At 46.2% G+C, this 60,948-nt stretch overlaps 3 protein-coding genes across 5 annotated transcripts; 2 read left to right on the top strand and 1 right to left on the bottom strand.

Annotated features, from left to right (window-relative positions):
* Nucleotides 1-4,930: 4,930 nt before the first annotated feature.
* Nucleotides 4,931-19,567, bottom strand: ccdc157 (coiled-coil domain containing 157). 2 transcript variants are annotated; one of them, XM_072708005.1, is made up of 10 exons: nucleotides 19,090-19,567; nucleotides 18,799-18,964; nucleotides 14,844-15,483; nucleotides 14,430-14,516; nucleotides 12,835-12,995; nucleotides 11,838-12,014; nucleotides 11,190-11,337; nucleotides 10,727-10,872; nucleotides 10,514-10,608; nucleotides 4,931-7,856 (listed from the first exon to the last, which is right to left on the bottom strand). In XM_072708005.1, exons 1-10 carry the CDS (start codon nucleotides 19,335-19,337, stop codon nucleotides 7,655-7,657), a joined length of 2,070 nt encoding a protein of 689 aa, XP_072564106.1. In that variant the 5' UTR covers nucleotides 19,338-19,567; the 3' UTR covers nucleotides 4,931-7,654. The 2 variants fall into 2 exon arrangements, with proteins under 2 accessions (XP_072564106.1, XP_072564107.1); XM_072708006.1 differs by lacking the exons at nucleotides 4,931-7,856; nucleotides 10,514-10,608; nucleotides 10,727-10,872; nucleotides 11,190-11,337 and having other exon boundaries at nucleotides 11,879-12,014; nucleotides 12,764-12,995.
* sf3a1 (splicing factor 3a, subunit 1) lies at nucleotides 19,548-28,323 on the top strand. Of its 2 annotated transcripts, XM_072708004.1 has the most exons (16): nucleotides 19,548-19,634; nucleotides 19,764-19,842; nucleotides 20,273-20,385; nucleotides 22,222-22,435; nucleotides 22,620-22,877; nucleotides 23,001-23,075; nucleotides 23,154-23,304; nucleotides 24,571-24,767; nucleotides 24,971-25,088; nucleotides 25,271-25,578; nucleotides 25,678-25,932; nucleotides 26,383-26,590; nucleotides 26,677-26,837; nucleotides 26,924-27,025; nucleotides 27,117-27,188; nucleotides 27,494-28,323. In XM_072708004.1, exons 2-16 carry the CDS (start codon nucleotides 19,795-19,797, stop codon nucleotides 27,593-27,595), a joined length of 2,382 nt encoding a protein of 793 aa, XP_072564105.1. In that variant the 5' UTR covers nucleotides 19,548-19,634; nucleotides 19,764-19,794; the 3' UTR covers nucleotides 27,596-28,323. The 2 variants fall into 2 exon arrangements, with proteins under 2 accessions (XP_072564105.1, XP_072564104.1); XM_072708003.1 differs by having other exon boundaries at nucleotides 19,574-19,842.
* Nucleotides 28,324-28,617: 294 nt separating this feature from the next.
* LOC111839183 (TBC1 domain family member 10A-like) lies at nucleotides 28,618-53,712 on the top strand. The gene is made up of 9 exons (XM_023802852.2): nucleotides 28,618-29,598; nucleotides 41,797-41,896; nucleotides 46,917-47,024; nucleotides 47,317-47,423; nucleotides 47,497-47,611; nucleotides 48,077-48,142; nucleotides 48,976-49,165; nucleotides 49,856-50,010; nucleotides 51,339-53,712. The coding sequence occupies exons 1-9, from the start codon at nucleotides 29,420-29,422 to the stop codon at nucleotides 51,714-51,716; spliced, it is 1,398 nt and encodes a 465-aa protein (XP_023658620.1). The 5' UTR covers nucleotides 28,618-29,419; the 3' UTR covers nucleotides 51,717-53,712.
* The last annotated feature ends 7,236 nt before the right edge of the window (nucleotides 53,713-60,948 follow it).

Raw genomic sequence — 60,948 nt, 5'->3', positions numbered from 1 at the left:
TAACCGGTTTACTGAAAAGAGCTGGTTCAAAAGAAGAACTTGTTCATGAATCGGGCATCACTACTAAGTAGTCTGGCAATTGGCAAGTTAGTAAGTTCCACACATTCGCTTCAAGTGGTTACGCGGCAAGTCTCATGAGACTCATAACACCTAAAATTCACTGGGTGACTGATTCTAATTGTGCCAAATCTCCACTCAAGTTAAGAGCTGAAAGAACTAGTTAGCAATGTGCCAATCCCAGGAGGCCTAGCGAACCGTGTTTGCTGAGGATTTAGACAGACCCAATATAAACTAAAGGTCTTGTATTCTGCATGTTAATAAATGAAAGATACAATATTTGGTTGCAGCTTTGGTATTGTTTTACCCCTTATTTATAGCATTTTATAGTATGTTTGCAGCTTTCTTAGGGTACAGTGGGAGCCAGTATCCATGGTTTCAGTTATACATGGTTTATCATGTCCAAAACATGGGAAATTCCAGGAAAATAAACAGTTCATAAATTTCAAACCGTTTGCCAAGCGAGTACAGGCTGTAATATGGTGTAAAACGCCAGTTCAGTCACACTCAGTACAGCCACTGAGTACCCAGAATAGACCAAGATATTGTGGCATCCTACAGAACCAGACATACTGAAAGGAAAAAGACTAGACAGTTTTACTGCAAGACAATGCTCTTTTATTCTCAGTGCTTAAAAGGACACAACACAACCAATGAGAAAGAAGAATTTTGCTGCTACTACTACAGACAGGGGCGGATTAATCACCAGGCTTGCCTAGGTTGCAGCCTATGAGCTCACAGTAATAGGGGACTCATGGACGTCATTAGGTGCGATCACTCGGGCTATAGCCCCAAGTATTTTAGCCCTGGCGCCAATCTTCCTTCAAAAACATAAAAAAACATAAAAGATCAAGCCCTGGGTAAACTTCACTTAGACCCTGATTTTTTTTTGAATCGCTAGAAATGCCCCTGGGCTATCTCTCTTTTTTCTTTCTTTTTTTTAATTAATATATTTTTAGAAATTATTCTTTATTGGTCATTTATTTGTTTTGGAGTTGGTGATTGGTTAAAACTGAACGGTGAAACCAATTCTAAATGTATCTCTCTTTTTATACCATTGTGTATTTTTTAGTATATGTATGTGTACCCTGTTTCTGTTAGAGTCAGTATTTATCAAAAATGTCTGACAAATAATGTGTTAGTGGGGAACAAAAATGAAAAGCTCAGATATTGAAAGAGCAAACCAGTTAGATTGGCTCCAGAACATCACAAATCTGTTTATTTTAAGTTTGCTGAATTATCATCCAGTCATCCAGAGACCAAACCCTGAGCTAATTGCTAAAGGAGCTACAAATGCTATGTCTGAGAGAACCAAACACGCCAACACCGATCAGTCAGCAGCACTGACAACCGAAACACCAACCAACCCATCACACCCTGTTCCAGTCGCAGCAGTAATTGTTTGCACCTGATGAAGGAAAGCTAAGAGTGGAAGCAACAGGATCATATTCCTCCAGCTGGGACCCAGCATGCTGGGGTAAAGCCTGTGAGCAGGTGCAGGCATACTGGAATAAAATGGGCCCAGTATTGAATCAAAACAAAAACACATGGATTTTGCAGCATTTAAAGACTACATATAGAACAGGAACTTCTCTAAATCAGAGTGTAATGTTTTAAGGTTTCTATCCTTTTGAGGTCTCTATCGTATGTGCAGTCTGTTTCTGTTACACAGAGTCAGTATTTATCAGTGAGGTCTCTATCGTATGTGCAGTCTGTTTCTGTTACACAGAGTCAGTATTTATCAGTGAGGTCTCTATCGTATGTGCATTCTGTTTCTGTTAAGCAGAGTCAGTATTTATCAGTGCGGTCTCTATTGTATGGGCAGTCTGTTTTTGTTACACAGAGTCAGTATTTATCAGTGAGGTCTCTATCATATGTGCAGTCTGTTTCTGTTACACAGAGTCAGTATTTATCAGTGAGGTCTCTATCATATGTGCAGTCTGTTTCTGTTACACAGAGTCAGTATTTATCAGTGAGGTCTCTATCATATGTGCAGTCTGTTTCTGTTACACAGAGTCAGTTTTTATCAGTGTGGTCTCTACTGAGCTCGTTCTGCCTGTATATGACTGATGTAAGAATGTGAACTTGCTGGTTTGTTGTTCTGATGTGATTTCTCTCATTTCATACAGCTTCACATTTTCTTTGACTTTGTAGAAAATATTTTATACTTACTAATATTTAATAGTTTCATAGTTCTTTTTTGTATCACTTTGGGGAGCAGGGGCAGTATAGGGCCCCTACACTCACTAATCTGCCACTAGGCACACAGACGCAGGTGAAATGGTGAGGATGTCTCACACTAAACGGTGAGTTGCACACATGGTGGGTAATTACAGGAAAGACGGTGACATGCGAGGAGCAGGTAAGGTTTATGTACATACACAGGTAAGTCGAGGGACATTTCAGGAACACATCACAGCTATTTACAATAACACTTAGACGACAGTTATTTACAGTTATAGTGGAGCATGCTGGGATATATAAATGCGCTCAGCACATGGAAGTCAAGTCACCGACACACAAAACCGTCCAGGCAACCACATAAACAGTTTGAAATGAAGTCCTGGAGGTAAAACAGTAGCAGCTGCTGGTGCGTCCTCACTGGTTGCTGCGAAGATGGGCTGCTTGTGGACACTGGGCGACCTGGGCTGCTGGCAGGTGCTGGAGACAGTGTGGTATGGGGCCAGTCTATGGCAATGTACTAACAAGGACTGACTCCTGGGGCCTGTACTACGAAGTGGGGTTACTGGCTTATCGGGGTAACTTGTTGGATTTAAGGTAGTCTGGGCAAAATGTAAGTGAACGATTATGAAGTCCATTTAAACTGAGGTACCTTAAATCCGACAAGTTACCTCGATAAGCCAGTAACCCCGCTTCGTAGTACAGGCCACTGGGCTGGTCTGGACATAGTACATCACTTCTGACAGTCTCACAAACACTACACAGGGTCCCTGCCAACAGCCTGACAGCTTAAGCAACAATCCCTTGCACCGGCAATGGTTGTACAACCAGACAGACGATACAGACCTTCGATGCCTACCGACCAAGAGGCGCCACTCATTTTTGCAGTTCAAATCCTTTCACTATGTGTGCAAAATCTTGTTAATATCGATGAAAACAGGCAATCTCTGCAGGAACAAGATATTGGTTTAGTATTTGAGTTGATAACCCTTGCTTCACGTTCAAGTAGCTGTCACTTGCTTACACTCACTGGGGGTGAATGAACAATGCAATTATTAATAAAGATGGATAGGAATATATAACCTGAACATTAAGTGGTGTGCATTGTCCCCCACAGTCCATTGCTTAAACCACACTTTTACTGGACATGTCTGTCTCATTTAGTTTCATTGTTACTAGTCCATTTATTTGAATGGAGTAATTATAAACGAACATGGATGTTGCTCTCCTAAAATGTATGAAGACCTTTGTCATCTTCCCAGCCACATAACTCCACTGTGTGTATCTGTTTCTGTGATGAATAAAGGAATATTTAGTGGGAGTGCATGTTAATCTTGCTTTATAGTACATCAGCAAAAATAGGATGCACCAGGACTCTAAAGACTTAGACTTTCATCCTCTTACACAGATATTGGGAGCACGACACACTCCTTTCCAGTCACCTCATGACCCCACCCTTTTTCTCCCAGTCTATCTACTGACTTTATAGGATGAGTCACCAGAGACATAAACGTTGCTGCCAAATTAAGCAAACCTCTCGACACGGTCAAAATTCTCTCTGCAGACAGACACACTGCTGATGAAGAACTCATTAAAGGCCAGGATCTTGGTTTTTACCCAGGACACTCGCAAACCCAGGCATGACCAATGCAGTCACTGGAGGATCAGTTTTACATGGCTGCTCAAAGTAGCCAACCCAGCAGGTCACAACTGCAGTGTCATCTGTAAGGATCATCACCTGCCCTGATTGCAACTCTTTGAGGAATGGTTTTGGATGTGTGGTAATTCTTCGATTTCTCTGTAAGCAGGACATAGGTTGCTAGCTCATAGATAGTGTGTCAGTTGCTCACAGATTCGTCTAACAAACGCCTCCTTATCTGCCCTCAGGGCCCTTGCAACCATCCTTCTCAGTTTCCTGTGCAGACCGGAGTGGCCATCAAGCCATGCACTGTGACTCAATAATATCCAGGGTGCCCAGTGAGATGAAACACCTCCTTCTGGGAGCACTGGCAGCACCAAAACTACCCTCAGCAACCTTCAGGGTCTTGTCGCAGAAATTCTCCCACATCATATTACAATTGGCAGTCACACCCAAGTTTGCAAGTTCCTCGCGCAGACTGCATGCAAGCTCATTAGAAACAGCCTGATTTTGGAATCTGACCAGGTCCAGCCTCATTCTCCTAGTAGCTGAATCTTCAGAGTAGCAACGGTCTGTGATCAGAATTCACAAACAGGACAATTTTTGTAGACCCTGCAGTTCTGTTGGAGCCTCTAGCATCTGCCCATGAGGATGTGATCAATCTCCTTTGCAGCACCACCAGCAATAGAGAACCAAGTCCAATGTTGCGGCTCAGGGTGTTGGAATTAGGATCCAGCAATTCACAGCCCCTCACTCTTTGCAAAGTCAAGGAACATGGAGCCACTTTCACTATGGTTGCCAGACCCATGGGGATGACACAATGTTGGAAGCCAGCTACGTCAGGACCAGTGATCTCAATGAAGTCACCTATGACCAGAGGAGTGTCTTCTCGTGGGCACCCATCAACCCCCAAGCGAGGTCGGGAATAAAATGTCTCCCTCAATAAGATATCACTCACCATGTTCGGACCATGCACTATGACAACAGACAAGACACCCAGAGTGTACCTCGACGACGCTGAAACAATTCAATGTCTTTTTTATTAACGTGTAAACAGAGGAATAGCACAGTCATGACTACATGCATTTGATTCAAAGTTTAAAAAAGGAACTGGGATACAGGAGAACATTAGGCGTCAAACAGAAAACACAAGCATAAAACGGTCATCTTAGACTCTCATAATATTTTAAAAACAATATTTTTGTCATTTGCCTTTCTAATTCAATTTCTCTATCTCTTCGGTGCACGTCAATTACGCCATTTCTTTACCCTAAAACGGGAGGTTTACTCACAAGTGAGGTCGGCCAGACACTTTTGATTAATTTAAACCGAGTTCGATAAAATCGGTTCTGTAAATTGAACTGAACTTCCATCACTAGTCTACGTTTTTTTGTTTTGTTTTTTTAAAAAAACAACCCTGTTGTGAACGCAGATCATGCGGGAAGTAATGTGATCGCCCCTCGGTCTCTGGATTCTTCATATCAAGAAAGGCATGAAAATGCAAACAGGCTGAAATTTGCCTTTCTATGACTGGGGACCATCGTCTGGTTTACAACATCAACCACTGAGGCAGAGGATATGAAACAAAAATGAACAATTCTAGTAATAGCACTGAAATATATTACGATAGTTCTTTGCGACCGCTTTAAAAATCTGCTGCCCCGAGCGTTATGTCTAAGAAATTACAGTGGTGCCGTATATTTCCGCTCTACCATGCAGAGGTTAGCTTAGTCATAGTGTTAGGGATGTCACCCGTGTCTTATAATACGGGATCGTCCCGCATTGGAAAATAAACTGTTTCGTCCCACATTAAGAAGGACGGGTGGCAACCGTAGTCCTCATATATGTATGATTTAATTTTTAATGTTATTGCAGCTGCTTTGTACGACTGTGAATGCCAATATGCAAAGTATATGTATACGATCTTTATCTCGTTTTTTCTTCAATTCTGTAAACTTGTTTGGTCAATATTTACCAAAGTAACAGGTGTTAACTGACACTAGGACTTTCGGGAAGCGCCTTTGTTCTTAAAATCGCGCGTGCACAGTGCGCGATCCCTCGGCGTTTCCAAGGTTACCGGTAACCTTCGCAGCTGCCAGGTACGACAGTGCTTGCGGTCTTGGCACTGCGCCGTGCCGCTATTGTTCTCGGCTGGCCGAGGATGGCTGGGGGCCAGTGCGACGTCCAGAGCTGCGGGCTGCCGATCACTCGCCCGCTACGCGTCTGTCGTGGCTTATCTCTCTTGGCATTGCTGTGTACACGATTTATTCCTACTACAACATTATTATTGGTACGACCGGTCACAGTAAGCCAGCTTCCCTAGTTTACTGAACAAAATGCCTCCGTGTACATAAAGTACCCGGTGCACCTTGAACATTTTCTTATTTAATTCAGGCCAAGCGAGAAAGAACGGTTCTGGTTTTGTTTACATATTAATATATAGTATGTACAAATTTATCTTTCGGCATGATGGGATTTAGTAAAATCATTAAACTTAGGAGTCATTTTTAGTTTCCCAATTTTAAGGTTCACATTTGACTAATTTCGCAAAAATATATTATTTAAATATAGGATACACTCATCTATTTTCTGTACCCGCTGATCCTATTAAGAGTCATGAGTCCCACACATACCGGTACATTATCCCTTTTAAGGTAGCCGTAAATACTCCTTTTGTCGGCCTGTGTTACCTTAAGCCCTATTTAATGTACTAATGAAGTATTGGCGACCCCTTGTGACCATTTCGGAGAACTGCACAATTGTATCAGGTAGACTTGGGTTTTGAACGGAATCTGATGCAAATAAAAGCATAAAAGAGTTATTATAAATATCTCTACACTAGTGGCAGCTGCAGACCAAAATTCTAGACTGACCTGATCATATATTAGTTATTACTATAAATATTATAGTAAATATTAAAACATTCATTACACTGTAATCCATTTTCCATTGGCTGCTCATGACATGTAGCCCTATTCAGCCTGTATCGTGAGCCTTCATTTGTGTAACTATTAACCTGGAGAGCTGATGCTCATAAAGTGATGCTGACAAAAATGATGTTTTTAACAGCTTACAACAGGTGCGTCCTTTTCAGAAATACAAGTGAAATTACGGCAGTGGCTTGATTAAAATATGCGTAGGCTATACAGCTTTACAGAACTGTTTTACATGACATGTGTAACACAAACACTCCAACAAAAGCCAGAACAAGAGCAGGAAAGTTTTCACTCTCATCGTGTCCTGAATGGCAGCTCCTGCCAACCCGAAAACTGAATGGCATCGATCAGCCTTTTTCTTCACTGTGTCGTCGTGTTCAGCTAATTGGAGACACGCGCCATCGTAGTCCTCACTAGAGTTGTCACTTTCTATCTAAAGAATTTCTGTGTATAATGTTTATACATAAAACAATTCTTAAATATACATGAGCTGATAATGGATGTACCAACATTTAATTGTTAGCAAAAGTGCAAGAAGTACATTTTGATTACTGTGATGATTCAGATAGGATGTTGTTAATTAAAAAGGTTAGGTCTGTGTTACTTTATTCAGCTTTTATATCCTCTTACATGCCATTGAAACTCTTCATTTGAGCTTATTGGGGCATCATCCATTGGTGTGTGTTTGTACTGCCATTGACTGATAACTGTATTTTGATTAGCTGGGGACTGTAATGCTATCAGTGAAATATTGCCATACTGCACTGAGGTAGACAGCTACGCATCTGTGTTGTTCTTGTCCCTGCTTTGTTCCTGCACAGTCCCCTTCAGCTGGGTAACATCAGTTCTGTTTGCGGCGTGTGGTGCAGTGGGTCTGAGCGGCGGGGCGGACCCTGCAGCAGCTCTCAGCGGCTTGTTCCTCTGCTGGCAGAAGCAGCTCCACAGCCTGACAGTGCAGCATAGTCAACATGGGGCCTCTCTCAAGGGCCTGAATGCCATCTCTCAGTCCTGCTCCTTGCTGACTCACGCCCCCCTGTGGATGGCTGGATGGTACAAAGAGCATAAGCTACGCACTGAAGGACAATTTCCAGAGCGTTTGAGTATGGGCACTTTTACTTTTTTACTGAGTATAGCTATATACTCAGTGTAACATACACATAGTCAGGTTTAAGCCCATGTATCTGTGCTGTTATATCACTACATTAGTACTGTCCGCTGTAATGATGGCTACATCGCTACATTAGTACTGTCCGCTGTAATGATGGCTACATCGCTACATTAGTACTGTCCGCTGTAATGATGGCTATATTACTACATTAGTACTGTCCGCTGTAATGATGGCTATATCGCTACATTCGTACTGTCCGCTGTAATGATGGCTATATTACTACATTAGTACTGTCCGCTGTAATGATGGCTACATCACTACATTAGTACTGTCCGCTGTAATGATGGCTATATCGCTACATTAGTACTGTACGCTGTAATGATGGCTATATTGCTACATTAGTACTGTCCGCTGTAATGATGGCTATATTACTACATTAGTACTGTTCGCTGTAATGATGGCTACATCACTACATTAGTACTGTCCGCTGTAATGATGGCTATATTACTACATTAGTACTGTTCACTGTAATGATGGCTACATCACTACATTAGTACTGTCCGCTGTAATGATGGCTATATTACTACATTAGTACTGTTCACTGTAATGATGGCTACATCACTACATTAGTACTGTCCGCTGTAATGATGGCTATATTACTACATTAGTACTGTTCACTGTAATGATGGCTATATTACTACATTAGTACTGTTCACTGTAATGATGGCTACATCACTACATTAGTACTGTTCGCTGTAATGATGGCTATATTACTACATTAGTACTGTTCACTGTAATGATGGCTACATCACTACATTAGTACTGTCCGCTGTAATGATGGCTATATTACTACATTAGTACTGTTCACTGTAATGATGGCTATATTACTACATTAGTACTGTTCACTGTAATGATGGCTATATTACTACATTAGTACTGTTCACTGTAATGATGGCTACATCACTACATTAGTACTGTTCGCTGTAATGATGGCTATATTACTACATTAGTACTGTCCGCTGTAATGATGGCTACATCGCTACATTAGTACTGTCCGCTGTAATGATGGCTATATTACTACATTAGTACTGTCCGCTGTAATGATGGCTATATTACTACATTAGTACTGTCCGCTGTAATGATGGCTATATTACTACATTAGTTCTGTCCGCTGTAATGATGGCTATATCGCTACATTAGTACTGTCCGCTGTAATGATGGCTATATTACTACATTAGTACTGTTCGCTGTAATGATGGCTATATTACTACATTAGTACTGTTTGCTGTAATGATGGCTATATTACTACATTAGTACTGTCCGCTGTAATGATGGCTATATTACTACATTAGTACTGTTTGCTGTAATGATGGCTATATTACTACATTAGTTCTGTCCGCTGTAATGATGGCTATATCGCTACATTAGTACTGTCCGCTGTAATGATGGCTATATTACTACATTAGTACTGTTCGCTGTAATGATGGCTATATCGCTACATTAGTACTGTCCGCTGTAATGATGGCTATATTACTACATTAGTACTGTTCGCTGTAATGATGGCTACATCGCTACATTAGTACTGTCCGCTGTAATGATGGCTATATTACTACATTAGTATACTGTTCGCTGTAATGATGGCTATATCGCTACATTAGTACTGTCCGCTGTAATGATGGCTATATTACTACATTAGTACTGTCCGCTGTAATGATGGCTATATTACTACATTAGTACTGTTCGCTGTAATGATGGCTACATCGCTACATTAGTACTGTCCGCTGTAATGATGGCTATATTACTACATTAGTACTGTTTGCTGTAATGATGGCTATATTACTACATTAGTACTGTCCGCTGTAATGATGGCTATATCGCTACATTAGTACTGTCCGCTGTAATGATGGCTATATTACTACATTAGTACTGTTCGCTGTAATGATGGCTATATTACTACATTAGTACTGTTCGCTGTAATGATGGCTATATCGCTACATTAGTACTGTCCGCTGTAATGATGGCTATATTACTACATTAGTACTGTTCGCTGTAATGATGGCTACATCGCTACATTAGTACTGTCCGCTGTAATGATGGCTATATTACTACATTAGTACTGTTTGCTGTAATGATGGCTATATTACTACATTAGTACTGTCCGCTGTAATGATGGCTATATCGCTACATTAGTACTGTCCGCTGTAATGATGGCTATATTACTACATTAGTACTGTTCGCTGTAATGATGGCTATATTACTACATTAGTACTGTTCGCTGTAATGATGGCTACATCGCTACATTAGTACTGTCCGCTGTAATGATGGCTATATTACTACATTAGTACTGTCCGCTGTAATGATGGCTATATTACTACATTAGTACTGTTTGCTGTAATGATGGCTACATCACTACATTCGTACTGTCCGCTGTAATGATGGCTACATCACTACATTAGTACTGTTTGCTGTAATGATGGCTACATCACTACATTAGGACCAGACTGCTTACAATGACAGCCATTTTATTGGTTTATTATTGGACAGGCAGTTACTGTAACAGTCATGTTTGTAATGGCTTCTAACAGAGCTTACAAAGAGAGGCCCTCTGGACTGGGGTGCCAGCTCCCCTGGCTGTCCTCTGGGGTCTTAGCTGGGCAGTGGGACCGTAGCTGGTATGGTGAGCCCACCTGCAGGGGAACCACAGAGGAACCTTCCTGTAGCGCTTCATTTTTGTGCACAGTTCTGCCCAAAGCAGTGCTTCCTGATATATAACGGTGAATGTAAAGAACAAAGGTGAAGGCTTACTGCGACTTTGTAGTCCCCAAGCTGTCCTTTCTCCCTCAGCTTTGCCAAGCTGGCACTCAGGGTGGCATTCTCCTGTTCCAGGACACCAATCCGCAGCATGTTGGCACACAGCTGCTGCTCCATGTCCCCTATTACATCACCTGTGCCTGGGAGGTCAGGAGGCAGAGCGCAAGGGTGCAATGCTTCGCTGCTGTTCACAGAGGGCGCCAGAGTCACACAGCATGGATCATCCCTACTACCATCATCATCAGATTTATATAGGAATAACAAACACAATATGACAGTGTTCGGCTGGTTTTCTCAGGTTATACCTACAAAGCATTTTGAATGGAAATTTAACATTCAATCAGCAGGATAATAAACACTGCTGTCGTGGGCCTTGAACCAGTACACCACTGGTGCCTTTATTCAGAAACCATGCTGCCTGAGACACACAGTGGGTGGCAGAATAAGGCAGCCATACTCTGTGGGGACCCCTGGGCGGGGGGGCACAGCTCAGGGTAGGCCACCAGCAGTCTTTCCCGCTGCCTCTGCTCCTCCAGCTCCCCCTGGAGCCGCCCCACACACACCCTCAGAGCCTGAGTTTCCCCCTGTAGCTGCACACCGAGGACCTAAGGGGACGCACAGGAAGACAGCGGCAGGTCGTGTTCATCTCAGTGTCTGCATCCAATCAGAAAGGAGGTTTACGCAGCACACGGAAACATAACTTACCATCCATTTACACCACCCATTTGCCCATTGATTCCATCCCCTTTTACACCATCCATTTGCCCATTGACATCACCCATTTACACCACGCATTTGCCCACTGATACCACCCATTTACACCATCCTTTTGTCCATGAACACCACCCATCTACAACATTGGGTGGCTTTGCAATGGGGGGGTAGCTCTGGCCTATCTGCTGTCAAGTGGCTTTGGCGTGGGGGGTTGCTTAGGCCTATCTGCTGTCGGGTGTCTTTGGCGTGGGGGTAGCTCTGGTCTATCTGCTGTTGGGTGGCTTTGGAGCGGGGGGGTAGCTCTGGTCTATCTGATGTCGGGTATCTTTGGCGTGGGGGTAGCTCTGGCCTATCTGATGTCGGGTGACTTTGGAGTCAGGGCAGGGGCTACCTGCTGTTGGCTAAGCTGAGCCTGAAGCAGCTCCTTCTCCTCTACAGTCAGCCTTAGCTTCTCCTGCAGCTCCGCCCGGCTCTCCTCCACCTGACCCAGCCTTCCCTGCAGGTCCACACATTCCCTGTCCAGGGCATCGACACGCTCCAGGAGGGCCCTTTGCTTGGCCTGTGTTGCCTGAATGTGCACAGTAGAGGGAACAGTGGGTGATGGATATGGAGTGGAAGATGGGGCCAAACACAAAGATATGCAGGAAGTGAGAGTTGACTGGCAACACAGTCATCTGGCCATTAGTCTTCATCTATCCATCCATTCCTTTTTATCCTTCATATACAGTACTGTGCAAAAGTCTTAGGCAGGCAAAGAAAATGATGTTTAGATTATCCTCGTGTTGGTGTAAAACTATGGTATTATGCCTGTCAAAGTGTGTCAGCTTAGCCATTTCAGAACTTCTGCTAAAATCATCCCAGTATTTGCAGCGACCGTCCAGTGCAGCCATGTATGTTTTGACTTGGCCACTAGCACACCTCATACAGCTAGTCAATCTGTCACTTACTTTTTAAACCAGTTTATTTAATTATTTAATTGAGCTGTTGGTGAAATTTAACAAGATCATGGAACGGCTGAGGTGCCCCTGAGGAGAGGTTTGGGAACTGAAGCAGTGTTCATCTAGCCGTCCAACTAGGTAACAGTAACTTTTTAGAAAACAGAAGAAATTACTACTAGTTTTTATTGTGTTACTCTTAATTTGCACATGTTCTAATGTTAAATTGTGTTTTTTGTTCTAAGCCAAAGTACACTTGCTACCCAGATAAACAGCTTTAAACATTTCTTTGGATTGCCTAAGACTTTTGTACAGTGCTGTATTTCCAAAGTAGTGACATTTTGATCATTGATTATTCAGCATGTTGAAGAGGTTCACCTACTTTCAGTGAATCAGTATGGCCTTTGGCCGCTGGCTGCTGTCACGGCGTCCACTGGCTAGGTGGGGGCTCACCTCCTGCTGTCGACAGGCACTCTCATACTTGGCGCTCTCTTTGTCCAGCAGAACCTGCTGGCCAGTTAGTTGGTTCTGGAGGGCGTGAGTCTGCTCCTTGAGCTCCTCAAGCTTCTCCTGCGTGGCCTGCACCTCCCACTGGAGCCGGTCCCTTTCATGCTCTGAAGACACAGGGAGGCCCCATTAGCAAAATCTTTTAAAATGTTGATTTTTTCACTCAGGTGTCTGTTTGTGTGGAAGCATCTGGAGTAAGAAGAGTAAAACTAAAGACTGTGTATGAAGAGTGTGCTCAGGTGCCAAAGAGTGCATGTGAGGAGAATGCTCAGGTGCCAAAGGGTGCATGTGAGGAACATGCTCAGGTGCCAAAGAGTGCATGTGAGGAACATGCTCAGGTGCCAAAGAGTGCATGTGAGGAGAATGCTCAGGTGCCAAAGGGTGCATGTGAGGAACATGCTCAGGTGCCAAAGAGTGCATGTGAGGAACATGCTCAGGTGCCAAAGAGTGCATGTGAGGATCATGCTCAGGTGGAAAAGAGTGCATGTGAGGAGCATGCTCAGGTGCCAAAGAGTGCATGTGAGGAGCATGCTCAGGTGGAAAAGAGTGCATGTGAGGAGCATGCTCAGGTGGAAAAGAGTGCATGTGAGGAGCATGCTCAGGTGCCAAAGGGTGCATGTGAGGAACATGCTCAGGTGCCAAAGAGTGCATGTGAGGAACATGCTCAGGTGCCAAAGGGTGCATGTGAGGAACATGCTCAGGTGCCAAAGAGTGCATGTGAGGAACATGCTCAGGTGCCAAAGAGTGCATGTGAGGAACATGCTCAGGTGCCAAAGAGTGCATGTGAGGAGCATGCTCAGGTGGAAAAGAGTGCATGTGAGGAGCATGCTCAGGTGCCAAAGAGTGCATGTGAGGAGCATGCTCAGGTGCCAAAGAGTGCATGTGAGGAGCATGCTCAGGTAGAAAGGAGTGTGTGCGAGGAGTGTTCAGATGCTGCCTAAGGTCAGTTACCAAGAGCTATAAACAGACACCTGTCAAGGCTGAAGTGTTTTTTAAATTTAGTGTGTTCTGAAGCTCAGTACAGCTGTCATGAACTGGGTATGTACTTTTCAGACCTAAAGTTATTATAAGTTATTATAACCTTTGTTATAATACCACTAACAGTTGACCGTGGAATATTTAGTAGCGAGGAAATTTCACTAATGGACTTGTTGCACAGGTGGCATCCAATCACGGTACCACGCTTGAATTCACTGAGCTCCTGAGAGTGATCCATGTTGTAGAAGCAGTCTGCATGTGTAGGTGCTTGATGTTATACACCTGTGACTATGGAAGTGATTAGAACACCTGAATTCAATGATTTGGAGGTGTGTCCCAATAATTTTGGCAATATAGTGTATATCAACATTTGCATTTCATGCATTTCCCAGATGATTAATATGCAATTCTTTTGCAGAAATATAAAATGAATGCAGTTTGCTGAGGGAAAAGTAACAGTTTTGAGAGGACCAGTGGAATTTGACTGTTGTGCAATATTGACTGTTGTGCAAAAGCACATTTTTCTGTACTCTTTGGTGAGGAAAGATAGGCTGTGCCCTTACCAGTGCTGTGCACTTTATCCAGCTGCAAACTGCAGGTGCAAAGTTCTGCCTTGAGTTTTGAGTTTCTTTCTTTCAAAGACAAATTTTCTGAAAGGGAAGAATGGGTTTGTGTTGCAGTGACAGGACCAACTGAGCTTTCACAGCAAGTCTCACATATGCATCACTCCCCAGGACATAATCCGCCCAGAGCAGTACATCGCATACCTCTCCAGCAAACACTTTCATCCAAAGCAACTCACAGCTTTGTTTTTCGGTTTCTTATTTATACAGCTGGATGGTTTTTAACCAGAAAAATTCAAAATAAGGAATACAAGAGTAACACTACTGGGAAATGAACCAACAGCAACAACTTCTGAAGTTTTCAAAGATCTTTAGAAGAGCTCCAGGAGCTCCTGAAGTCCGCATGCATCTCACCAAGTCTCATTTCCTCCAGTTCTCCTTGCAGTCTGCTCTTGGCCTCGTCTCCCTTGGCCTGGACCTTCTGGAGCCTGACTTCAATATTCTCCAGGCTGGCCTGGTGCTCTTCACTCTGCTGGGCCAGTGACCTCTCCGTCTGCTCCAGCTGGACCCTCAGCTTCCCTCGTTCTCCTTCCAGAGTAGCTAGGCTCTCCTTCAGGGGCTGGATGGTATCCTGCAGCTGGGCTAGGTACTTCTCCAGTCGACCCAGGTCTCGGCTCTGCTGGGCAGCCCACTGAGCCATATCGGGCGCAGACAGCTGCCCATGCTCCAGGGAACTGGGCACTTCTTCCAGGAAGGAGCTCAGACAGGATGGCAGGCCCAGTCTCTGGCATATGCTGCTCAGGGTGTCACTCGTCACCCGCAGGCTATGCTGCACGTGAGCACAGGCATGGCAGGGCAGTGGAGACGACGCCACCGTCTGGCAGCCCACAGAGCACATGTCTCTGGAGGCAGATTCGGGGCAGCAGGTGTAGCCCCTCTGGCACACAGATGACTCTTGCCTTTGGACAAAGGTGCTCTTCAGCTCACGCTCACGCTTCAGCTGCTCACCAACACCCTCTACAGGTGATTCTTTCTCGCACTTGTTAGTTTGCTCCTGGACACAAAAGCAAATCAAACAGCTTGATTCATCCCAGAACTTGATGCATTTCAAATGTCACCACAGGCCTGCAGTGAGTTGCACCAGCTAAGAGTAAGGTTGGGTGTAAAGTAGTGATGTAACGGAGAACCTGAAGCTCTAAAGCTTGATATCACAACTACAAAGCTGGGTTCCCCAAAGCGTGATTCAATGCTTGTATCGGGGGTGCCAAAGTCTTGTGATCAAATGATGTCCATAGTTTAGTTCTATACACACCCACGTAACTGTGTCATTTACACTGTCATTAACTGTGTTAAAACTGGTTCAAACCTGTATGTGGCGTTCCTGTGCACTTATGTTATTCTAATTGACAGTAATGGAACAATCTATTTCATATTTGGGAACATTTTGCTGTGCTATCTCCACCTAAGGCATGTCATAATATTATGATGCATCCGTCATAATTCTAAAGTCATCATTCCTCGCACATGACCTCATTTATATACACAGGTCCTCAGAAAGCTCCTTTGCCTTAGCCAGGACTGTCCACAAACCAACTGCAGAGAGCTGCTGTTTTTCACCTGTTGAGTTGATTAAAACAGCTCTTCCCAAAGAATCAGGGAAATTAGGATGCTTTAGAACAGCTTGGACTATTTGGAATGGTATAGAACTTTAGATTTTCCCATAGACTGTGACAGTTTGCAAAAGGTATGAATTAGAGCATGTGAGCGGAGCGGTGAGAATTTCCGCTCCTCGCTCACGAGGCTGTTGGCTCCGCCCGCTCCTCCGCTCTAATTCGCACTAAGTCGCTCCGCTCAACACCGCTTCTCGCTCCACTAAAATTTCCTCCCGCTCCAGTCAAATCGCTCCCTGCTCGCTCCAATTTAAAAGAGGGACAAATAATCTGCATGCCTAACAAATGTCACCTTAAACCGAAGCCTTATATCATAAAGAAATATGAGCAACGGCAACATTGCCACTCAGAACAGAAAATATTAATTTTTAAGCTACATATAGGCAAAAGTGATTTCAAAGTTAATCTTTACTAACTGAAACAGTTTCACCACATTATTGTTCTTGCTCTACATTATTGTCATCTATACGTTTGATAAGAATAGTACACTTGTATGATATCAGTTTCTTTTGTGAAATACTTTGCGAATTCCATTTCGTTCCAATTTCTGTAACAGTCCTGATAATTGTACAGATGAATTCTGGGTAGATTTGGGCACGCCTCAGAATCGTAGTGTGAGCGGTATCGGAGCGAAATTGGAGCGAGACAGAGCGACCGCTCTTGGCTTAATTAAAAAACCGCTTCACGCTCTGATCAAATTCCACCCACTCCGCTCCTCGCTCACGCTCCGCTCCGCCACCGGTGTGTGAATGTGTGGTGTGAATGGGTGAATGTGAGGCATACATTGTAAAGCGCTTTGGTAAAAAGCGCTATATAAATGCAGTCCATTTACCATTTACCATTCCGCTCACATGCTCTGGTATGAATATTTTTGGACACTTTTTGTTCAAATGTAAATAAAAGCTGAAAAATATTTTTTTTTCCACAATGATACTTCTTGTACATCGTCTTATTATCTTCTGGGAGATGCCTGTGTCATTTCCAATCAAGAAGAAACTTGAATAAAAGTAACTTAAAGTCAAAATTTGTCAGGGGTATGAATAATTCCGGGCTTGACTGTATATAAATGAGGTCCAGTGTCTGATCTGCTCTCAGCAATTGGTGTACAACAATAACCCCTCATTAATGCACAGGCATGAAGAAAAGGCACCAGCATCCCACCCCAACTACTACACTATATATTAAGGATTCCCCTTCTCCTTTAGTGGCTCAATTTTCCAATCTAGCAACAGAAGAGAGTCATCTCGTAGTGCAATCCTACCACCTGCCCACTGGATCCAATCAATCCCTTTCACCACGCTCCAGACACTCTCTGAAGACCTTCTCCCGTTAATCACTATCATTGATATCTCCATAACATCTGGTCATGTACCAATGATATTAAAAGCCAGGGTTCAAAGCAACACATGCCACAGAGACTGCCCTCTTGGCTGTCACTGAGAAAATGTGAGAGGCCAAACTGTCATCTGTCCTTATCCTCCTTGACCTTTCAGCAGCATTCAATACAGTCAACCACAAGACTCTCTTGTCTATCCTGATGAGTCATGGAATTGGATGCTCAGCATGGCGATGGCTTGCTTCCTACCTAGAAGGTTGGTCATAACAAATGATGTGGAAGGGATCCACATCTACTCCATGCAGACTCTTCGCTACCATCCCTCAGGGCTCAGTTCTTGGTCCTCTTCTGTTCTACCTCTATACTAGATCTTTTGGTGATGTCATATCCTCACGTGTTCTCATATTACTGCTATGCAGATGACACCCAACTTATCCTCTCCTTTCCTCCCTCAGACACTCAAGTCTCCACTCAGATCTCTGCATGTCTGGCAGACATCATTGATGACAGCTCATCAGCTGAAACTTAACCCCGGCAAAACTGAACTGCTATTCATCCCAGCTGATCCATCCCCACACCAGGATCTTGTGATCTCCTTGGATAACTCTCTGATTTGTCCTTTGGTTATCACTCGCAAACTTGGGGTAACCATGGACAATCACCTGTCCTTTTCCTCTCACATTGCTAATCCGCTTTCTCCACCTCAGTATCAGAAGGCCTCGTCCATTTCTTTCCACACTGGCCACTCAGGTATATATATTGCGTGCGTGCGCACGCACACACACACACGCACACACAGATATATATATATATATATATATATATATATATATATATATATATATATATATATATGATGGGAGGATTGGAGTAATTTGGCTTTCACACACAATGCGACAATGGCACCTGTATGCTTTGTGCCTCTGTCCTGTAATGACTGCACGCATGTACTTTATGTCGCTCTGTGCAGCTATTCTAGTTCTGTGTTGATTTATGTAGCACCATGGTTCCTGAAGAACGTTGTTTTGTTTCACTGTGTACTGTACTACACTAACCGTGTATGGTTAAAATGACAATAAAAAGCCACTTGACTTGAATTCCATTGGATTGCGCCGTGCCACAGTAGTTTGTCGCTGCGTCGAGCAAAGGGGAAGCGCAGCAGCCGATGTTCTGCCTGGTAGACAGGTTACCCAAAAACTACCTGGGCCACTGCGCGCTGTCGAATACGCGCGGGGCCAAAAGAAATGAGGCATCCTGCTCTGAACCAAGCGGCCAGCGAAGTGCAAACTGTATTGTGTTGAAAGCCCCATAAAATCGGCTAATCATCAGGATGCAGGAATGCTTTTTGCATTGACACGCGTACCTCCTTAAGATGCAGACAGCTCAGATGCAGCAGGTTCTGCCAGTAGCGTCTCACCACCAAGCCGATGGATACAGAAGGAGGGGTCGCTCGACTTTGTGAGCCTCTCCTTCGCACCCCCAATATCACCTCTGCATGGGCATTCAAACTCTGAAGCAGAAGCATCAGTCTAAAGCCAAGGTACAGAAACACAGAGAAATGTGCAGGGCAGAGTATGAACCTACATCTCTGTTCATGTGCGTTAATAACGACATCATATGACATAATAACAGCACAATAGCTGTCAGTCCATACCTGTCAATCATCAGCTCCAGCAGAACAACGTGCGAGTGCTGATTAAATTCTTCTTCCCCCTCCACAAAGTCGTATTGCTCCAAAAGTGATGCCAAGTCCAAATTGCAGGACATCTTATCTGGGAACTTCCATGAAGAAAATCGAACCGGACCGGTACAGGAAAGCACGTCCAAAACAGCTCCCTGAATATCCGTTAGATCTCTCCGTAGACTGTCCACACAGTCCTGGCGACCCAAAAGGTGGGTCATCACTCTTTCCTCTGATGGCAAAAGTGATTAATAGTGCTTCTATATTGGTAATAACCAACTTACAACAGATGTTTTTTGATTCGATTTTATGAGACCAGCAACACTGCGAAACATTCGTGATTTTGTTACTGTATTGCAAAGAGGCAAATCGCTTTTGTTGACAATTATCGTCATAGCAACTCTAGTCCGAGCTACGAAGGTGGAGCTAAATTTTAAAGCGGCAATACCCATGATTCTCTGCGCCCCGGAAGTGATCTGCTAAGATCACATACGACGTTCCTGTGTTACAGTGGCTCGGTTAGCAGATTAAGTGTAACTCTGTATTTTCATTGCGATTTAAAAGTCATTGACAAAATAGACGGTTCTTTTTTTAATAAGGTGCAACTTTAATAATTACCAGTAAGAGGGCTGTGATTTGCATTACAGGTAGGAAGGCGAAGGTCATTGTCTCGCAGCCATGCCGCCTGGGCCCGTTCAGATCGTACAGCCGGAACTTAACAACTCGGTAAGTGTAACTACTAGATAACGTTAATTTCTTTTCAGCTCGGTAGTTTGTTGCCGTTTTGTTTGCTTTGTATTTGTACAAAGCTAAATATTGTTGTGGTTGTTGGTTAATTTCACTGTCCTTTACGGTACCGTTTTACAGGCCTTTGTGCTCCCTTCTTCAGTACATTAACAAACCTATAAACAGTAATACTGTCAGATCGGTGCGCAAATAGCTTAACCTGCTGTTCAGTTTAAAAGCTGAGTTTTAAAAGCTGAGTTAAAAGCAGTTTATCAATCTGTTCCCAGTATCCATTTGGTTGTGCATAACATGTTTTATGGCAGATCGATTGTAAGCGCGTTTCTTTGAAATAGTGGGGTTTTAAGTCACGTGATGAATATAATCGTTGACCTTTTTTAGTGTAATATTGATGGTGATATTTTACCACCAGCAACCAGAAGAGACGAAGGATGAAACTCCAGCAACAAAACCGATCGTGGGAATCATTTATCCGCCCCCCGAAGTCCGAAACATTGTCGACAAGACAGCCAGCTTCGTAGCCAGGTTTGCCTTCCGTTTGCAAACGGAATCTCAGGTTGCAATCTTTTATTTAAGATTTTATTTAATCTTTGTCACACTCAAGGACGCTTTACAGTCAAACAATAATGCAGTGAAGCAATGCACACACAGAAACAGCAGCAAAAAAGCGACAATAATGTTACATACTGGTAGATGTAGCATTTCTAAAATATTTGAGTTTTCAGCTGGAGCTTGAAGACAGACTTTACCTCTTGCAAACTGTGAAGAAGTGGAGGTGGGTGAGGGTTAGCAGCCGTGTAAGTGTCCAGAACATATGGAGTTATACAGAGAAAGCATCTGCATGGGCCATGACAACTCCAGAGCATCATGGAGGCGAGAGGCACGAAGAGTCAGGAGGATGATATGAGAGGATCAGTAGATATTTCCAATAGCTAATCAAAGGTTATTTTTTACTTGTTCTGGGCAGAGAGTAAGTAAAGCAGAATTCAATTAGTTTGTGGAACTAGAGAAACCGATAAGATCCAGTGGTGTATAACCCTTAGTATGGGTTGGAAAATCATGCTGTACAAAACTGAAACGTTCCAACATCGAGCACAGCTCACAAGCAGGTGGACAGTCAGTTTCCATATGAATATTGAAGTCACCAAGTAACATAATTGCAGAAGACATGCCACAAACAAGAGCAAGCAGTTCATTGAGGTCAGAGAAAAAATTAGGATGGATCTTGAGTGGTAAATAAATTAGTTTAATATGCAGGGAAGTATGGCCAGTGATTTTAAAAATCAAATATTCAAGTGATGAGATATGTTGTAAATCAATAACACTTGGTTTCATTCTGTCACAAGGGGCCACCACCAAAGCACCACCCTGCCTGTTAAACAGGGCTTAGACAGAAAGCCAGGGGGTGAGCAGGTTCAGTAGTAAGAAGTTGTTTGGTTTTTGCTGAATTTCTCTGTGCAGTAGCATGTCCATATTTTTCGTGGTAGACAGGTCATTCGGGAAATTTGCTTTACTCTTCGAAGATTGACAGTTTAAAAGCGCACATTGAAGATTTAAATCAGCTTTTTTGTCTTGGTTATTCCGCTCTGTTATGATCAGCAGGTATCTCAACAAGCTCCTTGATCTAGTCCACTTTCTTGATGAGCTTTTAGATGAGTCAGGTCTTACAGATCAAATTGTAGGAATTACGATGAAGTATACTTTATACAAAAATTACAACGTGGGGAGTGGTGAATATATCGCGGGTGACGAGCAGTACCAAGCTCTGTACACAAAGTGAATGTCGTTTCTGAGCCGGGAGTGAGAGCACCAGGCACGAAGTTGCAAAGAGGAGTAGGTGATCATCCTAGGAGGCGGCACCACTAACCGCCACGTTAGCCAGAACCCACAAGTTACACCCAACTGAACAGTCAACATAGTAAAAGTTAACGGTTGATAAATAATTTATCTCATCTCTTTTAATAACAGTGCCTCAGGGCACTGTTATTTATTTATTTTAAGCTTAGTTAGGCTTTGTAGCACATCAGCTTCAGTTATACATATACTGGTCAATGATGAAGCTGGATTAGGAATGAGTCGGTTTGTTACTCATGTCTTCTACAGTGAATATGCGTGCAAAACAATCATTAAACTCATTAACTATATCAATTTTATTTTCAATTATAAGACAATTCTGCAGATTAGTGATTTCAGCTTTTAGAGCTCTTTTGGAGTTAAAATATTGGAAGAAACTTTTAGTGTTATCCTTAGCCTCTAATGCAGCCTTCTTTTTGACATTCCTCTTAGTAAGTCTACATTTTTTTAATCTAAAATAATATTTACCCCCCCCCCCCCCCCCCCCCCCGTCTTTTCCCACCTCAGGAATGGACCAGAGTTCGAGGCCAGGATTCGGCAGAACGAGATCAACAACCCAAAGTTCAATTTCCTGAACCCCAGTGACCCCTACCATGCCTACTACCGGCACAAGGTCAACGAGTTCAAGGAGGGCAAAGCCCAGGAGCCGTCGGCCGCCGTGCCCAAGGTCATGCAGCAGCAGGCCATGCAGCAGGCCCCGCAGCAGCAGCTGCCGCAGAAGGTGGGCTTCAGCTCCTTTTATCTCCGGCTGTTATGCGTATTGAATGAAATCTCTTGGGTAGCGTGGAGTGGTGAGCATGTACCAATTATTTGGATGGTCTTGGGGGCGGGGGGGAGCTGGGAGCTACTGGAATCACGGTTAAGTGAACAGGCCTGCATTGTCGCCCCTGCTTGTCACTGAGCAGGTCCAGGCTCAGGTGATTCACGAGACTGTGGTGCCCAAAGAGCCCCCGCCTGAATTTGAGTTCATCGCAGACCCCCCCTCCATTTCTGCCTTCGACCTCGACGTGGTGAAGCTGACGGCCCAGTTTGTGGCCCGCAATGGCCGCCAGTTCCTCACGCAGCTCATGCAGAAGGAGCAGCGCAACTACCAGTTTGACTTCCTGCGGCCCCAGCACAGCCTGTTCACCTACTTCACCAAGCTGGTGGAGCAGTATACCAAGGTACGAGGGGGGGGGCCAGTGCCGAAGCATGTGTGACACAGGCCCATCGAGGCTGGCAGTCATATCCACTGTGCTCTTGTCTGGCTCTCCAGGTGAAACACTGTTGCTTTCTGTGCTTTTCAGATCCTCATCCCACCCAAGGGGCTCCTGCAGAAGCTGAAGAAGGAGGCCGAAAACCCCAGGGAGGTGCTGGACCAGGTGGGCCCCTGAGCTATGCAGGCGCAGTGCTGATGCTGGTACTTGCGGTGACGCCGGCTTGCCGCGCCCTCTCTCCAGGTCCGCTATCGCGTGGAGTGGGCCAAGTTCCAAGAGCGTGAGAGGAAGAAAGAGGAGGAGGAGCGAGAGAAGGAGCGCGTGGCCTATGCCCAGATCGACTGGCATGACTTTGTGGTGGTGGAGACCGTGGACTTCCAGCCCAACGAGCAAGGTACTACCTCCAAGTCTGGCCACCAAGTGCAAGAGACGGGCAAAAACCTGCACGTGATGGTCCCTCTGTAGAGTAGGTACATGCACATGTAAAGCACAGGGACAGCTGCTGGACAGCTGCAGATTCTACAGGACATGTTAACGTTCGATTCAGCCTCGCCATGCAGAAAGGCTCATTGAGTAGAAATCACAATAGGGTTCTACTTGTTAGAAGCATATAGCTGTAGACCTTTAAACATAAATACCAAGCCTGATTCTTTCCTTTGATTTAAAGGTTCCTGTTTCTTTCAGGTCATTATGCTTGGATGACATCTAATTTTTCATTCCATACCGACATTATACTGCTCTATATGGTATTTTAACTGTGTTTTCAAAAGCAAAGCTAATTTGATATTTTGAAATCTTGGAAATAAAATTTCCACATTTCACTAAACGATCCACGCTCCTGCTCAGTTAATTTCGTCATCAAGCCTACTCTTAGGTGACCTGCCATGTCAGTCATTACTTTAGCCCCGCCCTTTCTGCTTTCATAGGTGACCTGATATGTCAGTCATTACTTTAGCCCCCTCCCTTTCTGCTTTCATAGGTGACCTGATATGTCAGTCATTACTTTAGCCCCCTCCCTTTCTGCTTTCATAGGTGACCTGATATGTCAGTCATTACTTTAGCCCCCTCCCTTTCTGCTTTCATAGGTGACCTGGCATGTCAGTCATTACTTTAGCCCCCTCCATTTTTGCTTTCATAGGTGACCTAGCATGTCAGTCATTACTTTAGCCCCTCCCTTTCTGCTTTCATAGGTGACCTGGCATGTCAGTCATTACTTTAGCCCCCTCCCTTTTTGCTTTCATAGGTGACCTGGCATGTCAGTCATTAATTTAGTCCCGCCCTTTCTGCTTTCATAGGTGACCTGATATGTCAGTCATTACTTTAGCCCCCTCCCTTTTTGCTTTCATAGGTGACCTAGCATGTCAGTCATTACTTTAGCCCCCTCCCTTTCTGCTTTCATAGGTGACCTGGCATGTCAGTCATTACTTTAGCCCCCGCCCTTTTTGCTTTCATAGGTGACCTGGCATGTCAGTCATTACTTTAGCCCCCTCCCTTTCTGCTTTCATAGGTGGCCTGGCATGTCAGTCATTACTTTAGCCCCTCCCTTTCTGCTTTCATAGGTGACCTGTCATGTCAGTCATTCCTTTAGCCCCGCCCTTTTTGCTTTCATAGGTGACCTGGCATGTCAGTCATTACTTTTGCCTCTCCCTTTCTCCCCCAGGACATTTCCCCCCTCCCACCACCCCAGAGGAACTTGGCGCTCGGATCCTGATTCAGGAGCGCTACGAAAAATTTGGGGAGAGTGAAGAAGTGGAGATGGAGGTGGAGAGTGAGGATGAGGAAGATGACCGGGTGGACAGGGAGGATGGACATCCAACCCAGCCGGACCAGGACACACAGCTACAAGACATGGATGAGGTGAGTGGATGTTCTAATGTCTCCAAAAGCCGCCACGCTAAGGATGGTTTACATGCATGTGCCATGATGCTGACCATGCTACGGATAGTTCACATGCGTGTGCCATGATGCTGACCATACTATGGATGGTTTACATGCGTGTGCCATGATGCTGACCATACTATGGATGGTTTACATGCGTGTGCTATGATGCTGACTCACAGGGCTCTGATGACGATGATGACACCATGAAGGCACCGTTGCCCCCTGACAACCCCATGCCCCCACCCCTGCCCCCCACACCCGATCAGGTCATCATCCGCAAGGACTACGACCCCAAGGGTAAGACTGGGTCCGGGCCACCAAAGTCAGTTAGCGGCAAAACAAGCAGCTGTGATGAATGAATGCCGGTGCTGTCATCTCTGCTGGGGGTGAAAGTCCCAGTATGATCCCTTACTGGGGCAGCTTAGCTGCAGCACTGGCCCTTTGCAGGATCATGTTTTTACCATTTGTACTGTACGCAGCCTCCAAGCCCCACCCCCCGACGGTAGCCTCAGAGGAGTACCTGATCTCCCCCGTTACGGGGGAGAAGATCCCTGCCAGCAAGATGCAGGAGCACATGCGCATTGGCTTGCTGGACCCACGCTGGCTGGAGCAGCGTGACCTGAAGATCCGCGAGCGGCAGATCGAGGACGAGGTGTACGCCCCGGGGCCTGACATCGAGAGCAGCCTGAAGCAGCTGGCCGAGCGGCGTACCGACATCTTCGGTGTGGAGGAGACCGCCATCGGCAAGAAGATCGGGGAGGAGGAGATCCAGAAGCCAGAGGAGAAGGTACTGCACCCCGACCCTAGGCAGCACCAATATGCACTTCTGACCCCGACCCTAGGCAGCACCAGCACACACTCTGACCCTGAGCTTGTGACCTCCTAGGTGACGTGGGACGGCCACTCGGGCAGTATGGCACGCACACAGCAGGCCGCGCAGGCCAACATCACGCTGCAGGAGCAGATCGAGGCCATCCACAAAGCCAAGGGCCTGGTGCAAGAGGACGACACCAAGGAGAAGATTGGGCCCAGCAAGCCCAACGAGGCCCTGCCTCCACCCCCACCAGCAATAGCCTCTACGATGCCCAGCCTTCCCAAGCCCTCGCCACCGGTGACCTCGGTGCCCCGCGCCCCTCCCTCTGTGAGCTTATGGACTTGTCTCTCTGTGTCCCACACCCTACAGCAACTCACTGGCACAACATGCGGCAACGTGCAACACACAGACAATGCTTTTAGTGAAGATGTTTCACTAGTGTCAGAAACACAAGCAATCTGTCAACATCTAGTATAAGTCCATCACATGCATGTGGAGAAGTGCACAGTTTTCACTGCCCAGCTCAGTTTATCTGTCCTGGCCCCAGATGTGTGATCCATGCTAGCGCCCTGCAGCCCACACACAGAGTGAAGTAAAATTTATGAATATGGATTAATGATTGAAAGTAACCATAAGCCAGCTGATCGTTACGGGTTCATTCATTAATTCAATCTGAAAGGGTCAGAGTTTTACCCCCCCCCCCCCCCCCTACGTTTTGATGGCCTGACCGGTCCCTCCTGCACCCCCCGTTTTCTCAGCTTGACATGTCTCCCGCAGATGCCGCCCCCAGTGCGCACCGCACTGCTCTCCACGGTGCCGGTTCTGCCGCGGCCCCCCATGGCCCCTGTGGTGCGGCTCAGCCCAGGCCAGGTGCTGACACCCATGCCACCCATGCTGCACGCGCCCCGCATCAACGTGGTGCCCATGCCGCCCACCGGGCCGCACATCATGGCCCCGCGACCGCCCCCTATGGTGGTGCCCACCGGTGAGACTCCGTCTGCTCTCTGTCATTAGCTGCACTGCTTTGTATACACTGTGTTAACCCCCCCCCCCCGGTTTAATGCTCCTCAGCCTTTGTTCCGGCCCCCCCGGTGCCCCAGCCCCCCAGCGCCGCCCCCACACCACTGCCCCCCGCCCACCCACCCCCACCTCATGAGGATGAGCCGGCCAGTAAGAAGATGAAGACAGAAGACAACCTCATACCTGAGGAGGAGTTCCTGCGGAGGAACAAGGTATGCGGCCTGTCTCCATTTGGGGGAGGGGGGAGGGGGTGGCGCGCTACAACCTTCCGGGATGCTGACACTCTCTGCCCCCCCAGGGCCCTGTGGCGGTTAAGGTACAAGTACCCAACATGCAGGACAAGACCGAGTGGAAGCTCAGCGGGCAGGTTCTCAGCTTCACTGTGCCACTCACGGACCAGGTATGGGCCTGACCGCCACCCCGTTCCCCCCACTGGTGAGGAGCTGTCAGGAGGCCCCAGTGACCACCTCCGGCTCCCTCTCTCCTTACAGGTGTCCGTGATAAAGGTTAAAATCCATGAAGCTACCGGCATGCCAGCAGGGAAGCAGAAACTGCAGTATGAGGTGAGCCCTGCCCGCCTCCCGTGGCCCCGCCTCCCGTGGCCCCGCCTCCCGTGGCCCCGCCTCCCGTGGCCCCGCCTCCCGTGGCCCCGCCTCCCGTGGCCCCGCCTCCCGTGGCCCCGCCTCCCGTGGCCCCGCCTCCCGTGGCCCCGCCTCCCGTGGCCCCGCCTCCCGTGGCCCCGCCTCCCGTGGCCCCGCCTCCCGTGGCCCCGCCTCCCGTGGCCCCGCCTCCCGTTGGCCTGGGCAGGTCACAAAGTCATAAGCAGACAAAGTCATAAGCACACAAATAACACCCGTTCTGCCTCCAGGGCATTTTCATCAAGGACTCCAACTCGCTGGCGTACTACAACATGAACAGTGGCTCCGTCATCCACCTGGCACTGAAGGAGCGTGGAGGCAGGAAGAAGTGAAGGCTGCTGCGCTTCCTCCAGCACCCTCTGCTGGCCTGGAGCAGACTGTCACGTCCAATCCAACTTGTGGTTCCGCTGGCATCCCAGCACTGCTGAGTAGCTGTTCTTGGGACAGCAGGCAGATATGGATCATTTACCAGTTTCCCAAAATTTCCCTGCAGAACCTGTGTCATGTACCCCCCCTCACCCGTTTCAAACAGCTTTGAAAAATATAGTGATGGGATGGCACAGAGCGCCACCTGCAGGCCGTGACTGTCTCTGTGTACATGCCACTTGGAGTTTGCTTTGGGTGACATTCTGCTTTACTTAATTGCACAACACACTGCTTGGGCATCAGTCTCTCACTGTGGTGTGCTACTTTTTTTTGTTTTGTTTAAAGCATCAGCTACATCGCTTAGGAATCCTTGTTCTAAAAACCCAGTAATCTTGGTGATTTGCTGCAATCAAACTATACTGTGGTAGAAATGTATCCTGTGCTAGAAATCTATCTTGTGCTGATTATCTCAAAATCACCTTTAGGGTTTTTTTTTTTTTTTTTTGGTAACTTCCCCTCCAGACAAACGGCATTACCTGGCATGTTGCTATTTGCATGGAGATATTTTCAGTTGCTGTTGATGTGAACATAGATAGGTTTGCTTAATCGTTATAGGTCTGCTGTAACACACATCTCAACTTTGTATAGTAGATTTGCTTTCTAAACTTTAAATAAAGTCATTTCCTTCTGGGTACCTGAGTTGTTTGTACTTACTGATACCGTCAGGTGGAAGAGTAGGGGAGTAGGTCTGTGAAATGAAGGGTAAGCTATGCCTGTACCCCTGAACCCCGCCGCAGGTACCACACAGATACCATAGTTGACTAATGTACTGTCCGCAAAAATTGGTTCTTTTTACCTGATATCTTTATACAGAAAAGTGCGTGCGAGAATGTATCCAGCAATTCATCCTGTTAATGAAGCTTAAGCGCCAGCTCTGTCCCCCCGCCACGGCCCTCTCCCCGGAACGCGTAGCGCTGGGCGGATCTCTGGCCACCCCGGTCACCAGTGCGCAGATGTCGGAGGCACAACAGGGAGATACGGGGGCACCGAAATCCAGACGGCAGAGGAGCAGCGCCGTTTTAGTTGGAAGGCAGGCGGACAGCAGTTCGGAGGAAGCAGAATCCGGCTCGGCAGGAAGGGCTGGCGTTAGCAGCGCCTCGGACACGCAAGGCTGGTGCCTTTAAAAGGCTCCGTCACGAGGACTAACGTTAAGCAATCGCTGGATGTGCGGTTAGTTACCGAAAGCGGAGGCGATCTGGCGGAGGAAGCGCATACCGAGCGAGCAGGCGGAGAGCCCACGCCTAGGGCGGCAGCGGACGACGGACACGGCAGCTTGGTGGCCGGGCGCTGGAGGCGGTGCTCTTCGGCCGCGATCTTTCATAATCCAACCTAATCACCGGTTTGATGATCAGCACAGCGAGTTTTCGGCGTCGGGGAACTTGGGTCGGGCTCAGCTAGACAAAACTGTCGTCTACCGGAGTCGCTGCTCGTTTTTCATTCTGAAGTTTGGATCTGTCCGTTTTACCCGGAGGGTTCCTGTTAGTGCTGCTGCTGGGAGCGTTAGGGTTACTCTTAGTGTTACCGTGTTACTCAGTTACTGTTAGGAGGGTTTCCTTTATTTGGCTTGCACTCTCCACCGGGATCTGACTTCTCCATGACCGCCGCCTTATGAGGAGCGGTCGCCTGGTTTCCCCCGGCCGGAGAACCGGAGCCAGTTTGGTGGCAACTCCGCTTAGCGGAGACCGAGAGAGACGGAGGCGGAGCGGCGACAGGGAAGCGGGCCGCCAACCATGGCCGAGACGGAGGAGAATGGCTGCCGGTCGGTGACTGATTCCGGCAGCCTGCGGGGAACCACGGACAGCCTGGCAGACGGAGAGAGCTCCTTCGGTTCGGACTCAGAGATCAACGGCTTCGCCAACACCGATAAATACGGATTTATTGGGGGGTCGCAGCAGAGCTCCGGGGACTCGTAAGTATGCCACATATAACATGGTGTCCCATAAAACATACGAAACATACAGACATCAGTAAAAGCTGTGTCCCTGTACGCCGAGTGGCCGCCCGCTCGGTGCAGCTTCATGGGCGAGTGCCTGACCGTGTCGCTGCGGGGGTGGGCGTCCCGACGGGGTGAGCCCTGTCTCCAAAAGAGCTGGGACGCTGTGTCAAATGTGGTTAAAAACAGAATACAATGCTTTACAAAGCGTATAAGCCCATATTTCATTGACAATATAACAAAGACAACATATCAAATGTTGAAACTGGGTCATTTTATTGTTTTATGACAAATATATGCTGAATTTGATATCGGCAGCATGTTTCAGTAAAGTTGGGACAGGGGCATGTTTACCGCTATGTTCCATCGCCTCTACTTTTAAACTTTTGGGAACTGAGGAGACCAGTTCCGGGAGTTTTGAAAGTGAAATGTTGTCCCATTCTTGCCTGATATGGGATTTCAGCAGTGCAAGTTTGGAGTCTCCTTTATTATATTTTTTGTTTCATGAATGTTTTCAAAGGGTGACAGATCTGGACTGCAGGCAGGCCATCTAGCACCCAGACTCTTGTACTACAGAGCCATGCTGTTGTAATACATGAAGAATTTGATTTAGTATTGTCTTCCTGAAATATACAAGGCTTTCTGTGAAAAAGACATTGCCTGGATGGCAGCATATGTTGCTCCAAAACCTGTATATATCATTCAGCATTAATGGTGCCTTCCCAGATGTGCAAGCTACCCAATCCATGGGCACTAATATTAATCAGAAAACAATACAATTTCAGCATTCAATATGTTGTCTTTGTTCTATTTTCAGTTAATTATGGCCTTATATGATTTGCAAATCGTTGCATTCTGATTTTAGACTTCAGACCCTTCGCGACCCTGAATAGGACAAGCGGTTACAGGAAATGGATGGATGGACTGTTTATAATGCAATGTAACATATTTTGGTAATTTAAACGAATAGATCATTCCTCTCCTGATCCTCTTGGTCAAGAGGTCTGCTGGCCCTCTGTGAGCCCCTGTGGTATTTGACAGTGGCCACTACCACTTTTGCTTAACACTTTTACACTTCCTGTATTATTCTTTTTTTTTTTTTTTTTTTATACTCATGTTCATGACTTGCTCTGTTGTTCTGATGAGCCCTGCCTTCTCCAGCTCACTCTGCATTGCTTTCCACCGTGATGACCCTGCCTCCTGATCTTGTGGGCTCCCAGCACTGGCCAGAGTTCTTTAGGCTCGTCGCGGGCAGCTGCCCTGGTGTGAAAGGCCTGTGGGTGGTGTCTGCAGTGTAGCTCTCAGTTGGGCATTTAACAGCAAAAGCAGGACCCTTGTTTCGGGAGCTTTTCTCTGCTTCTTTGGTCAGCTGGTGGTGCTGAGTTAATTCCAGCAGATGGAGGTTTCCCCATGTGCTGCTGCTCTGCTGAGTGTCATCCTCCTCAAGTTAATGGCGTCACGGGTCCCGTCTTGTGATTTGGTACAGGGGGAGGGGGAAGGTGTCTAAATTGTTTGCTTGTTTTCAGTTGGGCAGTCCTGTGAGGGCCCCTCAGGGATGAAAAGGCTCCAGAGCATAGAGCATCACCCCCCCCCCCCCCCCCCAAAGCCAAGTGCTGTCTGATTTCCTGGCCCTTCCTCCCGCTTTTGTTGTTGCTTCTCTGGTGTCCCGGGCGTGTCTGTCGTCCCTGTGGGTGCCTGTCCCCCCCCCCCCCCCACAGCAGCATTGCTGTTACGGCCACAACGCCTCCCCGTATTGCTGAACAGAGCCGTGCACGTATGGCGTGAGGTATAACCCCTGCCTTGGCCAAGCACGTCCCCTTCGCCAAATGGGACAACCCATTTGGGTTGGGTCTCCCTGGGACGTCTCCCGGTCACTGCTCTCCAGTCTCCTCTCTTTTGCGTGGGGGTTCCTGTGGGCTGGGCAGCTTCATTGCCTGCCTGTCCTTGGGGCTTCCTGGTATTTGCTGCGTCACCATTGCCCACGCCTGTCTTAGGACTGTGAAGCCAGCTGTTCTATCCCAATCTGTGTAACATACCTGTGTGTGCCAGTTTTCCTAAAAATTCTCAAATTAAGCAAACGGAGGTCTGCTCATCCATACCAGCAGCCCTGAAGGACGCGTAAGTCCCCAGATATAGCCCTGATGTTCCAGGATGCCTGCAGGATAGAAAGACAGGCTTTGGAAATGCAGGACCTTTTTTGATGGTGGGTGCTGCAGAGTCTGGGCTCCACAGATAATCTGTGTGAAACTAAGATTCCTCACGGGCTGAAGTTCTTCAGTTAACTTGCTGAGTTTCACTCTGCGGCTCTCAGCAAGATCAGAAATCTCTCTGGGATTCTGATGGTGTAAACAGAACTATTCAGTTTGTCCGGTTAAACCAGCTGCTAAAGCTGCTTCCGGATCATTCTGTCTGCATGTTGTGACAGGAGTCTTCACAATGGCGCTGCTTTCATGTAAGCCTCAGCTGTGCTCGTCTCCTGTGAATCACCATGGCTTTGTCAGAGAGCCCCTGCCCTGTGTCCTGCACTCCCTTCTTCAGGCTCTTGGAGAGAGTTGGACCTCTTTTCAGACGTTGCACAGGCACTACTGCTGGTTTGAACTGGCTTTCTTGGAAATTTCTGTGTTTTGAATTTTGCTTTATAATTATCATGCATACAATATACACATTCTTCATCCCCCTGCCTTGTACTGAGGCTCTGTGTCTCTCAGGGAAGAACTTGTCTTCTAACAAACTTCAAATAAGGGTGTACTCACACTAGGCCTGGTTGCCCAAACACGATTATTGCCCTTCCCCACTGGTCTGTGCTTGCGTTATGCTTAATGTTCCCGGTCCGAGCACGCTTTCCTCAACACCACCGGCGCTTGGAGAGGTGCCTGGGCACATCACACATCAAATGTGGCTGCTAACTATGCCTGAGCACGGACCTCAGACAAGACATCAATGATGCGGCTGACTTTTCCACAAACATGGCAGCAAAGGCATCACTTTGGTCTGCGAAGTGCAGTGTTTGCTGGAGATTTGGGCTATTCAGTGCATCCAGGAACAACTGGATGTAACATAGAAAAACTCTGAGATAGCTCAGAAGATGTGGGGCTGTCTTATATGTGCAGCACAAATAAATGAAAATCACTGTGTTGCATACTCAATAAATCTGTGTGTCGTGTGTCATTAATAAGCTACAAAATAAGGGCATTAATCATGAGCTCCAAATGTTGTGCTGTGAGATGTTTCCTTCAACACAAAAAAATCATACAGTGATGAAAGCGTACTCAGGCCAGGATCAATAAGCATAATGTATAGACTATAGAGTACAGACTGGCAGGGGAGTGGGGGCAATTGTGCTTGGGCAGGGTACAAGGCAACCAGGCCAAGTGTGAGTACAGACTAGCGGGGGAGTGGGGGCAATTGTGCTTGGGCAGGGTACAAGGCAACCAGGCTAAGTGTGAGTATGCCCCAAGTGTCCTGTTGCAGTCTAGGCTTGTTAAAGGGTGTGTGTTGGTGTGAAGGGTGACGCTAAAGGCTTTCTGTGCAGAGCTGTGTGAATTTACTCTCCTCTGAATGCAGGCAAGTCTTCCTGCCTGTCTGCCTGCCTGCCTGTTTTAACACGTTCCTAAACGTGCAGTTTCATTATGCTAATATATCAGCCATCTTAGGATAGCCTTGGCAGAACACAACCTGTACATTTAGGGGAAGGTTAAAAACCTATCGTTTAGTTAGCAGAAAGCTAAAAATGTTTGCTGTGCTGGCCTTAGGTCTTCTGTCTTCAGGTTTTTCCCTCAACTGAGTTACACTTCCTGAAATGTGGCCATACTACGTCTATGCATTCCTGACCTCACTTTTAAGATTAAGTGATTTTTACAAATGCCATATTGTAGCTAAGGGAACTTGACAGACTGGTTTTTAAAGGCTACGATGCAGGTGCCAACATCTCCAGATGTGCTTCTTGCTGGGCAAAGTGGAGCCGCTGAGAGGCCTTTGGCTGTTGACTGCTCAGGCTCGTTGGCACTCTGACAAACCAACGATTCTTTCATTCCAGAGTTACCTTAATCAGGCTTATATGGTCCATAATAAGCTAATAATGAATGGCAGGTTGAAAGCAGTTTGGGTTGGAATGAAAACATTCTGGAGGGGAGAGGGGAGCCAGGAACAGTATCAAAGATCTGCTGTACTATGCAGATACCAGGTTTGTGGGTGGGATTAGCCGTTACTGTCCGGGGACAGCAGTGGAGACAGTCGCCTGTGGATCTGAAGCCTCGATAAGAACATGCCCTGGTCCCACAGTGCCTCCCACTTGGTGAAGCCCCACCAGGTCGTTCTGCAGTGTATGGGTCTTCACTGCCAGTTATTCATCAGTATTAGCCAGTTATTGTCATTTATCCAGATGGCAACTGCAGTATTGGTTTATGTGTGTGTGTGTGTGTGTGTGTGTGTGTGTGTGTGTGGGGGGGGTCTGTCACCGTCACTCTGTCTGACAAAGCCATCAACAGAGGGGCCGTGGTGAGTGACAGCTTGTGCTGTGATTCTCTTGGCTGCTGTAACCATGCTCGGTCTCACTTTGGTCGATGACGTCAGTAACCCATCACTTCTCTGGGTTAGTTGCAGTGGCTTATGCTTAGATAAGAGTTAGCTTAGCTTCTGTCCATCTCCAGCTTTTGAGGTGCTGTAAATGTCATTGAGTGTCCCGGGTTGCTGGTCTTGCACCTTCATTTCCACAGAAATATCCATTATGGGTATAATTTTGGGGTGGACGCAGGCAACAGAAAGACCTTCCCCAATGACTAGTGACCTCACTGTAAAAACTGACTAACCCTAACACTTCCCCAGTCACCACTGACCTTTGTAAACTCACTGGTAACTGGATTTTGTCCCATTTTTTGTGCCTATATTAATATGCTAGTTGCCCTTTACTGGGCTGAAGGCTTGAGGTAAAGACATAAATGCTAAAATAATGGAGGTGTTTGCGTTGAACAATCAGCCTTTTTCTGTAGGGAGGATGAGGGATTTCCTCATTCCCCCAGTGCGTTCACCAGGCAACCCTGCTGCAATCTCCTAAGTTCATGCTATTTTGATTGGCCAGGTCTTAGTATCAGTCATGGATATCAGTAATGCTAGAAAAAAAAATGTGTTGGTGCACTACTGCTCCTTTTTGTTAATGTGCAACAGTTCCAGTTAGTGGTGCACCGATGTAGAAATGTTGGCGGTACCAGTATAAATTTGTCTAATTGTTGTCTTAACAATACTGATTACCGCTAAAGTATGAACTCCACAAATCTGTGTGTGTGGGGTGGGAGTTAGCAGAATAATGTTATAGCAGTTTTTTAAAGTCTCTTTGGAAAACGAGACCAATCTGTGGGCCAGATCGAACTCTGTATTTAAAATATGGCACACGTCTAAAACCATGTTGGGCTTGTACTTTGAACCAATGAAATCTGTTGTCCTCCACTATGGAAAATGACTAATTGTAATTGCAATCACCTCCATTATTTTAGTAGTTACGTCAGTTCTGGTGCTGCTGATTTTTTAAATATTGACTAAAAGTCTTGACACTGATATAGCATGCATCTCTTGGTCCGGACTATAGAGACACATCAGGCTTGTGCTGTTTAAAATCCCCTCACCATGAAGATCTGCATGTAGGTAGCTCTTGGCATTTGGAATATGCCTACACCTAAGGAAGGGCCTTCCAGAAGCTCCAAATAATGTACCCATAGTTCCTCAGGGAGGGAGTGATGGATTGTGGGAGGTGTACTGATGGCTTATTAGAACCAGGCTGTTTTGCTGTCTGCCTTCACACAGGACTCATGAGAGCCCCGTCTAACTGTCAGGACACCCCCCACAGCCTTTGCACTGCTGCTGACACACACGCAGATACAGAGCCGCAGACGCACAGCGCCTAGGTCCCGCCAATGCCTGGAACTTCCTGTTTTCTGTGACTGTTTAGGATGGGCCTTTCTCTCAAGGCCACGGCGTGCTGGGGCACAGGGCTCTCACAGTCCTCTGGGCGATCTGTTTCGTGTGGAGGGAGTGGGGTGGCTCGTATGCAGAAAAGGGGCATTTGCTGCTAAAAGACGCCATGTGTCCCAGCCGTCTCTGCTACCACTCATTTATTATTTCATTTCCTCCTTGCCCCCCACGGCGGCCTGGTCAGCTGATCATGCTGGCGGCGGTGACGGGCAGCCCGTGTGCTTGGTGCCGAGCGAAAGTTGGCAGTCTCTGCTGTTGTGTCCCACTTCCCCGTGCCATTTCTCGTTTTCCCTCACCGTGAACTTTGCTGTCTCCTTGTTTATCTCTTTTTATGACATTGTGTTTTCTTCCATTTACTGAAGTTGAATAGTGTGCTTGTATGTGAGCAGAAACTGTTTTCAAATTTTTTCTATTGTGATCACAGAATGGGGCAGTTGTTGCCCTGGGGTCCCGTTACTTCCTTTCACGCGGTGCCAGGGCCTGCAGTGACGTGCCAACATGCACACAGGCACACGCAGACATGCAAGCACACGCATACACCAACTGACAGACACATATGTGCATACGCAGATACGTACACAGACTGATGCGCACATGCAGACACACACACATACAGACACTTATGTGTGTGCAGACTGACACAGAGACATGCTCATGCAGATACAGACACACACATACGTACCACACCACACACATGCAGATACACACGCACACATCAGAGTTCTGTTCCTCCTTCCCCCTGTCGGTCTTGCCCTTCTAGTTGGCATGCAGACCGCTGATCGGAGAAGTTGTCCCCGCTTCTGTTTCTCAGGTGTCGGTTTCTATGGGAACGGAACACACTTCCTGTGTTAGCCCTAAGCAGCTACACTTTTATACCTGTATGCTGTGTGCTTTGCATGTAAAGTTACTGTTAGGGCTGGCAGATATGGACCACAAACCATATCTCTGTATTTTAGGCAGAACAGGGTGACAGTGCCTTCCACAATTATTGGCACTCCATGTAAAGATTTGTTAAAAAGAAAAAAAAAGAAAAAAACCCACCGTTTGGTGAAGTAGTTTCATCTCACACTGAAAAAATGAGAAAAATCCAGCCTTTCATTTAAATAAATTTATTCAAAGAAAAACAAAACCACGAAGAAATTGTTTTTAATAAAAACACGTGTGGCACCTCAGGGTTTAATACTTTGAACAACCTCCCTTTGCTAGTATACCAGCACTGAGGCTTCTCCTATAACGTTTTATAGGGTTGGAGATACAGAGCAAGGCATCAGAGACTATTCCTCTTTACAGAATCTCTCCAGAGCATCCAGGGTCCTAGGTCCTCTCTTGTGCACTTTAATGGCCATGGCAGAAGTTTGATTCTGTGGTCGGTTAACCATTTTAATGGTGATTTGGACATGTGCTTAGGATTATTGTCCTGCTGCAAGATCCAGTGATGACCCAGTTTTAGGTTCCTGGCAGAGGCAGTCAAATTTAAATTTCAAATCTCCTCATATTTCTGATAGTCGATAGTACCACATACCGTAACAAGGCTTCCAGGGTCTTTGGAGGTAAAACAGCCCCACAACATCACAGAACCTCCACCACATTTTACAGCTGAGATACTGTAAGGTTCTTTTCATTATAGACATCCTTGTTTTTACACCAAACCCACCTTGAATGTTTATTGCCAAAAAGCTCCATTTTTGTTTCATCAGACCATAGAACGTGGTTCAAAAGTTATAGTAGCGTTTTGCAAATTCCAGGCACTTGCGTTTGTGGTTAACTGACAGAAAAGGCTTCTTTCTAGCATACCTTCCAAATAATCTGTTAGCATGACAGTGGCGTTGGATGGTGGTTTTGGAGACACAATAACCCCAAGATTTTACTTTGTCTTGTTATTCACCAACAGTGATTCTTGGGGCTTTTTTGCCCCTAATTGTGGAGGGCTATGCATAAACATTCAGTTTCTAATCAAAGCCACATGTGAAATTTCACAAACATGCTATTAAAACGAAATGCAAATGCAGACGGCCCTGCTTATCTGTGAGGGTTGGCTCAAAGACCCCCTGCACATACCGAACTCCACAGATGCCCTAGTCCCTTCTCTACAGGTGTGTTGTATCTGCATATAACCTTACACACATTCTCCTGTGTCCTTTTAAATCATATCTGCATTACTTAAAATACTTAATGCAATGTAAAAATACGTAATGCAGTGTAAAAATGTTGCTATGCTTTATTGTGCATGCATAATGACAAGAAAAAAAGTCTGTACATCAGGGCTGCACGATATCAGATATTGACATAATCGCGATTGTATGGCACATTCGCAGTAATCACAAGGGCTTTAGACAACTTTTGAGAAGCCTCTGGCTGTGAGCTGCGAGAAGGCAAGTGTTGGACATCCAACCCGGCCCACATCTAACGTGAAACGCCACACCCATGTTCAACACATCTTCAAGCGGAAGCAGAAGTGTTAGCTGAAGCGAACTCGCCGAAAGAAGTCTGAAAACCTGTGCATATACTGTAAAAACTACACGCCTGTATGTGACACAAGCGCACAGAACAGCATCCACGAGCAGAAAACCATCCTCGCAAGGTTGTATTTCTGCTCCGCGCGCACAAATGGTGACTAAAAATAAACAACTATGTTATTGGTTTACATATGTACTATATTGTACTTTTGATTGTCATTTCGTTTGATGAAAAGGAAAAAGTTTACTGTAAAGCAATATACTCTGTCACACATAGTGTGTAAGTACATTCAATGGTTTGAGTTACGGCGGAGCTAGGGGGAGCTCGGCTAACCGGATCCCTAACTGCAACCCAACCATAAGTAACCAAACAATACACACTCAGTGACAAAAAAAGTTAAGCACCCAGACGGAGTGGTGGAAATTAAATAGGGAGAGACTGTCACAAGCGACTCATTCTGACAACGAACATCTATTCCACCCGTGGTTCGTGGTCCAAAACTATGGTCTTCGTTCCATATTTTAGCATGGTTCAACCTCTGACATCATGTAGCGATGTTAAATAACGCGTCCGGACAACAGGAAAAGTGCTTCACATCTACTGCATTGAACTCCAAATTCCTATTGGTTCCCCCTAGGGACTAAATTAATTCTCTGCTAAATTAATTCTCTCTCTCTCTCTAACACACACACACACACACACACACACACACACTGTGTTAACACTGACCAACAGCCAAAACTACACGTCACTCCATTTGTGTGCATTCAGTGTAGTGCCCGGCACACAGGAAATTCAAGTTCTGCTTTTTGGAGCTTTTATGGAATTTATTTTTTCCAAATACTTTCGATCTGCTGTTGGTTGAGTCCGTGGACATGGATTTTTTTTTTTATGAAATTAGTCAAGTAATGATGGTTCCCCGCCTTTCCACTCATCAGCTTCCCCATGAGACTGAATGGTTTGATGTTAACAGTGAATTCTGGGTTTTCATCTCAAGCTCTCATTGATTACAGTAAGGAGGCTGTGTTGTAGGTCTCCATGAAATAGAACTCTAATTTGACATACATTTAAAGTATATCGATACAAAAGGTGTCGTATCTACCTGTATCTCACTTTGAAAACATAAAGATATACTGTAAAAATTTGATGTCCTGCATAGCTGTAGTGGGTGTAGCGAGCGCTGTGTCCAGTTTGGCACTGCGGGGGCTGGGAGCTCATCCCACTGCGAGAATGGCTGGCGCTCGTGTCACTTGGCAAAGCCACCAAACAGAGGCCGGCTACATGCGTCAGGAGGTGCAGCTTTTGGTGTGACGTGCTGTGACGTGTTTTTGGCTGTCTGGCTCGCTGACGCCCTGTTATCTGGCGAGCAGCGGTGTGGGGGTGGGTTGCTTCAGTGTCTGGGCCCTGCTGCCCCCCCCCCCATTTTAAGGGGGTCAGCCTTTCTCAGGCTGCTCACCCTGCACTGGTGGCTGAAAGGCATGGACAAGGAGGAATACCATATGCATTAATATGAGTCGCCTCCAATAAATCTTTCAAAATGCAGTAATAACCTGTTTGAGGCTGGGTGTGGGTGGGGAACAGCTGTGTGTCTCAGTGACCCTCCCAGGATTAGCGCAGTGTTCTCAGCAGGGCCTGCGGGTGTTTGTGGGGGTCGGTGAACATGCTTATGCATTTTACTGTGTGCATGCATGTTTTTATGTGTGTGTGTGTTTGTGTATGCGTGCGTGCGTGTCTGAGTGTGTTTGCCTGTGTGTGTGTGTGTGTGTGTGTACGCGTGCATGCGTGCCTGAGTGTGTTTACCTGTGTGTGTGTGTGTGTGTGTGTGTGTACACGCACGCGTGCGTGCGTGCCTGAGTGTGTTTGCCTGTGTGTGTGTGTGTGTGTGTGTATGAGTGTGCATGTGTTTCGCTGGACCTTCCTCCTTCCACATTACATTCCACTGTCCTCTGATGTCTGTCTCACAACTGTTGCGCCATTTGCATGCTCTTTTGCATGCGTGGTGACCTTTGTGAAGTGTGTCCTTCTGAGATTAGTATGGAAACACGGATGCAAAGCGAGAGTCAGGCATCCCCTAGCATCACGATGGCTTGAGGTGTGGGGCCCAGAGAGGCCCTGAATGAGCGATTGGGCTCGTAAGAATAAGAGAGCTGAAGATGCCTGATGTATGGCACGACCATCATGAGGAACAGGACACTGTACAGGCAGTCCCTGGTTTAATTACTTCCAACTTACAACTCCTACTTACTAATCGACTGATACAAAGCCTATTATTTAAAATATTTGGGTTAAATACAGTGGCTGGTAATGAAGAATGCATGCGTGACATTCATGAAAACATTGCTCTGCTTGGGTGGTTCAGTGCGGAATGTAGTTAATGATTATACAGCAATAATAAAGGTACCATTGTTATCTGCATTATTATTATTATTATTATTATTATTATTATGATTTATCTACAAATTCAACTTTAAAGATGGACTTAGGGAACGCATCTCAATCGTAACCTGGGGGCTGCGTGTATAATTCAGTTTTACTTTCAGTTTTATTTGTATAGCACATTTTCACATTACCTTGTCTCAGCACTTTACATTGTCCCTAACCCTAACCAGACCCAAAGGGGGAGCCAATCCTCCAGGGGACAGTTATGGCTATGGGAACATAAGTAGGAGGGAGAGGCAAGTGAGAACACAAATCTGGGGAGTCCCTGAAACGTCAATACTCTAATTCCACGAGAGTGTGAAGCTAGAGTGACAGCACTGACAGTTCAGTTCATCCAAAGCCAATGGCACCGATCCCCACCCAGCTCTACACCTCACACTATAGGTCTAAATGGGAGTGAGCAGTTAGCTGGAGCTAGAGCTGGAACTAGAGTCCCTATAAGCTAGACTAAAGAAATGTGTTTATAGTCTATATTTGAATATTGGGACTGAGCCTGAATTGCACAGCTGCAGAGCTCTATAAGAGAATGCTCTGCAGCCTGCCATAGTTCTTTCTACTCTAGGTACTAATGGATATCTTGCTCCTTGAGATTGAAGCAGGCGAGGAGGGTTGTATGAGACAAATAAATCTAAGATATTCCATTCAGTGATATCCCTCTGTCCTGCTGCCAGTGTTCAGGTGATATTCCTCTGTGTTGCGGTCATTGATTTGGCCGTAACATCTGCTGTCAGCGTTCCGGTTATGTCCCTCAGTCCTGCTGCAAATGTTCAGGTTATATCCATTTACCCCCCCCTGCCAGCGTTCAGGTTATATCCCTCTGTCCCATTGCCAGCATTCAGGTTATATCCTTCAGTCCTGCTGCAAATGTTCAGGTTATACCCCTTTGGCCCCCTCCCATTGTTCAGGTGATATCCCCCTGCCCCCTGTCAGCGTTCAGGTTATATGTTCAGGTTATATCCCTCTGCACCCCTCCCAGCTTTCAGGTTATATCCATGTCCCCCTGTCAGCGTTCAGGTTATATCACTCTGTCCCGCTGCCAGCGTTCAGGTGATATCCCTCTGCCCCATTGCCAGCATTCAGGTTATATCCTTCAGTCCTGCTGCAAATGTTCAGGTTATACCCCTTTGGCCCCCTCCCATTGTTCAGGTGATATCCCCCTGCCCCCTGTCAGCGTTCAGGTTATATGTTCAGGTTATATCCCTCTGCACCCCTCCCAGCTTTCAGGTTATATCCATGTCCCCCTGTCAGCGTTCAGGTTATATCACTCTGTCCCCCTGCCAGCGTTCAGGTGATATCCCTCTGCCCCACCCCCAGGGCCCAGGACATCCCCCCCGAGGTGCTCCGCCAGCGTGAAGTCAAGTGGCTGGACATGCTGAACCACTGGGACACATGGATGCAGAAGAGGAACAAGAAGGTGGGTAAGCTGCCTAAGGAAAGAGTCAGTATTGAACTTTTGCAATGATGTGCTCAGTGTCGGTGTTCCATTTCAGGTTATTGCTAATATATGTTCCCAGGAATTTAAAGGAGTCAGTAGTGGTGATGGGGGTGGGGGGGTATTTTGGGTTATGGTATGCATCAAGAGTCACTGATGAATTTCTGTGTTTTGGCTGTATTGAGTGCCATACTGGGCTTCATCATTGTTAGAGATGAGACCAGCAATGGTTGTATCATCTGCATACAGTGGTACCTTGGAATATGAACTTAATTTGTTCCAGAAGGCTGGTCGCGTTGCAATTTGGTCAAGGTCCAAGTTGAATTTCCCCATAAGAAATAATGTAAATGAACTGTATCTGTTCCAGACCCCCAAATGATTGCCTATTTAAACTTCTCTACCTGTGTAACTAATGATAAAAAGCATTAGCAATCAGTATAAAACTAGTACGCACATAAAAAAAGCACACTTACAAAAGCAATAAACGTTAAATAAATGACAATCCCATACTCCAAAGCAAAAGCTGACACACGTACACCTCGCTATAATTTCCTTTTTAAGTTCTATAGTTACTCTCACCAAATGTTCTGTAGATAAAGCACAAAAAATTACACTGAACACAGTAATGCAGCTTTCACACGTTGGACTTGGTTGAGAGGTTCCGCGAGACTCAGAGCATTTCATAGGTATCAGCGTCCTAGTAGGGCCACTAGCCTTTGTTTCTGCCCATCAGAGATGTGTCTCCATCCGTAGAAGTTTTAGCAGGTCTGTTTTGTTTTGTTGTCTTCCGAGTTTTTGGCCGAATTGCGGTTAGATTTTTGTTGACCGACCTGTTCAAGGTCCGAATTGGCAGAGTTGAACACGTCTCGACCCATACAAGTTTTAGCAGGAATGGTCAAAGATTTCGGTCAAAGGTACCAGTCTGAAAAAATTCAACAGACCCATTTGATATCCGAGTTGGTCGAGTTAAGAGGCGTTCGAATTCCAAGGTTCCACTGTATTTTATTATTTTCACAGAATTGTCCGTGGAGATAAAGTCTGTGGTATAAAGTAAATAGAGCCAGGGGTAAATAACACAGCTGTACTGAGGGGTAGAGGGCATGAGGGTTAGGTTATGTACCTTCGCCCTCTGTGGCCTGTTCTGCAGGAAGCTGCCAATCCAATGATTGGATCCAATGTCAGGGTCATTGTTCATATCCAAGAGGACTGTAAAGAGTTTTAATGGTTCGATAGAATTAAAAGCTGAACTAAGGTTTATGAACAGAATGCATGTGTGGGTGTTTGGTGATTCCAAAGGCATGGTGGATCGCTATGCTGATTGCATCCTCAGCAATCCAGTTGGCTTGGTAGGCAAACTGATATGGGTCCATCAGGTGGGAGGTGCAGGATTTCAGGTATGACACAATGGTGTGCTCAATAGCCTTCATGGTCACAGAAGTAAGGGCAACTGGTCTGAAGTCATGGAGGCAGGTGATCTTTGTGGACTTTGGCACAGGAATGATGGTAAAGAGTTCACAGCACTGTGGGACTGTACATTAGCTTAGAGGGGTGCTGGGAGCCAGTCGAACTGCACAGAGGCTCAACCAGGCAGGGCTCATCCCGTCTGGCCTTGCCGCCTTCCTGATGTTCAGCTTCTTGAATGTAGCTCTTGCGTCATCTTTCCACATACGGAAGGGTGGCATTGGAGTGGGAGTAGGGCAACCCGATCTCACGAATTTTCGTGCAGCCATCACGACATAAAATCTATTTAAACGTGCTGTGATCACGTTTTCGGCTTTTTTTACGTGCTGGGGTAACGTTTCCCCTCCCTATGTGTTTTAATGGGCAGTGCCTAACACCGCCACTATGAGCGCTAACTGGTGACTAAGGGACGGGAAAGTCATGCATGGCCAGAATCATATTTTGTTTTTTGTGATCTGATAACGCTTTCCATAACGTGTGACGCGACCTTGCAAAACAGCGCTTGGATTTTACTTCTGTTGCATGAATGAGTTGGTGTATGGAGGGAAATCCCGGACATTATTCAAAAAGAATTATTAACAGAAGTAAAATCCAAGCGCTGTTTTGCAAGGTCGCGTCACACGTTATGGAAAGCGTTATCAGATCACAAAAAACAAAATATGATTCTGGCCATGCATGACTTTCCCGTCCCTTAGTCACCAGTTAGCGCTCATAGTGGCGGTGTTAGGCACTGCCCATTAAAACACATAGGGAGGGGAAACGTTACCCCAGCACGTAAAAAAAGCCGAAAACGTGATCACAGCACGTTTAAATAGATTTTATGTCGTGATGGCTGCACGAAAATTCGTGAGATCGGGTTGAGTAGGGAGGACGGCTGGTGGAATGGGTTTTTCAAACTTTGCGTAAAATTTACTTAATTTATCTGGGAGATTAGGGTTAGGATTGTGATCATTATTTGTAGGGGTGGTGTGACCTGACACATCCTTAAGATTTTTTCATAATGATCTGGAGTTTCTGAAGGATAATTGTTGTTCCAATTTTGTTGCATGACTGAACTGTACTTTCCTGACTGCAGCCACGCGACTTATATTTGGCTGCCCTGTAGGGCTGTACCTCAAATCAATATCACAATTAACTGAACATTTTACCTCGATTATGATTAAGGAACGATTATTTTGTTTTTGTTTTTTCCCCCCTGCTATTTCATTGACAAGTAGAGCTGGGCGATATGGCAAAAAAAAATCACGATATTTTTCCCTATATCGTTTCCTGTATGTTTTCGATAATTATTAGCACTATTGACAAGGTTTCTACTGTAAATATGCTCATCTATTAAAGCTGGGATATTTCTTCTAATGAAAGACTGTACATCTTATGCTTTTAAAATAATTGAAGGAAACGCACACAGATGAACCACTTTTTTCTTTTTATGCCTCAGGCAGATTACCATCTAATTGATATTTGTATACTTATTGCCTGAATATAAGGTGATAAAACGGACAGTGTTGCTCTTTACTGAATTTTGACTCTTTCAAAATACAGTACTGCTGTTTCAAATGCTTTTCAAATTACAGTACTGTACAAGTAAAAAAAAAAAAAAAGAAGAATTAAATTTTTTTCCATGTGTTATGTATAAAAAACCTAAAATGAACACTGTAAGCGGACTACTTCATTACTATAAGCAAAGTAATTAAACAGTATTTGTACAGGAATGATTCTGTCTAAAGCTTTTTGATCCATATAAGCGGCTGATCACTATAACCATGATCATTATAACCGGTTTCCACTGTAACATCAATTGGTGGTATTACCTTTGGTAGCTGAAACAGTTTTTTCGCCATGTTTACATTTGACCTCTTTTTGTTCATTGTCGTCCTCACTAAAGCCACAATGTGTCCAAACAATGGACACGGCATTTTTCTTTGGTACAAGCTGCTTGAGTTGCTCAGTTGGCTTGGTGTTTGAGTTTACTTCCATGCTGCTTCCATGTCGCAGACTGGATGGGGCGGAGTCATGTGACAACACATGTGTTACTGATCCCAGTCTCTGTACTGATCCTAGTCTCTGTACTGGCCCCAGTCTCCATTTTTGCATGCCCCTTTCTTGTCTCAGCAGAGTTTTTTATTGCCATAGAATGTCACTGTTTTAGTTTAGATGCACATTTCCACGCAGAACTTGAATGAATAACGTCACTGTATTCATGAACTCACGAAGGGAGTCACAATTTGGACTGAATCGGCACATTCTAAGCACCCTCGAAGCATTTCTGTTGCTTCAGTGGATCGAGACCTGACAGATTTGGGTGTTTTCTTAAGAGATTTTTCCTGTATATTGCTATGAAGAATATCAGTGTGGGCAGACATCCTCAGCAGAGCCCTATGGAATAATCAGTAAGCATCCAGAATTGAGATCTTATTGTAGATGTAATTGAAATCCAATGGTTTGTCTTTTCTGCTGTAACAAGTGACTTGATGCTTATAGGCGGTTCAAGGGGCTGGTTGGTATGGTTGAAATCACCTAGCATGATAACAGATGTATCAAGACTTTTCACCTGGAAATTTCAACAGAGGAAATGCGTTGCGAGAGTTACATAATGGCTATATTAGCGAACGAATACAGCTGAAGTGAATTGTGTCGTGAGGTAATATGGTCTACATTTCAAGCTGATGAATTCAAGATCAGGACAACAATAATGAAGAAGGATTGCTGAAATGTAGATTTTGTGAATTTGCGGGTTAGTTTGACTCACCTGTCAGCTCTTAAATCAGATGTAAACACGTTTTGTATTCCTCATCCACTGCCGGGAAAGACTGCTCAGTGCCAATTTAAAATAATCATGTAATAAATAAAAACCTGTAGTATTCCTTCCTGGTTAACAACACGAGACCTTCGGTCATGCCTAGACCTGTCATGATCATGAAATTTTAGTTGATTATTAACTGCTATTCAAATAATTGCTTTTAATGATTTAATTGTCTTTTCCCTGTTCAATTTATCACACTATTATAAAGCCTAATCATTGTTTGATAATACTCATACACATTATAAAAAGAAGAGCTATTTATTGTCAATGAACATTGGGGCATGAAAACAGCAGTTCCGTTCGCCCTTTAAAACACAGAAATTGTACAGGGCAGATGTGATATAAATAGCAAATAAAAAGTGAAACGTCTTGAGATAAATGGTTCATATTGTCACTGCCGCATCCGTACCACCTGCGCAATTTGTACCTTGCTCATCTGTGCACGCACAGCATTTTCGAGCACGTCTGCACCACGTTAAACTTCCTGCCACTGCCCAATCCGTTCATCCTACCATTTTACAGCAACTATATTGTCTGTTTGTACAGCAGACTAAGCTGGACTGAGCTAAATGTGTGCGAGCGAGGATGCTAGCAAAGGTGCGTAAAACCACAGGGTGTGTAAGAGCTCAGGTGTGCGTCTTGGTTCTTTACTTGCCATCTTCGTTTGCACGCCTGATCGTTTTGTGAGGCTTTTGCCTTATGATGCAGACCCATGCATGAGCCTCTCTATCCTGCCAGGTGAAGCTCCGCTGTCAGAAGGGCATCCCACCCTCGCTTCGGGGCCGCGCTTGGCTCTACTTGTCTGGGGCCAAAGTCAAGAAGGAGCAGAACAAGGGAAAGTTTGAGGTAAAAATAAATAAATAAATAAGAAACCATCTGTTCACCACACTAGTGTTGCAAACACCATTTGCACGATGGTTGTCTGGCCATCACCCAAAAGAGCACTTATACCATCCCGTGAGGGGTTATCCCTTGAGGATTTTCTGGTTCTGACGTCCTTTACACTGGTTTTTTTTGGTGGATGCCTGTTTGGCAGATGTGTTTGGGTGTCCTCTAGGGGGTGCTCTGTTTATCTCATAGCCATCCCCCCCCCCTCCACACACACACACACACACACACCCTGTACTTGTGCTGACAGGAGCTGGATGCTCAGCCTGGGGACCCCAAATGGATGGATGTGATTGAGAAGGACCTGCACCGACAGTTCCCCTTCCACGAGATGTTCGTGTCCAGGGGCGGCCATGGGTGAGTCATGCCCCCCGGCGCCGCATTTCCTCAGTGCGGCTGTCCGCGGGTGACCGTGTTTGTCTGTGTGCAGCCAGAAGGACCTGTACCGCGTGCTGAAGGCCTACACAATATACCAGCCAGAGGAGGGTTACTGCCAGGCCCAGGCACCCATCGCCGCTGTGCTGCTCATGCACCTGCCCGCCGAGGTGAGCCGCTTTACCCGGCATGACGACAGCGTGTTCCGGCACACATGGACGTCCGCTGCAAACGCTTTACCCGGCATGACGGCAGCGTGTTCCGGCACACATGGACGTCCGCTGCAAACGCTTTACCCGGCATGACGGCAGCGTGTTCCGGCACACATGGACGTCCGCTGCAAACGCTTTACCCGGCATGACGGCAACGTCTGATAAAAACATGTTATTTTGACATTGCAGGGACCATTTTTTCAGTCTGCACAAGGGGAAAATAATTTTGTTTAATACTGCGACTGCAATCAAGAAACTGAAAATGTCAAAAAACTTGTATTTGGTTTGGTTAAGGTTAGGGCTGGGTAGGGGTTAAGGTTGTCATAGTTGGTATTAGGGTTATGCCCATAGAAATGAATGGAGAGTCCCCAAAAAGGTATAGATACCTAATCTGTGTGTGTGCGTGCATGCGTGCTTTTTCAGGATGCCTTCTGGGGCCTGGTTCAGATCTGTGAGAAGTACCTCCCTGGATACTACAGTGCGGGCCTGGTAAGAAGGAGCTGTTTTTTCGGTCCCCACAAGGGAAAACTCAATTTCATTAAAAATCTGTGACTGCAATGAAAAAACTAAAAATGCCACAACTCTTGTATTTTGTTTGGCTATTTATGGTGCAGGTTAGGGCTGGTTAGGGGTGTGTGTGTGTGTGTGTGTGTGTGTGTGTGGGTGTGTATGCATTTTCTCTGTTAACATTTATCCGTCCTGTCCCATCTTGTCCTAAATCATACTTGTATTATTGTTTCCATCTACTTTTTCTACTTGCATAGGAGTTTCCAGCTGCATTGTGACTCTGCTGTAGGTAAAATGACCCCCCCACCTCCTCTTCATTCCTGCTTCATTCTCTTCTCCTGATATGGTTTCCGCTTCCTATGGTCGGCTGTCAGGCTGTCATATTAGAAAATCACAGGTAACATAGTAGATAAGCACGTGTGAGTGCAGTTGTTAAACTGTCCAGAAATATCCGGCTGCTTCTGGCTAAATATTAGGTCTCGGTCAAGCTCTCGTTTCCCAGCTAAGTCATGAGTGATGAGTTTGTGCAGCAGCTCTTAAGCAGTGCTGAATTTGGCTGGCTGAGCACACTGCCCCATCTCTCCTCCTGGCTTCCATCATCCTAGCACATTCTCCCCTCCAGGCTGTTTTGTGTGTGTGTGTGTGTGTGTGTGTGTGTGTGTGTGTGTCCCTCACCAGACGACCAAAAAGCATTCCTTGGACATGAATGCCATTCAGTCTGTAACCGTGCTGCACTAGAGCTGCCCCCTTCCCTTCACATGTGTGCCCCCCCTGTTTCCTGTGTGACACTTTGCTGTTGCCCTCCTCTCCTGCAGGAGGCGATCCAGCTGGATGGGGAGATCTTGTTTGCCTTGCTGCGGCGCGTCTCGCACCAAGCCTACCGGCACCTGGAGAAACACGAGATCACTCCTGTCCTGTACATGACGGAGTGGTTCATGTGTGCCTTCTCCCGCACGCTGCCCTGGGCATCTGTACTGCGCGTCTGGGACATGTTCTTCTGCGAGGGTGAGGAGCTCCCTAGTCCTGTATGCCCTCACACGAGCACGTGTGTGTGTTGCATAACTTCCTGTTGAGTCATTTTACTGTAATTCACAATCCCTATCCTTCACCCAGCAAAGACCTCAGTGCAAAAAAAATCCCCACAGCTTGGATTTTCCCAGAAGACATCCTCCCAAAGTTAGGAAACCATGAAGCCCTTAAGGCATTAGTTTCTATTGTTTTATCTGCAGCATCATTATGAACAGAGAAGTGGTATGTTCTTGCTATGTTCTGTTTATATAGCCACACAAAGATTCACAGTGATGCACTCACTGTGAAGCAGCAAGAGTGATGTGTTGCGGTCCAGAGGTTCACGATATGGACAAAAGTATTGGGACACTAGGCCATTACACCTACAGGAACAGGCAAGCATTAAGAGCTCCTTTCATTGGAACTAAGGGGCCGAGCCTAACGCCTGATAAAGAACCCCACACCATTATCCCTCCTCCACCAAACATTACAGTTGGCACAAATGTTTGTAAACCTGACTGCATGGCAAGGTGCTATGGGTCTGAATGAAACAGCTGAATTCAGTGATTGAGAGATGTGTCCCAGTACCTTTGTTCATATAGTGCATCTTTGACAATGCTACTCTGTTGCTTTTGGTTGAATTTTGCTGCAGTTTTGAAATGCAGCTGCCCTCACCATCCTCCCCAGGTGTGAAGATCATTTTCCGAGTAGGTCTGGTGCTGCTGAAGAATATGCTGGGCTCACAGGAGAAGCTGAAGACATGCCAGGGGCAGTATGAGACCATCGAGAGGCTGCGTGCCATTGACCCTCACTACATTCAGGAGGCCTTCCTCGTGCGGGAGGTACGGACTCCTCAGGAGGAGAAGATGGACCGACTCACAAACTCCTCTGTCTGTGCCTCCAGCATTTCCACAAGTAGTTAGTTTGTATGTAGAGAGACCAGCCTTGTGCAGGACTGACTAGTCATCATGTCAAGGATATGTCCTCTAGAAGCTGTTGAGAGGAGCTGAACAAGGGAGGGACTTGACCTGAATCACTCCAGTAAAATGCCCAGGTGTTTGTGTGCATCATATGATTCAGTGTGTCTCCATGCAGTGGGGCTGGTAGGTACTGTCCTGGAGCTTTATAGAGATGAGAGGCTAGGGACTGAGGTATCGCTGAAGCCGGCTCTGCGGGTCAGTCGCCTCACTCTGTATGAACGGCGGATGTGAGAAGAGATGCACTAGCGTAGCCCCGCTGAAGCCGGCTCTGAGGGTCAGTCGCCTCGCTCTGTATGAACGGCGGATGTGGGCAGAGATGCACTAGCTTAGCCCCGCTGAAGCCGGCTCTGAGGGTCAGTCGCCTCGCTCTGTATGAACGGCGGATGTGGGCAGAGATGCACTAGCTTAGCCCCGCTGAAGTCGGCTCTGAAGGTCACACAGGGGCTTTCGGGGCTGGATTGGCTCAGCCACCAGGCCCAAAAAAGTCCAATGCTGAGACATGGACAGCCATGTGCTCTGTCAAATGTGACTGGCTTGGTTCCATGGGAAATGGCCACAGTTCCTTCCTATAGGCCTCCCTCAGCATCGCGTCACATGTCTGCACTGTGGACTGGGGTGGGGGTGATCCCTGGATTTTACTCACCTGTGCCCAGAGCTTCTGCATAGGGATCCTTGGTGTGAAAGTGCTGCCCCCACTTTGTTTTCTGTTCTGGTGCACAAAGCACTGGGAGAATGTGGTAATGAGCTAGGGCAGGTAGATTCCCTGAGAAGGTCAGCTGTTTGTGTCAGAATGCTGCACCGTCGGCTGGTCCTCATCTTCCTGTGGTGTTTCTGATGTGTAGCTGTACGTCTGTGACTCCCACAAGTACACAGGTCAGAAGAGGTCTTCAGGTCTCGGGAAATGCCAGAACATGTACAGGTCATTCCATTTTAATGCAACAAATGGCACTGGCTTCACCCTTTTTGATGAAATTTGGCATTTGAATTTTACATTTCTTCCGGAGCTGAAAAGTTCCGAGTTCCTGTGACCTTTATGCTAAATAAGCATGGGAGATGCAAAAAGCTCATAGGTTAAAACTCACAGATCCCAAAGCCATTTAGAGACACCACCCCATAAGCAGAAAGTGAAAATAAGAAAAGATGTCCATATCTCACAAATTGCTTCTTCCAAAATATGTCAACCCCTTCAGGTCCTGGAAGTGTCCCTGACAGAAGGGGACATCGAGAAAGAACATCAGGCTCAGCTGAAGCGCTGGAAGGAAGTCCGAGGCGAGCTGAAGCACAAGACCCCTCCCAGGATGCATGGCGCCTGGGCCATCATGGCCGCCGAGCCGCCCAGCCAGCAGGACCTGCAACAGACACCCACCATACAGCTGCCACAGGAGGACAAGGAAGTCCCAAAGCAGAAGGACAACAAGAAGAAGGCCAGCCTGAGGAAGAAGAAGACTCCAAAGGAGATCCCCAACCCGTATGCCCTGCCCAGCGATCCCAAGCCGCTCCTCAAAGCCTCTCCCCTTCAGGAGTCTAACCTGAGCATCAGCAGTGCAGAGCAGGATACATACCTGTAGTTGAGGCTGTTCTGCCCTCATGTGGCTTAACTGGGGAAGTGCTCCTGGACTGTCTAGGCACACTTGGGGAGTGTTTCTTCCTCTTCCTTTCTCCCCTGTATCACAATGGTTGTCTGACATGAGCGGGTGCTGGGCTTCTGTCATTACTGTCTCACACTGCAGAGGTGAACTCCCAGCTTATGTATTACCCCTCATTCTTCTGCTCCGTGAGAGGGCCGGGTCCCTAAACCACCCTGATTAACTAATGGATACCACTCTCATCAGCACCCATTTTGTTCATTGGGATTTTAATGACTATTTGTGGAGGTATGAAACTTTTTGTAAAGATTTTGTGGTTTATCCATATATGTAGATGGCAAATGTTTAGGTTTTTTATAAAGCATACAGGGTTTCCCTGTATATATCAGACTCTGACTTGGGAAGTGAGCAAAGATGGTGTCAAGCAGTTTTTTAAAGCCTTTTTGTATTACTAAAAAACACCAGATGGCTAAAACTGAGCTTTTGTAGAGTTCTTTTTCATACGGCACGGAGTGATGCTGATACTCATTGCTGAGGGCTTTTCTTTCATGTTGGAAGGGGCTCAATAAGCAAACATTTTTAAAAGGTGTAAATGAGATTCCCACATTCACTGAGAGAATCCCAGCTGGAATATGCACCATTTGTTTAAGCTGGAACCGTACTAACACTGTGTCTGAAATGTACATTGCATGTTTGAAGCCAAAGGCATATCAATCTACTCTCTTTCACTTCAGCTGTAGAGATGGGACAGCTGATGACTGCTGGGATTAAAAAAGCACCAAATGTGCATTTTTCTTTTCCTTGGTTTACAATGAAAACAAAAGCTTACTGAAACGAATGCCCATCTTGCATGTCTGAGAGTCCCACAGGGTAGTGCCGGCAGCCTTGCCACCACTTGCCTGGGGTATGATGACACGCAGGGGCTCATGGGAACTGTAGTCTGGCAGATATCTGTGCCAGATACAATTATCATGCTCCACATTTGTGTAAATGATCTTGTTTTTCATTTATGGTTTTTCAATTGTATTCAAACCGTTGATTACCTGATAAACCTATTCTCTGCTATCTTTGCTTATCAATCATTTTATTTCTGTTGAATATTTGTCCACATTCCATTCAATGTCATAGGTTATCCAACAGATGTCTTATGATGGTAAATTGGAACAGTAACTTGTGTGTGTGTGTGTGTGTATTACATAATACACACACACTATTTTTTACAATACTGTATGGGTCTGCTTTGCCACTGTATATAAATGGATGCCTAATATGGCTTTTTTTTTTTTACTGGAAAACAAGATTAGAACACTATAGCTTTATATGTCAAGATACCTTTGTAGAAACTTCAACTTATTTGGGAATATGTAGTACTCTACTTTGGAAACGTCCTTTTAAGTGAACACACAATATCATCGAGAAATGTGAGGAAAGAGTAACCTTGCTAAACCTTATGCTATAAGCACAATTACAGAGTATCTTTTAAAATGCACTTACCATAGATGGGCAATAGCAGGTTTGTTAGATATATCAATTATGAATAAAGGGGAGTACAGCTCAGAAGACTGCGACATTATACTGGTAACACAAAATTTGATGATAGAGGAGCAGTTCAGACTGGGAACCTGCAGAGCCAACCGCTACATGATGCATGTCTGACTGGCAAATCTTTTCAGCTTTTCATTTAGGAACTTTGCAGGTCTGTTTTAGTAAGGTTTGTGTTTCTGGAGACGGTGATCTTAAGTGAGCCGAGCCCACTGTGTTCTCCCAGCCCCTGTCCTCCTCCTCCTGCTCACTCAGTCCATGAAGGAGTCCTTCTCTCAAGGGCCCATCAATGAAAATGTGTTCAAATTCATTAAGATACTAAATATAAGGTCTAGTAGCTAGATCTTATTTTATTCTCTTGTGTGCCAAGGTCTGAATTTCTGTGTATTGTTTACTTCCATATTGAGCAATGTACAATAAACACATTTGCACAGAACGATTCTTAATTTTTGGCCCCGTTTTTATAGTTATGTTAGATTTTAGGTAACTCTTAAAGCAGACATCATAATGCATTCATAAAGCATTATAAACATGGCTATAACTATAAAAAGCCATAACACATTATAGCCATGTTTATTATGCATTATGAATTCTCCATGAAGCGCTCATCTATAATGCACTCTAGACACCTTCGTAATGCATTATAATGGTCAGTATAAGGCATTAAAAAAAACTATGAACATAGATATAATGAGCAATCCATTTTAACAATCCAGCACTATTAAGCAGATAATGTTCTCTTAAATAACCCATATGAAAACCGTATGAACTGAGGGCATTTTCTGTGTCAATACTCAGTAGCGTCGGAAGGAGTATCACATTGAGAAAGGATGTGATATAAGAAAGATTTTAGAATAGAAGATTTCCATTAATTTTAAATAAGACTAACACTGCTTTGGGTACAGTTTCAGAAGAAACATTATAAAAAAAAATAACTGATCCAAATGGTAAAATGAGTTTGTCTGATACGGGACTACAATCTTCGTTTAAAAATATGTTTTAACGCACTTTTTCACCTGTTCACTGTGATTCGAACGATTCGCCCGCAGAGGGAGCTGTCGGACTGCCGATTCGCCCACAGAGGGCGCTGTCTACCGCTATATTGGAGGTTTCCAAACTTCTATTTCTTCTGGAGGTGATGAACCTTTACTTTTATTCGGGTTTCATTTACTTAGATTAAATTGGTCAATGACCTCGGGAGCTAACGGTTCAATTTAAGTCTTTGTATACGTTTTTATTTAGAAAGACTGAAAACGGGTCGTTTTGGTTATGGATAGAGCTTGTGATTTTTTTATGACTGATGTGCTACGGTCACCGCGGAAATGTAAGGAGAATTCTGTAAATTAAAAAAACCTGGGGCGTACGTAAACGTGAACCTAAATATTAATTTGAACAATCCAATTAAAATTATAGTAGTATTACTTTTGGTTGTTGATAGGCGATTATTTACGTTAGTCTTGGCTTTTCAGCATGGCGCGTTTCCTGTTTTTCCAGCATTTCTGTTATGGTCAGAGTTTGCACCTCAGTAAGAGCTCAATTGCCTGCTTTGCTGAGAACTAAAATGATCCAGGATGGAGCAGATGTACAGCACATAGCGCAGCTGGATCTGTAGGCCTGAAATATACTCATGCTACCTTTTTAAAGGTTCCGGATCTTTTGCATCTCGATCGCTGACAGCTGGCAGCCCTATGCGGCAAAAGGTTGATTGCCTTTACAAGCCTTTCCCCAAAGAAGGGGTGGCTTAAGCACTATGGATATACCTCTGTTTCCAGTGTGTTTCTGTCCAGTAAAGATTTCAAGCTGTGCTGACATAACATTAATCTCTCTGTAGCTGTTACTCTCAATTCTCAGTGTCAACAGTAGCAGTTTAAAATCAGTTAGATGGCTTCCTACATAATTATTTTGCTGGAGCCATGTAAAATCCAGCCTACAGCAAGGCACGTGTAGTTAAGCGGGCAAGTCTGAGTGTCAGTGCTAAACTTTACTGGAATATCCTCCAGATAAAGCAGATTACCTGTAATAAATAGTTTTATATGAGAGTGTTAGTCAAGGTCTATAAATATAAAACCAAAATTCTGGCAACTTTGCATTTTATTCAGGCACGAGTGTGCAAGCGAGGTATAAATGTAATTATGCGGATTGCTGCTGTGTCGTCTTTTTTATGAGGTTTCACATTTCTCTCAAGACTGACTTTACCGAATGATGCCTGCTCTAGCTAGTCAAATGGTCCCTTGTCTAGCGACAGCAGAGAGCGTTTGAAATGCACGGCATGCTGGGATACGGTGCAGCTCAGGCAGCGCAGAGATGGTGGTGCAGAATGACGAAGAGCTCCTGCCCCCCCCCCCCCTCCGATGGCCTTGTCGGCCTGGACACCTGGCCGCCCCCTTCAGGGCCGCCGTGCCATTTCCATCTCAAAGGCCCCCATCAAGCTGGCCCTTTCTCTCCTCTCCCAGCCCTGATTTATCTCCTCTGAGGAACGGAAGCCCATGCCTTTAGAAATCCATCCCCGTGTTATTTTCCAAGGAGGGAGAGTGGAAAGCGAGGAGCCTTGTGATCTCCGGCACGATCTCTCGGCCAGGTGGGTGCCTGTCACAGTGGCTGATTCATGTGTTTCGATTTCGGATCCTCTGCCATTTGTCCGGCGTGGGCCCTGGCAGGCAGGGGGTGTCGTCTCTGCCTCCCTGGTGTCTGATTGCTGTGCTCTGATGAAGCGTGATGCGTGACTCGGCTTGTGTTCGCAGCTCTTCAGACGGCTGGTTCTCCACAGTCGAGGTGCTGAAGTCAGGGTGAGGGCAGTGCATTATTTATACTGCTCAGGGAAACACTCGCCCTCTTGATGTGTCTCAATGTCCGACCAGGTAATTTAATTATCGTAGTTCCTCACTCCTGTCTCATCTGTCATGGTGAATGCACACACTTATTCGTGTGAGACGTTAAAAAGTAACAGTTTTTTTAACAGACACATCAAACGAGCCTATTTTCCAAAGAAGCTTTACCAAGCATTTTTAGAAGATTCAAGACTCAAGCAACTTGTCATATGTTCAGTACACAGTGATATTTTGTGTTTTGTTTCCTTTAGACCTGGTTCTTTGCTGGGGAGTCGGCCCCTCGGTGTGTGATGGCATGTGGGAGGTGTTATGGGTCATGGTTGTGGCAGGCCCTGGATTGGGGGGGGGGGGGTTGCTGTGTAATGTGGCTCATGTGCCAGGCCCCAGCCCCCAATTTGTGTTCTCAGCTGTTCAGGTTTCACCTTGCATTCCCTGTCCAGTCTCTCCAAACTTGCGTCTGTGTGCTTTCCAAGATCATCTTTAATGTCCTTGTAAATGCCTTGTAATATTTCTCAATGGAAATATTTTCTCTAGAAGCCACAGCATGGTTCTGCAAATGTTTCAAACAGAAGTGTATACGTATTTTATTACATTGATATTTTTCTCTTTGATAGTAAAAAAAAAAAAATTCTAAATACTCTGTGTATTTAGACAGCTGCTCAGTCTTTTTGAAACCGAACCATTTACAAATCAGTGTGACACCATCTTATAGATTAGATATCTGCATTGTGTTTACTAATGATGTTTGTATATTCCATGTCAATGAATTCCCCATAACCCATTGATCCTATGCTGATAAGAGGTGCGTGTGTTCTGTCTTCAGATGTCTATTTCTGGTATCCTGTGTTGATGGCTCCTACACCGGCAGTAGACGTAGGCCATGTTTACCGTAGTAAGATTTGTAAAGTACCCAGAGTAGGTGATGAAGGGGAAAACATGCCAGACCGTCGCTAGCATCACGAAAGAGCTGCTGTCCCCTTCTGACATTCACAGAATCCATCATGGTATCATTTTCAAGGAGACATCGCCTGTGGTCGCACACACCTGTTCAGAGGCAGCGGGGCAAACAAAATCCCTGTAACTCCGAGTTTTTCTCATTCATTTTGGAGGGAACTGAGTAGGTGTATAGCTGTAGGCCGCGGTGGAGCAGGCGGCATGTTGGGTCATGCACCCCAAAGCAGGCTGGCCGAGTCCCAGGAGAGCCGCTGCTGGAGTGAGGTGTCTTACCAAACCCTACCTGGGTAAACGGGAAAATGTCGAATTGCAAACCCCATGTCAAAAATGCCATGTCTGCAGAAGCTTTTGTCCCTGCCGAGATACTTCCAAGTATCTTCCATCGCAGTCTCTGAGCTTAGTAAGGAGGTGAAGGAGGGTTACCCACTTGGAGTTACCCACACCTGGATGATCTCCTCATAGCTGAAGGGGGAGGCGAGGGAGGAACTGTAATCCCTTCATTGTCGGAGCCATCATCTGGTATCAGAAAGCCTGAGGCCTCCCCTCGTGCTATAGTGTGTCAGATAAACCATGTTTGTGTCGCAGTGTTACCTGCAGAAATCAGAAAGCATATTTGGGCCCTTTGCCGATGGATAGGTGTGCAGTTACAGGCTGTGCTGCCTGTGCTGCCCTGTGTGGGCTCTGCGTGAGAGGGTTGCAGGCAGCAGATGCTAAAGCCCCCCCCACCCGACGTGGCGGAACAAGAAGCAGACTATGAACCTGAGCAGGATTCCCTCACAAGATTCTCTGCATGTCTGCATGCTGGCCTCAAGTTGCAACATCATTTTTCAGCTGCTTGCCCCTTATCTAGTTGGTTGGTTTGTGGTTTCCTGGTTTTTCCAAACAAATGCAGAATTCCTCAAACGCCTCTGTAAGTACTGGGGTGAGGAGTTCCCTAAATCCCCAGGGTAGTGGTCAGGGGTCAGGGGTCAGGCCAAGGATTTAGTGGACTTGCCTTATCAGGGAGAGCTTGGTTTAATTGTGTGACAAAAGACATGCAAAATGATACCGGCTCATTGGAGACTGAGGCAGAAAGTAAACAAAATAATGGATCTTCATATCGCTTTTGTTGTCGGGGGTGTTGTTGTCTTTCCTGTGGGGGTTACTAGTCAGCTTGGTGACGAGTTGCAGATGCAGGACGTCAACCTCAGTGCTGTTGATTACACCCCCCATACCATCTCCGCATGCTCTCTGGAGGCACAGCAGTCTCAGCTTGTAACTATATACTGTAGCTGCTCTCAGTGATGATGGAGGGAGAGCAGGATGGGAGCCGGGGAAGGGAGAGCAGGAGGGGAACTGAGGAAGGGAGAGAAGGAGGGGAGCAGGGAATGGAGAGCAGGAGGGGAGCGGGGAATGGAGAGCAGGAGGGGAGTGGGGAAGGGAGAGCAGGAGGGGAACTGGGGATGGGAGAGAAGGAGGGGAACTGGGGAAGGGAGAGAAGGAGGGGAGCAGGGAATGGAGAGCAGGAGGGGAGCTGGGGATGGGAGAGCAAAAGGGGAGCCAGGGAAGGGAGAGAAGGAGGGGAGTGGGGCAGGGAGAGCAGGACAGGTGCCAGGGATGGAGAGCAGGAGGCATGCTGGGGAGGGAGAGTAGGAGCAGAGCTGGGGAAGGAGAGCAGGAGCAGAGCTGGGGAAGGAGAGCAGGAGCAGAGCTGGGGAAGGAGAGCAGGAACAGAGCTGGGGAAGGAGAGCAGGAACAGAGCTGGGGAAGGAGAGCAGGAACAGAACAGGAGGGGAGCCAGGCAGCATACCGTGGTGGAATGATCCAGTGGATGAAGGTGCTGCAAGATAGTGCCCCCTGGAGTGAATGGCTAGAATTGTTCATGATGTTCTCCAGTGTTGATACCATCCTAGCAACTGCCTAAGGTGGAGGGTCATTTGACAGTACACAGAAGCTGTCATCTGCTCAGCACTCTCAGGGCATTAGTGGTACAGTAGGTGGGGAAACTGCTAGCTCTGCAAGCCCTACACAGCCAGAGGGGAACCCCCCCTCCACACACACACACACACACATCCACAAGGGGAACCCCCCCACACACACACAGACAGCCAGAGGGGAACCTATGCACATGCACACACACACACACACACACACACACACACACACACACACACACACACCTCCATACAGACACTCAGCTGGAGTGGAACCCCCCCCCCCCCACACACATCTAGAGGGGAACTCAGATACATTTCAGAAGAAGGTTCACAGGTGGCCAGGTTTATGATGATATTAATGAAGCAGTAGTATTTTGTTGAAGATGACTAACAACATTGCAAACCTTTTGGTGCTTAACCACAGTGCCATCTGCTGGTGTAGATGTGTGTATCAGCAAAGTTATCAAAGGAGATATTCAGTTATCCTGGACAGTATGGTGAATAATGAAAGCTGAGAAAGCCTATAATGGCAGTTAATATGACTCACAATGCGGCAGGGCTCTGGCTGAGTGGGGGGCGCTGTTGCCTCACACCGCCAGGGCTGATGGTTTGAATTTTGCATCATCTGTGTGTGTACAGAGTTAGCATTTTTTCCCCATTGTGGAGAGAATTTTCTTCAGGTACTCCAGTGTGTGTGTGGGAAACTCAATTATACAAAAATCTGTGACTACAATTAACAAACTTAAAATGCCAGAAGTCTTGTATTTTGTTTGCTTTTGGTTAAGGTTGGGGCTTGGTAGGGGTTAAGGTTGTCATGGGTGGGATTTTGTGTGTGAGTCCCTGCCCTGCCTTAGAGCGAAAGCGGCTCAGCTCCCCTCCATGTCCCAGACCAGGATTCGCTGCAGAATGTGTGTGGAGGAATAGTGTCATTAGGACGTAACAGCAGCTGATTCCTCTTTAATCTGCAGTGCTCTTGCTGCAATATGCCGCTTCATCAGTGCCTTGTTTATGTGGCCAGAGCTGGGGCTTTGGCATTCGCAGTCAGCATTCAGGTGCCGGTCATGCTTTGGAGCATGAGGAATTCAAGCTGATAGCCTGGCCTGGCTCACCATGCATCATGTGCGCATGTAAGGCCTGCTGAGAGACACGATGCCAAGGCCCCGTCCAGAGTCCGGGATGGCGGAAACGGGAAGCCGTCCTCAATCAGGGATCCCGCTTCCTGTCCGAGCGCTGCGCTCTGGCGCGTCGTGCTGGTGATGTGTTTGGTTTATCTTCTGTGCATCAAGCGGCACATCCTGCCATTGTCATGTTTTCTTCATCCCGTCTGTTGTCCCATTTCTCCCTGCAGCCCGGGACACTCCACACATCCCCCAAACTGTGTAATTATGGGATTAACAGGATATGCTGCTAATGGGCTCCTATCGTCTAATGTAATTACTCTCTGTGGTTTGGCTTCTGCTTCAGCTGCTGCTCTCTCTGGTGATTAACCTTTAATGGCCTCTGGGGCTCCTGCCACCTCCTGCTGGACACTGCATCATGGTCACTGTCGTTATTGTTGTTGTGGTTGGTGGTGATAGTGGTATTATACTTGCTGGTGTTGTTTCACAGCCTTGCAAACTATTTTATTTATTACTTACTAAAAGTAAATCTGTTGCCCTGCAGAGCTGGCACATTTCCAGTGTCTACTGGGCCCCTGCCTGCTTGCTCCCAGACTGGACTGGGCCCGTCCTCTAATGCTGTGTCAGTCCGGTCTGATTCTAGCTGAGGTCCTGGGGAGGCCAGGCGCATTATCTGGGGAGGTTGAGAACAGCCCCGTGCTGACAGGCACCCAGGACTTGGCTGGCTGGCTGGAAGCCCTATTTCTCACAGGTCAGCCAAAGGTCAGAAATGTGACCTGAGGACATTCCTGGATGGCTGCAGGCTCCGCCACTATCTCTGCAGCACTCCTGGACATGCTTATGGACCGCGCACCAA

Source organism: Paramormyrops kingsleyae, chromosome 2, assembly GCF_048594095.1.
Source record: "Paramormyrops kingsleyae isolate MSU_618 chromosome 2, PKINGS_0.4, whole genome shotgun sequence".
Lineage (NCBI taxonomy): Eukaryota > Metazoa > Chordata > Actinopteri > Osteoglossiformes > Mormyridae > Paramormyrops > Paramormyrops kingsleyae.
Note: the sequence above shows the minus strand (reverse complement) of the source record. Positions and strands in the feature narration are given on the sequence as shown.

Excerpts from the sequence above, each read along its gene's own strand:
- LOC111839183 (XM_023802852.2), top strand. The coding sequence starts at position 29,420 with ATGGCCGAGACGGAGGAGAATGGCTGCCGGTCGGTGACTGATTCCGGC. Across the intron at positions 47,424-47,496 it reads GTGTCCAGGGGCGGCCATGG|CCAGAAGGACCTGTACCGCG; the intron begins GTGAGTCATGCC and ends GTCTGTGTGCAG. Across the intron at positions 47,612-48,076 it reads TCATGCACCTGCCCGCCGAG|GATGCCTTCTGGGGCCTGGT; the intron begins GTGAGCCGCTTT and ends GTGCTTTTTCAG.
- sf3a1 (XM_072708004.1), top strand. The coding sequence starts at position 19,795 with ATGCCGCCTGGGCCCGTTCAGATCGTACAGCCGGAACTTAACAACTCG. Across the intron at positions 22,436-22,619 it reads AGCAGCAGCTGCCGCAGAAG|GTCCAGGCTCAGGTGATTCA; the intron begins GTGGGCTTCAGC and ends GTCACTGAGCAG. Across the intron at positions 24,768-24,970 it reads AGCTACAAGACATGGATGAG|GGCTCTGATGACGATGATGA; the intron begins GTGAGTGGATGT and ends GCTGACTCACAG.
- ccdc157 (XM_072708005.1), bottom strand. The coding sequence starts at position 19,337 with ATGACCCACCTTTTGGGTCGCCAGGACTGTGTGGACAGTCTACGGAGA. Across the intron at positions 18,965-19,089 it reads CTGGAGCTGATGATTGACAG|ACTGATGCTTCTGCTTCAGA; the intron begins GTATGGACTGAC and ends CCTTGGCTTTAG. Across the intron at positions 10,609-10,726 it reads TTGGGGACTACAAAGTCGCA|GTGGGCTCACCATACCAGCT; the intron begins GTAAGCCTTCAC and ends GTTCCCCTGCAG.